The sequence below is a fragment of the Chenopodium quinoa genome, unplaced genomic scaffold, assembly GCF_001683475.1.
Source record: "Chenopodium quinoa cultivar QQ74 unplaced genomic scaffold, ASM168347v1, whole genome shotgun sequence".
Classification (NCBI taxonomy): Eukaryota; Viridiplantae; Streptophyta; class Magnoliopsida; order Caryophyllales; family Amaranthaceae; genus Chenopodium; species Chenopodium quinoa.
The window spans coordinates 689494-761582 of NW_018743943.1; the positions used below are offsets into that span (position 1 = coordinate 689494).

General features: G+C 41.8%; 1 protein-coding gene across 1 annotated transcript; it reads left to right on the forward strand.

The window, feature by feature from the left end:
* Positions 1–4007: 4007 nt before the first annotated feature.
* LOC110688919 (protein DEFECTIVE IN EXINE FORMATION 1-like) lies at positions 4008–43775 on the forward strand. Its single transcript, XM_021865670.1, has 13 exons — positions 4008–4296; positions 4397–4507; positions 5572–5654; positions 5870–5987; positions 6082–6242; positions 6915–7564; positions 7637–7707; positions 21347–21603; positions 38257–38438; positions 42177–42460; positions 42560–42677; positions 42847–43029; positions 43127–43775. Exons 1-13 carry the CDS (start codon positions 4151–4153, stop codon positions 43442–43444), a joined length of 2682 nt encoding a protein of 893 aa, XP_021721362.1. The 5' UTR covers positions 4008–4150; the 3' UTR covers positions 43445–43775.
* Positions 43776–72089: the final 28314 nt, after the last annotated feature.

Genomic DNA, 72089 nt, shown 5'->3' on the forward strand with positions numbered 1-72089 from the left:
TATTATGCACATTGAGGAGGACGAAGGCATTTGTTCTCTTAGGAAGCCTTCAGACGATATTAGATACATTTGTTCCTTTCTTGTTACCCATGTTGTTTCTTGTGCCCTTTTATTGTTTATTTAGCCACATTACAAGCCTATATGAGCCCCATTGGTTACTAGTCCCAAGCTTGGCTTGGGGGAGCTATTAGTTGGTGAGGTGAGGGAGTTGTGGTGTGCACATTATTTGCACAATGTGGGAATAAAAGAAGAGTGATTGTTCTTTGATTTTATGATTGGAAAATATTGATATGTTGTGTTAAAAAGTTGAAATTTCCAATATGAGTTAAAAACAAAAAAAAAAAGAGCAAAGAAAAAAAGTTGTTTCATATGTTCAAATGTTCTATTTGAAAGTTGTTCAGAAAAAAAAAAAAAAAGAGTTCAAGTTTGAAAAAAAGAAGAAAAAGAATGAGTTCAAAGTTTGTATTTCACTCAAGTTCTACATTATCATATTTTTATGAGTGAAAATTGTAAGTGTTGGGATTGTTTATATTGTTTGGAGTTGTATTTGGTGGATTCTTGTTGGAGTTAGTTATGTTGATGGAGATGAATGATCATCATTTATTTTGATCATGAGTTTATTAGGATTTGGCTCCCTTAATGCATAGCTTTTCTCTCACATATTCCCAAATTTATCCTACCCTTTACCCTAGCCTTACATTACAAGCTTTAAAGACCTTCCGACCTTTGTGCACAGAGATGTGTGAATGTGAAAGTGTTGTTTATCAATGTAAGTTATGATTTGACATATTTCGAGTCGACTAGTAGGTTGAGCGTTCATTGTTTTAAACACACGAGAGTGTGAGATGGGTGGGCATTGTTCACAAATAAAAGGGGTTGGTTGGAGAGCGATCGAGTACATCTTTTACTCGCCACATGAATGAGAGTTGAGTGCGTGAGCACTAGTCTTGAATTCTATATGCTCAAGTGGTTTGCTTTACTTTGACAATTGTTGGGGATAAATGATAATTAGATGTATGAGATTGATTGACATTGAAGCATGTTCATTAGATTTATCTTGAATAGTTTGTGCTTGATTTTGTTTATTGGGATGAGGCATGTTTTATATGTTCGTTGATGAGCTCTTTGCTTCGGGACAAACAAAGGTTTGGCTTGGGGGAGTTTGATATGTCCAATTTATATAGCGTTTTACCCCGTCCCGCGCGGTCATAATTAGTAGTGTTTTTGGCTCCTTAGAGCCACTTTTATTACTAATTTGTGTTTTCTAGTGTTTTCGTAGTTTTAGTTGTATTTTACAGGAAATTGCACTTTTGGAGTATTTTCCCGGGTTTTTATAGATCAACTACGGAAGCTAGAAGGCACGGCCACTCTTGAAGCCCAGGATCGGTGAGAGCCGATGATTAAGATCTCGGTATGAGATACCGGGGCTATTGGATCGATTAATCAAGACCCGATGAGGAAACTTAGATTGGGCCGAGGAATTGAGCCCAATCGAAATCCAATCCTCGAAGAAGAAGACCGGGCCCGATCAGGCAAGCATACGCCCGATCGGGCGGCTGCGCGCATAAGAACCCTTAAGGAAGAGGCGCGCCTGATCGAGTGATCGTAAGCTCGATCGGGCGCGGCACACCAGCAGCGGGCAAGGCAAAAAGGCGGGCCCGATCGGGCGCGTGTTTTTCTCAGAGCTGATTAGATTAGTTTTAATTTTTGTTTTGAGGAATGTTTAAGTACGAAATATGTACGTAATTTTGGATTACCTTCTTCTTTAGATTTTCTCTCTCTACTTAAGATATTTCTCTCTCTTAAATTCTCTCTCAACTTTTGTTCTTGATTACTTTCATTAATCCAGATTTCTTTTGGTAACAATTTCTTCTCTTTTAATTTCAGCTATTTTATTTACTTCTTTGATTATGCTTTGCTTTATTTATTTGATTAGTTTAGTTGTGATGATGCTTGAGTAGTTTTATTTCTAGGGTTTATGGGGATCCACTAAATGATATGAAGGGGTAATTTTGTGATTGTTGATTATCAATGATTGGTTAATTTCCTATTGATTGATTTAATGCTATGCAATTAGGTTTGGCCAGATTTAATTGTATGAGTTTAGCAATATTAATTCGAGATTCGACAGATGAGAATTGATGTTTAAGCTTAGTTTCAATAAGCGGATTAATTTATAAATGGTTAAGTCGAGATTCGCCAGATGAGATTTAATACCGATAAATTAACTCTGTGATTATAATACGTAGCGAAAGCCCTTTATAATCTGATTAATCAATGCTTGACGATTGCTTATTATGATTTGCCCTGGAATATTGTTTATTAGTGAACCTATGCCCTAGGTCTTTTAATATTTGATTTTCCCCTACTTTATTTCTTTCGACCTTATTTTTTCGTAGTATAGAATTTATTTACAACAAAATTGATTACTTTGATAATTTATATTATAATAATTAATTAGGAGTAGAAAGACTTGTTTTCCTGTGGAGTTCGACCCTACTTCCCTATCTACTTTAGTTAGAGGACTTAGGTAATTACTTTTGATTAGGGGATACGACTTTACCCTGTCAATTACTAACAAGGATATATCTGGACTCAACCCAAGAGTAGAGCAAAATTCCAGCTGAATAAATATAGGAAAAACTAATAAAACCATGAATTGAGGTTCTCACTTTGTTCTGGATAGAAAAATTGATGAAATTGGTATCAACTATAACCTGATAAAGCGTCCCAAAACGGTAAATAAGGCAAATGACACATTAGGCCTCATTCACACCCATAAAAACAAGCAAATTAACATGAAATTCATTTATACCCAATAATTATAACTGCTTAAATAAATTGAAGAATTTAGGAACCTTACACATTTCTAGGAAGAATAGTGGATTCAAGGTCTTTCTTTTTGGGGTTTATTTTGTCCTGCTTGTGCCTGAATTTGAATTAAACAATAGACAATTAAAGAATGAGTACCTGTTAATTAATGTAAAGAAAGAAATAAAGAGGAAGAGAGATAATTAGTACCTATTTTGGAAGTAAAGAGCTGCTTCCTGACGCCAAATTTTAGGGTTTTTTTTTTTAGCTTTTCCTATTAATTCGTCATCAAATTTCGCATCAATTGAAACATTTTCCTCTGAATGACTTCCCTATGCCCCCCATACAAATCAACAGCAGCCTCCGACACTACGTTGTCGAAGAGGCTCTTTAAGTAGTCGCAAGCCTACTATGTGCTATGGAAGATGAGAGGAGAAAGAAAATTTACGCAAACACGAGTTGGGATGAAGAAGAAGATCTGGAGATGTTGATGCTTTTCCGATTTTATTTTCAGTAAGTTAATGAAATGGGTAAATCCTGGAAAATTGATGGAGAGGAGGACGAGGAGGAGGAGAGTGAAACTGAGATGACGGGAATTCAGAGCTAAAGAGAAAATAAAATAGGGAAAAAATGAAAGGTAGTGAGGAAAAGCAAGAGAAAGAAAGGACATGAGTAGACATTAGGCCAACAGGTCACACAACAGCGTAATTTTGTGGAAGGGACAGTTTGGGCAAAGCACTGTAGATAAGCTATAGTAGCACTTCCCATTTTTTTAAAAGGATTTTAGATTATTATCTTCATTAATAATATATTTCCCTTATGCGATAACAGTATATAAATATTACATTTTACTTCTAATACAAACACTTAGCCTTTTAATATATAAATACTACTGAAAAGAGCAAAATGACACATCGAAAACAATATTGAAGAAACATATAACAATATTAAATTTATTATAACAAGCTCAAACAGAAAATAACAGTATAAAAATAGCAAATGACGTTTTCTCATCACTTTAGGGCCCGTTCACATTTACTTAATTTCAGATCAGTTCAGTTTACCTCCAATCAGTTCAGTTGAGCTTCTAATTTCCCTCTCTCATAGATATTCATTTCATGTCCAATCAGTTCATTTCAATAAATGTGAACACTTTTAAGTATTTTTTTTTCAAAGGAGGTATGGACCTTCATTGTCCCTGCCTAGTAGTGGGCAATACTTTCTCTTTTGGGAACACCTTCAAAATATCCGCTTTTCTTTAATTTTTTTTTTTTCCTCTCAAAGTCTACATTCAAAGAGATCACAAGGAAATAGTGAGGGAGAGTTGAACAAAAACGGGATGAAATTCTCAGCGATATTCTGCTTGCTGAATTTCTTGATTTTGTTCGCTATAATAAGTTCGAGTAATGTCACTGCGCAACAAGAATCAACAAACAAGTTCAGGGAAAGACAAGCCACTGATGATTCAGCCGGTTACCCAAACCTGTAAGCTAAAGAATTGTTGATCGATTATCTGCTTATTAATTTGAATGTGTTGTGAAAATGGCTGAATTTAACATTTATTTATATTATATTATATTTTTAGGGATGAAGATGAGTTATTGAATACACAATACCCCCGGAATTTGGAATTGCGCTGGCAAGCAGAAGTGAGTTCTAGTATATATGCAGCTCCATTGATTGCAGATATAAACAGGTTAATTATATCTTATGATTTCTTTTTATATTGATAGCTGCAATTGTTTTTTCTAGTATTATGCACTAAAAGTTTGGATCCATATATTGAGGTAGAATGCTAGGTTTACCCTAAATTGAACCTTATTTGGTTCTATTAAATGTATTTTTACGAATTATGCTCGAAAATAGATTTTGTTGGTAGGGCCCATTTGATGTGTTGTAAAACATTTTCAATGAAAAAGGGAAAACCACAATTGCAAATTAGTTTTACTTTGTTTGGTTTCTTATAAGAAAAGTTATAGAGAAATTAGAAATAGGAGTAGAAAGGTGAGTGTGGATAATAGAAAAGTAAAAAGGAGAGGGCGAAAATTTGGTCTCTCTTGTTATGTAAAGAAAAATGTTTCCACCATAAAAGATGTATTTTCAAATTGGAAAAATCGTTTTCCAACCCTTCACAAAGAAAATAGGAAAACATGGAAAAATCATATCCATGAAAACATTTTACACCCAACCAAACGGGGCCGATGTTAAAACTAGGCCTTTTTTTTATTTTTTATTTATTTATTTTTTCCCACTTTATAAAACAAGTTTAAGGTGTAGTAGGGTATCTAAGCTTACAGAAATTTGATTCAGAGCAGTTCAGGATTTATTGATTCAGCTTTTAGCGCTGAATTCAACTTAAGCAACATCAGTTTAAGACTAATAATTTCGAATTTCCAATAAAGTTTAATACTTGATAAGGTTAGGTAGATTCAATCTGGTTTAACATTAGTAAGTTTAAACTTTAAATACATACTAATTTAGGTGGAAAGATGAAGGCCTTAATGGAGTTCAAGGACAGCTAAAATCTGAATTTAGTATAGATAATATCCAATCACTTTTTAGAGGAATAAATATAGATAACTGACAGTAAATTTCAGGAAAAAAAATTTGGTTAATCACTCATGGGGGATGTGGTTTCTAATTAGTATGATTTGGCTAATCTATTTAGAGACCCAACTAGAACTTATGGGTCTCTTTTATCGTCAGGATGGTTTCTTTAGCAAATAAATTTGACTAATTCTCTCTAATTTGCTTATGCAGTGATGGGAAGTTAGATATTGTGGTTCCTTCATTTGTTCATTACCTAGAAGTGTTAGAAGGATCTGATGGGGATAAAATGCCAGGTTTGTGTTTCACTTATTGCAATCCTCTTTTCAATATTATAACTGTACAGTTTTCATAGTTATACAGTTGTCTTAAAGCTATATTTATTTATTTAATTATTTATCTTCCTTTTATTTATTTAGTTATTTTGATTTTGTTTTTGCTGTTTAAAACATCTGGTATTCCTTTCTGATTACTCTGATACGCACCCTACTTACTTGGATTAACTTGTCAGGGTGGCCTGCTTACCATCAGTCAACTGTTCATGCCAGCCCTCTTCTTTATGATATTGATAAAGATGGGATTAGAGAAATAGCCTTAGCTACATACAATGGTGAAGTGCTCTTTTTCAGGTGAGTTTTATCATCATTCTAACAAGTTATCTTTCTATGGTGGAGATCTAAGGATGCAATATTCTTTTATCTCATTTGGGTTTGTTTTCTACAGAGCTTCAGGCTACCTGATGTCGGATAAATTGATTGTACCTCGCAGAAGAGTTCCTAAAAATTGGTATGAGGGATTAAATCCAGATCCCGTTGATCGCTCCCATCCTGATGTTGATGATCAGCAGCTTATCCAGGAGGCTGCTGAAATGAACTTAGTGTCGCGTGAGTTACTGTAACTTCACCATAATATATATTATTGATGCTCTTTTTTTTTTCGTTTTTATCACCAAGCCTCTCACTTACCATCCATTCTAAACTTTCTGCTGGTGCTTGTGTTATGGATCTACATATACTTGTATATGTTACTCTATAAACCACTGCAGTGTTGGTCATTTTTTAAATTCTTGATAGCTTAATAATTTTCTGAGATGGCTGTATGGTAAGACGGGTTGTAACATACTTTTTGTGATCATTTAACCATTTCGAGGTGATTTTCATCAGGAAATTGAGTGGCATTTTTGTCTCATGCTAGAATTTTCTTGATCAATATGATATGAAGTTTAATGTATGGTTATACAGAAATTTTGTTTCCCTATAAAACTGATAATTTCACTCAACTTGTTTAGTAACACGGTAGCACATACTGTTATGACTGATTTCTTATCACTATTATGATTATTTTCTTTGTGGTGCTATATGGTGAGTCTTTAACTGTCTGGTTACAGTACAGAAATTTGGTGACATGATGTAATGACATTAGTAATGTTCTATTAGATCTATATATTTATTTATGAATATACAGTACCTCAACAAGGGGTATCATAGATTTTTTTCTTCTATTTTTTTCCCCTTACATTACCATTGAAACTGACACATCTATGGTCACAATTGCAGAACCAAACAAAACCAAGATGGGATCTAATGTATCTGATATTTCATCAACTGGTGGGCGTCCTGTAATGATTAATGAATCTATGCCTCATAGAGATGGGAAAAATGATAATGAAGGAAATTCAGATGTTGATGTTCCAAAGACCATCAATGTATCCCTTGATTCTGGATCAAGTTTGGATGTATTGAATACATCATCTTTGAATGAGGGCAAGTTGAATGAGAGCCAAGAAACAATAAAGCATTTGAACACAGTGAATGATTCTTCTGAAAATGCAGGGTCAAATGGTACTGCACTTTTGGAAAATGGAGCAATCAGTTCTTTGTCACCTAATGAGTTGGGGGATAATATAAAGACAGAGAACAGGCAAAACTCTAGGAGACGACTGCTGGAAGATACTGCTTTTAAAGGAGCAGATGGCGGCAGTGAAAATGTTCAAACTGCAACAGTGGAGAATGACGATGCCCTAGAAGCAGAAGCAGATTCCTCTTTTGAATTATTTCGTGGTAGTGATGAACTGGCAGATGAATATAGCTATGACTATGATGATTATGTGGATGATAACATGTGGGGGGATGAAGATTGGATTGAATCACAACATGAGACCGTGGAAGACTATGTCGATATTGACTCTCATATTCTCTCTACTCCAGTAAGTACAATCACTGTATATTTTTTAGGTAATTTATCATAATCAGATGTCTCAACAATTAATTCACCTCAGGTCATTGCTGATATTGATAATGACGGGATATTAGAAATGGTGGTGGCTGTGTCGTATTTCTTTGATCGTGAGTAAGTACTATAAAGAATACTGTTTTTACCTTAGCTTTAACATATATGTGTGAGCAGTTAAACTGTTGTGCTTGGTTGTTGTATGTGTCTGTCCATCTGCATATTGCTATCAATTCAGTCTTATGTTTGGCATGATTAGTGGTTGGTTTTTGTATGTTTCTGTCCATTTGCATATTGTTATCAACTCAATATAAAGGTTGGCATGTGTGTATAAGACTATAAGCCCCTTTATTGGCTAAAAATACTTGAATAGGAGACAATACAGTTTATAAATAATCATAACCTTGACAGGAAATGAGTTCTTGTTAATCTCTTCCTTCTATTTGCTGTCTGTTGATAGCAGACGGCAGAGTTATTGAATTGTAATTCTTCTGAACATGAGAGTAAAATGGTAAAAGTTTATTAATTTTTGCTGTTGGCATTGTCATTAGTGAGCTGTAACAGCTCATAATTGTCTCTCTTCACAATTTATTTTTAAAAAAAACCTATGATAACTTTTGTTAGTGAAACTGAACGAATAATAAAAGAGATTTTCCCTTGGGATGTCTGTCGTAAAGAAAAAATGGGTGGGCATAAACTTTTTGATTGAAAGTTAAGGACATAGCTCTTCTGGTTTTGGCATACATTAACAATGCCTTTTGTTAATTTACACTATATTCCAAATGTAATAAAAAGGCAAGTTTTTTAGTGAAGGCCGTGACTGTGTAACATCTACTAATTTATTGATACTCCTTTTCTTGTGACACTACCAAATAATAAAATTCTAGGGATACCAATCGCCTAAGGCTGACATTATCTTGCTATTCGAGTAAAGTGGTCTTAACATCATCAAATCAAGGGATCAAATTTTTGTCATCCATGGATAGAGATATAAAAAAGGGTGTAAAAATTACCTTATCATATGTTATGTAATACTCCTTTTGCTCCTTTTTGTTTATGTATTCTATTTTGGATGTGCCCCTTTATACTTTACATTTCCTTTTATAACATAAACAAAAAGGAGCAAAAGGAGTATTACATAACTATTGATAAGGTAATTTTAATGTTGTCAACAATCCAAGCTAAACCCATCTTTATGGTTTCTCACCCTCACTAGAATTTAGGCCTTAAGGGCAATATTAGGACAATTTTATCGCAAAACTAGGTGGGTGAAAGAAGAAATTTGCACAAGTGCAAACTCTGTTTGGGGTATTTATACCCTAACACGTGGACCAATGAGAGGACGCCACGTGTCGAGGTCAGGATGGCCCATGTGGCTCAACATCCTCTTGACACTTGGCGCCCCCAGATATGCCTCTGAAATGGTGGCCTTCAAGGGCCCAAATCCCTAGGAGCGCCGTAAAACGGCGCAACCCACTAAAATCTAGGTCAAGTGATCTAGGTAGGGGCACATTTTCCAACGACTCTATAAATAGGGAGATATTTCCCCATTTTGGGGACACATTCAATCATTTATTACACCTGTCATCAGAGAAAGACCTGAGCTTGGAATCCGAGCAGATACCCACCTAAATTTTCGTTCTCTTTATCCCGTTTCAAGTTACTAACTTGACCGTCAGAGGCAGAGCTCCAACCACCCGGAGTCTCCGTTATTTTGCAGGTACAGCTCAGCCGGATCAGAGTTCGTGACGTAACTCTCCCAAGGGACAAAAACACCCAAAACATTTGGCGCCGTCTGTGGGGAGAGTACCTCGAAGATGGTTCAGGAGTCTGTACCACCCCCTAACCGTCTGGGCGAAGACTCAGAAGTCTTTACAGACCATGAGGATGAAGATCCTCAAGTCGAAACCTTTACAGCCGAGGACGACTCTCTCAGAATCAAGCGCATCCGGCCAGAGAGACTCTGGAGCGGGGTGCCTCCCAGGCGGGTGCAAGTAGACCCCTTGGGCAGCCGGAAGGGGAAACCCATACGGCAGCCGGAAGGGGAAACCCATACGGCAGCCGGAAGGGGAAACCCATACGGCAGCCGGAAGGGGAAACCCATACGGCAGCTGGATCAGTGCCTGTCACCCAAGACGAGTTCATGAGATTCATGACAAGTTTCAAGGGTGAAATTAAAGAGCTGATCACCCAGAGCCGGGCTGGCCCAAGTAGAGGTCAGTCGGCCAAGAAGACTCCTCTGGAAAAGGGGAAGTCAGTCAAAGATCGGCAGCCCACTCCTCATTCAAAGGAGAAGGAAGCCGGGACCATTGATTGCTCCAAAATTCTTTTTCCTAAGGGGAATAACAATAACCCCCGCCGGACTTAACAACCGGTGAGAAGTAAGAAGTCATCTCTTGATGCCCAGGAGATCATCAACCGGAAGAGAAACCAATCGCTGTCTGAGTCGGCTTCAACGTCGAACTTTCCAGATAACTTCAACAACATTTTTGCAGGGAATACATCTTCCTTGAATGAGAGCCACACAGGCGGTAATACCGTCCATTCTGGCCCTCATATGATTGGAGCTGTACCGTATGTGCCTACTCAGGTCTACGGCCAATATCCCCCTCATTTCATGCAGCCGACCCTCTTTGGAGGTTAGGCGGCATACCAAAATGTCCAACCACTGGACTGGGAGCTTCGTCTGTTTCGCCTGGGTGAACAACCTTCTGCGTTCACCCGGGAGATAACCGAGGCGGCACAGCCGTCCAAGGTTAAGAATGTGTTGGTTGGTACCTATGACGGTACCACCAATCCGGAAGACCATCTCATGGCTTACACCAACCTCATGTATCTGCAGGGGTTGGATGATGCCACTTGGTGTTGCTGCTTCCTGGCTACATTGAAGGGCATCGCCCAACAATGGTTTGGTAACCAGCCAACCGGCCGCGTGCATTGACAGTTTTAGGAAGCTTGTCTTCCTATTTGCTTCCAACTTCTCAATGAACATCCCTGCTAAGAAAACAAGCTTGGACTTGAGCACCATTAAGCAGGGGGAGAGAGAAGGGCTGCGCTCCTATGTCAGGCGGTTCAATCTGATTAGAATTCAGATTCAGGACTGTCTGATGAGGTAGCTTTTACAGACTTTTTCAAGGGTCTGAGAGACGGGTCGACCTTTAAGTTCGACCTAGTCAGAAAAGGGGCTTTCACCATACAGGCGGCCCTGAGGGAGGCGGAAAGCTACATTCAAGCTACCGACCTCTGCTCGCCTAGTAGCCAGAAGTCCGACAAGCAGAAAGACAACCGCCTGCTTAGCCGGCTGAAAAGAAAGAAGAGAGCAAAAAGAGAAAATAAATCTGGGCGGTTAGTGATTCTGACCAGCCGTCCAGAAGAAGAAGAAAGAGTTTAAACCATACGTCCCCAAGTACGAGTGTAACAAGGACTGCAATTCCATCCTCATGGAAATTAAGGACCGACAGTCCCTAGAGAAGCCGAATCCAATGAAAAGTTCCATTCAATCAAGGAACAAAAATAATTTTGTCAATTCCATGAGGAAGTTGGCCATGTCACCAACGACTGTTTCAGCCTTCAAAGGGCGTTGGATCGAGGAATGCTGAAGTCCTATATTTCTAAATCCCTAGCCGGGGCAAAGAAGAAGAATAAGGGTCAGTCCTCTAAGACTACCCCCGAGCCTGCTAGTAGCTCGGATACCGACAAGGAGCCGGTCTACACAATAGCAGGCGGGTTCTCCTGTGGTGGCCCTACCATCCGGGGCACCAAGAGCCATCTTCGAAAGATGGACAAGGATGATGATGAGCAGGCGTCTGCAAGCACCTCCTTCCCAGACGTCTTGATCACTGAGAATGACAGGGGCAGCGGCCGCCGTCCGCATGATGACCCGGTCGTCATTGAATGTAAGGTTGCCAACCAACTGGTTGGAAGAATCCTTATTGACACCGGTAGCTCATCAGACATCATCAGCCTCCAGTGCTTGCAAAAGCTGAAATACAATGTCAGCAGCATGCATCCGGTCACCCACCCCTTGGTTGGTTTTGGGGGTGGGATGGTCTACCTTGACTTACCCATCCGCTGGGAGAGAAGGGCCATGGACGACATATTGTCGTCAGATTCTTGGTCGTTGAGGAGTTGACCGCCTACAACATTATCCTTGGCCGGCCAACCCTCAATGTAGCCAAGGCAATAATCATCCTGTCCCTCATGCTCATCAAGTATGAGAGGGATGACGGCACTGTGGGTTCCCTGAATGGGGATCAGAAGACGGCCCGAGAGTGCTATCTCTCAGCCGTTAGAGACACTGTAACCCAGGCGTCCAGGAACCAATAGACCTTGACAATGTCAAGGATGCTGACCCAGCCCCACCAGCAGCCGGAAAGAAAAGAAAGGCACCTATGCTGGTGGAGGTGAAGAAGGAGAAAAAATAGCAATCACTGACCGGTGAACGGTCAGATGAGCTCCGTCCCCAACCGGCTGGTGAGCATATTGACATACCTCTGGACGACAGCCGCCCAGAGCGTACCGTGAAGGTTGGGACGGTTGTCTTTGCTAAGTTAGGTGCAGACTTGCACCTGCTAAAAGAATTCAAAGACATTTTTGCCTTTGAAGTGGAAGAGATGCCAGGCGTCAGCCCGGATCTTGCTGTCCACAAACTCACCGTGGACCCTAAAAAGAAGCCCATCCGGCAAAAGAAAAGAAATCACGGCGAGGAAAGAAGTCAGGCGGCAGCTGCCGAAGTTAAAAAGCTGTTGGATGCTGGGTTCATTCGGCCATGTAATTTCCCCGACTAGGTGGCGAATGTTGTGCTTGTAAAGAAGCCGAATGGTACCTGGCGGATGTGTGTTGATTACATAGATCTCAACAAGGCATGTCCCAAGGACAGTTATCCGCTTCCTAAGATCGACAGTCTGGTCGATTCAACAGCCGGGCATGCCTTGATGAGTTTTATGGATGCCTACTCCGGCTTCCATCAGATACCCCTGTGGAAGAAAGATCAAGAAAAGACGGCCTTCGTCACTGATCAGGGGCTATTCTGTTACACGGTGATGCCGTTTGGCTTGAAAAATGCGTCGGCTACGTTCCAACGGATGATTAATACTGTCTTTATGAATCAAATTGGGAGGAATATAGAGGCATACATTGAGAGACCTGGTGGTTTATGGGCAGAAGAATTAATTCATGTCCTGTGGGCCATCCGGACTACTGCTAAAGGGGCAACCGGAGAAACCCCATTTCTTATGGTATACAGTGCTGAAGCCGTCTTGCCCATTGAGCATTATGAGCCGACTCTTAGAGTTATGCTCTATGATGAAGAGGCAAATTGGGAGACCATGCGGCTGGCATTGGACTCCCTCCCGGAACGTAGGGGCAACGCTGCCCTGCCCCATGAGATATACCGTCTGAGAATGACCAGAGCTTATAACAAGAGAGTGCACAAGCGTCCCGTGAAAGTGGATGACTTTGTGTTACGAAAAATGGAGGCAACCGGTAGGGCCAATGAGGCTGGGAAGCTAACCCCTAATTGGGAAGGCCCTTACCGGATTTATGAAGAAGTCAGGAACGACACCTACCGTCTGGAAACCCCGGACGGCCGCCGCCTGCCTAGAACTTGGAATGTAGACAATCTAAAAAAGTACTACTTCTGAGAATGTATAAATTTTGTAAACAGTAAGTCAATTAATGAAAACTCAGGCTTTGTTGGCACTTATTTTGTCATTCTTATTGCTTGTTCGCCTAGGCAGACGGACCTGTGTTTAACTTACTAACTTTGATACTTGGTTTGGTTGAATGTTATAACCGTTTGTCCGCCTGGGTAAAACTCAGACGGACTCTTTGTTTTAATAACTAAGTTTGATACTTAGCGCAATCTAGTCCGCCTGGGTAAATCAGACGGACCCTTTGTTTAATTAATTACGTTTGATGGTGTAATTTAATAAATTTGTTGACCGCCTGGGTAATACTCAGACGGACTACTCGCTCAATCAACTAAGTTCGATATTTAGTGTAAATCCAATGTTGTAATAACGCTCGGCCAATGATCCGATTAAAAACTAAGCACAAAAATGCTTAGTGGCTATACAACCGGTCTCAAACAAGACCAAAAGCCAATACGGCCGGATGGTTGCTTATTTTATAAAACCGCCTGTCCCAATATGGACAAAGGCGTCCGACGACACCCCTCCGGGTGCAATCGTCGTAGAGAACAGACTATTCGTCGGTTCTAGGTACAAATGCAGATGGCGAAAATTGAACGACCAAATTGGTCAACTCATAGTTGTCTGACCAGAATAATCTATGAAGAACAATTAACCAAGTACCGGATGCCCTAAGGCATCGGTCATTGGTTGAAATTCTTACTTGGGTTATTTATTCCAAAGTTGCACTCATTTCCCCTATTGGGGCAAAAGATTGTGTAATGGCTACGCGCTAACCCTAGACGGAATATAACCGCCTGGGTAAGAAGCTCAAAGCACCTGCTTTTATGGCCGGCTGTGCACTTGGTTTGGGGCAATCACCATTGTGATTGATTGGCCTAAAAACACTCCATCTTCTCCTAGTATCAAGTGTTTTCAAGCCAATCAATCAGCTTGAAATAAAACCAACCACACAGCCGCCAAGGGGCAAGAGCACCCGGATTGCAAATTGCCGCATGCTTTTTTAAGTTAGGCAAAATATTAAAGAATTGCAAACAGATGCAAAATTCAAATTGAAAAACTTTAACTCAAACACAAACATATATAAACACCGACTGAGTCGGAATACTTCATTAATATTAAGAATGGCACAAAGGCCAGAATAAATGTTAGCCGGAATCACATCCGGTGAAGAAACCAAAAATCAATTGTTGACCCAACCCCATGGTTGGTAAAGATACAAGATCACACGACATACAAGCCGGTAGAGAAAATGGTTGGCATACAGCTGCAGAAGTTGGGGAGGCCCGCCTAAGGCTGAGGTGGATGCTTCTCCGGCTGAGTTTGGCTGGCTTGGCCTTCGTTATGATCATCCGCCGCCGGCTTCTCGTCATCAGAGACTTCATATCCCTGCTTAGCAGCCAGTTGAAGCGAGGCGGTGGAGCATCACCCAGTTGCTGAGCATCATACACCGCAGTGGCGTAATCATACCTCAGCTTATAGACCTCAAAGTCTATTTTTGGGTAAAGGAGGCTCTAGGTGATATTCATTCGGGCCAAGTTGTCCCGCTCATTCTCCTCGGTCAGCCGGGTCTGCTCTTGGGCCAACTCGTCCGACTGCTTGTTGCGCAGATTGATGAGCTCGACCCTCAGGCGGTTATTGTCTGTTCGTTGGGCATTCTCCTTGTCAGCATCTTCCAATGCCTTGAGATCTGATTTGGCATCTTTTAGCTTCTTATCAAGGTCATCAGCCCGGCTGTTAGCTTCATCGTTTGCAGCCGTCAAACTCCGGATCAGCTCCTCCTGTTTCAACTCTACTGCTTTAATCTTTAAATTACACATATAATCAGAATGTTCAGCAAAGTTGAGGTTTTCTAGGGCCCTCCGTTTGGCGTCATTTACCTCTTCTTGCTTCCGCCTGAAAGGGCCCCGGAGACTGTCCACTCTCACCATAGCCTGAGACAATAACAACCGGTTTATGAGTTAGCCAAATGAAAGATAAAAGATATCTAGAGGGATTTTTTACCTCAGAACCCATTATCCGGTCGAAGTCCACGACCTGCACATCAGGTATGGAGTTCTTCTCAGGGTGAGGGTCCTCACCATCCGTTTTGCAAAGCTTGCAAGATCCGGCTCGTTAGAAGTCAGATCTGCATCAAAAGTAGCGCTTTGTGAGATAGAAGCAGCGTAGTTGGCATTCATCCGTTGCCGGCTGCTAACTGACCCTTTTGAAGGATCAACCTTGGTCTTGGTCTTGACTCTCATAAAATCAAGTGGCCAAGGTATTTCAGTCCGTTCCTTACCTTGGGCTTCCGGATGGGTCTCCGGCTTCTTCTCATCCCCAGTGGTTGCTGCACCGCTTGCAACCTCAGGTGGCTCGCCACCCTTTGATGCCGTAGAGACATCCGACGCTTTCTGTTGTGAGCGTTCTTTCGCTCAGTTTTCTCAGTACAACAGGGGATTTGCCCCTAGTCGTTGGACGATCGGATTGGGCAGACGTTTGTTTCTGGGGGGATCCTTCTTGGCGGCTTTCGCAGCTGGAGTCTTCTCCAGATCATCTCCTTGCCTTTTGAGCATCTTGGAGAAGGATACAAAGGGTAAGTATACCCAACCGGTTTTTTTTTTTAAAAAAAAAGCAAACACATAAAGTCAGGCGGTCTTACCCCGCCTTTCTTCGAATCTTTTGCCTCGACAGCTGCCTTTTTGGCAAGTGCCGCCTCCTTGCGGAGCAGCACCGCGGACTTAGCCGGAGTTTTTTCCTCGTCAACCATCCTCAAGGCTTCGTCTGCAAGGAAAAGAATTTAAAGTTAGAGGAAATTAAGGCAAGTTCGCAATTAAAATAAAATAACAATCATTCCGGATGAGAAGTATTCTACCCCTTGGAAACATGGTACTTAGCCCGCAGGCGGACAAAAAGCACTCGTCCTTGAAGAAGTCCGAATGGGGGTTCCAGTTTTTGGGTACAATAATGTGAGTCCCATCCCCCATGGGCTCAGTTGTTGTTTCAAAGAATCCCGGCTCCATTATTTGCTCCCGGGCCTTAGTAGATAGTGCCGGGAGAGGGCATTTGCGTCCAAGGAGAGTCGATTCAGTATTGTACCAGCGCAGTGTCCGGTTGTGTCTTAGGGTGGGGGAGGAAATCAAATAAAACTTGTCCTTCCACCTGGACCATTTGGACACTTTGTCCAAAGTCATTAAGTATTGGGGCAAGGTAGTCAGAGTATACCATGCCCCATGGCTGCCTGGAGCCTTGCTCAAATAGTGCATGTGAGCGAAGGCCCAGAAACTGGGGTTCCAGTTCTGAAACTCGCAGGCGGTGATGTAACTTAAGATATTCACCCACGAGTTAGGGGTGAGCTGCCAAACCCCAAGATCGTACCCCTTGAGGATTTTCCTAATCCCGGGGTGGAGAAGGAACCGGAGGCCGGCTTCGATAACCGCCTCGTAGCAGATGAAGTAATCATCTGCATGATCAATGTCGTCACTCTAGGCCATTACAGGCCTTTTTGGGGTTGGGATTGTCGCGGCTGCTGATAGTCAGCTGCAAAGTCGGAGCCGGAAGATTCCGCTCTTGATCCTTGGCCTGCCTCAGCACCGCCGGCTTGGCTTCATTAGAGGAGGCGGCTCCCTCGCCGTCTACCTCTCTTATCCCAGAGCTCCCGGAGGTAGAGGGAGCCTCTTCGTCAGATCCGCTCTCCTCCCAATCCCTCTGTTCCCCTTCCGGGAAAACCTCATCGACTGGCACTCTCATAGCGCACCGGCTCCTAGACCGCCTGGCCGTCTGTTTCGTTCTGGCCATTGTGTCCTACACAGACATAGAGAGGGAGGAATTCGGAGATGAGCATATTGGTTCCGACAGTTCAGAAGATGCACCCCCTGTTCCAGACTCGGCCGTTCCGGGGGATCGGCTAAGTGTCCTAGGCAGTGCCGAGTGGGTGGATTGGGAACCCATTTATATTCTTTAAAAAAGCCGGATATACAGGCGCAAAAAATGGTATACAAATCGAAAGGGAGGAAAAGCTAAAATGGTACAGGCGGTTACCTCGCTTTGACTCTGGAAAATCTGAAAACCGCTACAGCCGGTGAGTCGGGTGATGAACTGCTAGCACTCGGAAGCTTGAAATTTGCTGTGACGCAGACGGGAGCAGAGAAATCTCTCTTTTTCTCTCTCTAAAAAGTCAATGTGAACGTAAGGTGTGAAAAGGAGGGGGGTAACTTTCTATTTATAGAAAGTGAAAGTGGGGGGAAAATTTTTGATTTGAAATTCAAAAATTTTACCCGTTACTGTTCACCTATGAAAGGTGGACACGTGTCACAGGCCCCACGTGATATGCACGTGCGACCTGTGAGGGGCAAATGTTTGGGGTATTTATACCCTAACACGTGGACCAATGAGAGGACGCCACGTGTCGAGGTCAGGATGGCCCATGTGGCTCAATATCCTCTTGACACTTGGCGCCCCCCAGATATGCCTCTGAAATGGCGGCCTTCAAGGGCCCAAATCCCTAGGAGAGCCGTAAAACGGCGCAGCCCACTAAAATCTAGGTCAAGTGACCTAGGTAGGGGCACATTTTCCAACGACCCTATAAATAGGGAGATATTTCCCTATTTTGGGGACACATTTGATCATTTATTACACCTGTCATCAGAGAAAGACCTGAGCTTGGAATCTGAGCAGATACCCACCTAAATTTCCGTTCTCTTTATCCCGTTTCAAGTTACTAACTTGACCGTCGGAGGCGGAGCTCCAACCACCCGGAGTCTCCGTTATTTTGCAGGTACAGCTCAGCCGGATCAGAGTTCGTGACGTAACTCTCCCAAGGGACAAATAAACCCAAAACAAACTCCATGGATCATGCAAACGTTGCACATGTGAAACTTTGATTGAGTTGGATATGGAATAAGCCAGGGTTCATTTACGATGGTTGAACACATCTTTTTTTAATTTTTTAATTAAACTTTGTTTTTGTTTTTTTTTTTCGAAAAATTAACGAGTATAATCCTACCTTTTGCAAGTTTTCTCAAAATAGTCTGAACTTGCAAAAATTCTGGGAATACCCTTTGAAGCTATCTTCTTAAAATGGTCCAATTGACCTACAACCTAACTATTGGTAAATATTTTTTTTTTTATTTTTTCTTATTATTTTTTTATTCTTTTTTTGGAAAAAAAGTCCTAAAGGACATTATACTTCATTAATGAAAACTATACGACATCTACAATTTACAATTAACGATTATGAAAACAGATTTCACAAAATCAAAGAAGAATTAAGTGGGGAAGGGCTAAAAATCAAAATACATAGATAGAACAATTTGGCACATTCTCATTCGTTGTCTCAAACAACTTTTTGAGTGGATTCGTCGTCGCTTTGATTGTGAGAAAGAAAATTCTTGTGCTGATGTCTTAACTCGAATCCAAGTAAAAATCAATCGTAGCCCCGTGCAACTACATACCTATTAAGCGCAAATAAAACCTTGCCTTTCGAAGGAGATAAACCCTTTCTTTCGAGGGAGACATTATTATAACCTAAGAAACAAAAAAACGTAAAGGAAACAAAGATTGGGGCTTTCCATCCGTAAAATCAGATAGAAGCTCCTACAAAATTAACAATAGAGGTAGGGTTTAGGAGAGAGAGAGGAGGCTATTTAATGTGTTCATTTATTTGTTAACTATTGGTAATTTTTTTATTAATACTTTTATTCCTCATCTTTATATTCTCTCTCTTCACTTCGGCAACCTATGCCCCTACACCACTGCCCCACCAACCCAATCCATCCTCCCTGAAACCAACCAACCCTCTGCAACACCACCACCCAACACCAACCTTCAACTAATAAAATTACCATCTACCAACACTTCCACCATTAATCGCCAAATGCCAACCCTTACCTAACAACAGCACAATCAACAACACCGACCCTTCCTCGTCATTAACAAAACAAAAACAAACTCTAGCCCCAACCACCATAATGCAATGAACTACACAACCAAATTATTGAGTAAACAGAAATGACAGAAGTTTGTGGAAAGACGAGATTGATTGATAAATTAAAAATGTTCCAACTTACAAAATTAATGGCTTTAGGCCATTACTCTCTAAATGCCTAAATGTTAATTTCTGAATGATTGTTTCTTTGCCAGTCCCCTTCTGTATAAAGGCCTAACTGTCAACTGTACACAAATACAGAGCTTTAGTTTCAACTTTACAACAATTACTTCTACTTGTCTTCATTTCATGGGCCAAAATAACAGCTGGCAACTGCTGCAGCTTTAGGGTGTTGTCATATATTTTTATAGTGCGTTGTGCTTCGCCTTGTGCCACCAACACATACCACCCATCCTACATAGGAACAGCAGAAGACAGCAGCACAAGGGCGTTCACAACCCACAAGAGAGCCACCAACAACATCAACAAGCAGGGGACAACTAAAACAGCTCTATTGGAGCTTATGGCATGAAGACAAAAATATTTCAGATAACAATTAAGGCTAAGTCACATGTAAAGTGTAACAAGTTAAATAGGAAGTCTGTAGGAGGAAAACATTCATTCAGAAAAGTTTGTAATAGTTAGTTAGCCATAGTTTGTAGTAGAGAACTCTTCAAAGCCTTTCGACTATATCAATCCAATCAACCGTCTTCTGCCATTTCTCTCTTCTTGTTGTTTGAATTTGTCTGAGTTAGTGCATTGTCCGTTGCATTGTAGTTGTGGATGTGTGGATGAAAGGTGGCCCTCCTTGAGTCATTGCACATGAGCACAACCAGCCACGAAACCTCACCCTAATATTTTAACAAGAACGTTGTCCCTTGCTCACCATTAGCAACCTGAACTCCAACCCCAACCACCACACAACACCCACCAACCACAAAACCTCAACTTAACCTTCACTCAACCACCCTAACACAACCCAAAATCGAACATCCTTGTGGTTGAATTTGAATGTGGTGGTATCAGGACCCACTAGCGAAATCCGACCACCATAGGCGATTTTTGTTGAGTGATTGGTGTTGGTTTTGAATTCCATGTTAGTTTTGGTAGGTTCGATGGGAGTGGAGAATGTGTTTGGTGGCTTAAGTGAGATTGAGATTGAGATTGAAAGGGCTAGGTGGTGGTTTGGGAGGGAATAGAGAAAGTGGATGGTAGTTTCACCGAGGTTGGTGAGGTTCGGTGGTGGTTTCGATAAGGGTAGAGAGGATGGATGGTGGTTTTAAGGTTGGTGGTTTGGTGGTGGTTTCGAGATTTATGGTGTAGGCTTTGGTGACGTACGATGAGATCAAGTGGACGCTTCAGTGGTGATGATGAGGAGTTGGTGTTTTTGAAGAGGGAGGAGGAGGAGGTGGGAGGGATGGGATGTTATTTTTATTTTCATTAAAATCAAAATTAAAAGCTAGACCAATTAGAATGAAACACGTGTCATGTTCCCTGCTATTTTGGTTGCAATCAAGTTAAAGTCCTTTTAAGAAGATAACCCGAATAGTTGGGATTTTTGAAAGTTACCTGATTTTTGAAAGTTCAGTCCATTTTGAGAAGACTTGCAAAAGGACGAGATTGGGGGGGGGGGGGGAGGAGGAGGAGGTGTGTTTAATTAAAATCAAAATTAAAAAAAATGCTAGACCAATTAGAATGGAACACTTGTCATGTTCCCTACTATATTGGTTACAATCAAGTTAAGGACCTTTTAAGATGATAGCTCTAACAGCTGGGATTCCCCATTTTTTAAAGTTCGGACCGTTTTGAGAAGATTTGCAAAAGGACGAGGTGGGAGGGAGAGGAGGAGGTGGGAAGGGCATGCAAAAGGCGAGATAATTCTTCTGAATTTTTCCTCTCTTTTTTTTTTTTTCTATGTTTAAATTTGGCTTTGCTTTAGCTTCTGTTTAAGAGTTAGTTTCTGGTTTTAAGCAGCATTTATATGGTACAAGAATATTTCAGTTTCTGTTTCAATGCAATGGCTGATGCACTTTTTTAGTCAGTTGCATTTTTTTGTCAATTGAAATGTTCTCATGCATCTTGAAGTTTCTCAGGATAAGCGAGTTCCAGTAACTTGTCTGTACACGTGAGTTTCTTTGTTTATTCACATGATATGTGTATCAGCTGCTTATATTAGTGCTCTTTGCTCTGGCTAAGTTGACAGTTATTATGACAAACCGGATAATGCAAAAGATTTGGGTGGTATCGATATTGGAAAATATGTGGCTGGGGGCATCGTTGTCTTCAACCTTGACACAAAACAAGTTAAGTGGACTGCAAATTTGGATCTGAGCACAGATTCAACTAAATTCCGTGCTTACATATATTCTTCACCTACTGTGGTCGATCTGGATAATGATGGGAATCTAGACATCCTCATTGGAACATCCTTTGGATTATTCTATGTGCTTGACCATCAAGGTAAGATCTTCGTTTTACTTTACCTTTGTATGGTTTTTTGTGTTATCACATATAGAAGAAAAACTTATAACTTAAAAAAAAAAAAGGGATATGCGTAATCCGTATCTGTTTGTTATGGAATTTTGGATCAAATTTGCATATTCTTAAATTAAGCACTCTCCTTTTGGAGGATATAGTAGGAATCTTGTGATTAATTTTGGTTAAGTCGATGAGATGCAATTCTTCAAAAAAATTGTTTTTCTGTGCATTTTTTTTTTTGGAGATCCATTAGCATATCCATGTATCTATAGTTATTAAATGCATATTGACTCTGATTGTGAGGTGATTTATTAATTAATTATCATTAGAAAATTATTGTTGGTTTAGCTAGTTTGTTAGAACTTAAAGTGTGTATTAACTACTTGGTTGTTTTAAGACATTATTTTGCAACTTCTTATTTTCGTACTTGATTTGTTGTTTGGTAAGTGGACTAAATTCAGTTCTACAATTTAATCTTAAATTGAGCTTCTCGCCCACTTAGTTTTTCTCTCTCCACTTTTAATGCACCTTAATCTCCTTGCAAACGGGAGAAAAGGAAAGAGGGAGTATTTGTGTACTATAACAAGAGTCTTAATCGAACCTTGGAATTACAACAAGAATTGAAGTAGCTAATATGCTAAACTACTACTCCCTCCGTCTCATAATACAATGCATCTTTGGATTTTATACGGGAATTAAGAAAGTTGTTGATTCCTTAAAACTACTGATTAGAAGCACATATGTGCATGTGGGGTTAGCAAGAGATAGAGAAAGAAAAGGTAGGTGGGAATAATTGAAGAGATAGAGAGATAAATTAAAAGTACCAAAAAGAAAAGGAAAAAATAAATGACAACTCATCAAAAAATTGAATTGTATTCTAATATATAAAATTTTAGGCAAATACAATATCCCTGGAATAGTCAGCGTCCAGTGTTTGAAAAGGCGCGACTGAGGCGCGATCAGGGTGAGCGCTTCTTTTTGCATGGGCGAGGCGTTTTGGGTTAGGCGCACAAAAAGCGCCCGAGGCGCACTTGAGGCGCATTTCAGCCAAAAATTTTTAACTGCCAATGTAGTGCGCCTCACTTCGCACTGTTAGGCGCACCTAGGCGCAGTAGAACCCATCTCCCTTTAGTGCGCCTCCTGCTTTTTTATACATTGTCAGCGCCATTAATATTGATCCTTTCACGCCTTATAAGTTAATTAGTTGGTATCTGTAATGTTTATGAAGGTCAAACAGTCTCTCATGAAACCTGGATGTTTATTAGTCTAATAGATTGAATGAAATAATTTTATCTAATGAACCAAAGTAGATACACTCTATTTAGGAGATTTAAGAATTTTACCTGCCCTCATAAGTTTTATCACAAAATTGGACTTTTAACTAAATACACATAAATAAATTAACATCCCTAGATTTGAGTTAACATAGAAAATCTTCCCCTAGTTTGATTAACACTTTTAACTTGGACTTGCACTAAAAATGAAATGAATTAAGATGATGACCTCCCATACTAAAAATGAACACCAATGCACTGGTGGACAGTGTGATGGCAAGAATATCACGTGCCATTTGTGTGAAAATTGAATAACAATGTCCATTACAACGAATAAATCATTTACTCCCTCTTATCTCAGAATGACATGGTTAAACTTGGCATACATGCCAATTCATTCGTTTGGTCATATTATGAAACCTTATATTAATGCCTTTTTAAGAAAATATTTCATGATGAAATTTGTTTTTATTACATTACTAATAAAGTTATGGTCAAAGTTAATATATATATAAAAAATCAGGAAAGATTATTAAAAATAATCCCAACTTTTGTCGGTTCGCTAGGAATAATCCTAAATTTTTATTATTTTTTAATAATCTGAACTATAAGGGTCAGCCGCTCAAAATGGTCCCGGTGACGGGTAACCTGATAAAAAGGTTTTATTTATTATTTATTATTTTTAGGTTTCAGTGACAGTTGTTAGCCCGTTATATGTTGAAAAAAAGTTAAAAACAAAACAGAAAAAATAAAAATCCCACACCCAACACCGCGGCTACCACCACTGTTCCCGCAGCCCCTAGGCCCAGCCAGGTCATCTCGCCGGCGCCCAACCCCTCCCTGCTTCGACGTCGTCGACGCCGTTGACGCCGTCGATGCCCTCCCCCAATTCCTCACCTTTTTTTATCAACCCTAACAATTTTCCCCCAATTTTACAGTAATTTCTGAATTAATATTCATGGTCATTATCCTTCAGATGAGTCGTCGTCGTCTAAATCACCACCGAGAATTTCTCGATCTCAACTCAATGATATTCTTGTCGTGCTGCTTGTGGGGACGATTAGTGTGATTGGGTGGTTGTGCTAAAGCAGGTGCGGCTTGTGTCGCGCGCTGAGCGCAAGGTAAAATGGGGTAAGCGCTTAACTTGGTCTGACGAGGCGTTTTTGGTAAAGCGCAGCCTAAGCGCACCAAAAGCACACAAGGCGAGGCGCACTTGGAGAAATTTCTGCCAATTTTTCTTAACTGCTTGTACAGTAGGGTGCTCCTAGGCACTGCATGACCTTTCTCGCTTCAGCGCGCCTTGAGCTTTTTTATACATTGGGTGCGACAAGCTTCTTGTGGTGGCGATTTGGGTGGCTGCAGGGGTGCTAAAGGTTGTGCAACAATAAATTGTTGCGGGGCTGCGACAAGGTGGTTTCGTGGTTGATGCGTGTTTTTGTGTTTGTGGGCTCACCCAGCTAGGTGGGATGGAGGTTTTGGGAAAGGGTGTGGCCGGTGGTGGAGAGGGTGGTCTTGAGTGGCGTTAGGTTTCTTTATTTTTTAAAAGAAATTTTTAAAGTTTTTTTTTATTTATTTTATTTATTTTTTCCCAACCAATTATGTGATGACACATGTCACCTTAACCTGTTATAACAAGTTAGGTGACGGTTAGGACCATTTTAAGCGAATGACTACCAAAGTTTGGATTATTTAAAAATACTCCAAAGTTGGGATTATTTCGAGCGAACGACTCAAAGTCGGGATTATTTTTATCAATTTTTTCCAAAAAATTTAAAAAATAAATAAACATGTTAATTATTAGGGAGTATATCTTCTTCCTCTGCCCTTAATTATTCATTTTGATTCTTATCAAGCTCACTCCTCACATACCATCTTGTCTCTTTTAATCTTTAAGCTTTATCCATTAGATTTTTCATATAGTCTCCACCCTTTCTAATATAATCATCATCATGGTCTTTATTAATTTGGTCTTTAGATTTCGATATAAGAAGAATACATAGTTCTAAATTAACCAGTTACAAAAATAAGCTCTATTCATCAATATAAGTGAACTCTTTCACGTCATTGGAAAGCTCACCCTTTTCTTTCCTTATACATATCTTCTAGTGTCGATTCAACAATTTAACTTTTTGAGTGAAGATCAAGAATAATGATGTTCTAAGTTAACAAATTCATTTTCTACACATTCTCCTAGTGTTTAGCAAACTTATTTTTTTTATTGCAATAGCTGTAGCATAAATATCCAAATTCAGAATTTTTAATATTTATGTCATGAATAGAAGTAAACTTAAATTAACCTATCTTTGTTGTTTCATTAAGTGAACAAGGCCTACAATTTAGTTGATAAAACCCTTTTAAAAAACAAAACTAACCTCTCTGCTTTTTTTTTCCTCAATCTTTACAAGATTTAGGAGTCGTTTCATGCTTTTTCAAATCCCCTCCATTAGAAAGAGATATACCACTAAAATTACGCTAGAATTTCAAAGTCATATCTAACATTGTGTAGGTTGAATTTCACTGAGGAGGAAGAAGCTTTGCCATCTATATTACCCTTTTTCAGGAGAATTCTTAATCTATTTCAGTATATTTCTAACTCTATCAATGCATACCTTATATTCTCTATTGCCTTCCTATGCGATAAGATAGGCGATACATGTAATGTGAATATATTGTCCATCAATATCACATCCATTTCTTTAAACCATTTTTTTTTAAGTGTACACAAGCTAGCATTGTCAACCTTGATAATACGAGCTTATCATGAATATCCCAATTTTCTGTACATCTCTTAATTGCTCTTCCAATGGGCAATGGCCTCCCATTTGTGACTATCATTGAAAAAAATATTATACCTCCGCTTCACATTACTCGCAACAAAGTACATGTTTGCGGAGGCCGAGGCAAAATATTGAAAGCATGATTTTAGAAAAATATAGGGTATATGTTTAACTATTAATCTAACCAAAAAAAATAAAAAAATTCAACTTTAATTAAATTAAATACCCCCCACCCACACCACCAAGCAGCAACAGAAACCAACCACCACCACCACCCACCCAGTATATCACCAAAACCACTCAGCACCGAACCCAGCACCACCTACGCACCCAACACCACCCACGAACACTCCATAGCACTGACCACCCATCACCGAACCTAGCACCGCCACCCAACACAACCACCCAGCACTACCACCCAACACCGACGCGTCCAACACAGCCCACGAACCCTCCAATCAAGACCCCAAAACCACCGTACCTTGCAGCAATCGAAACCAAAATCCCAATCCAACCCACGATTCCCTAAAACCCCAATCAAACCCAGAACTAGCAATCGAACCCAAAACCAAAATCAAACCCATAAACCGATACTGAAACTGAAACTAAACCCACAATCGAAACCAAAACCGAACCCTCAATCAAACCCGCGACGCACCCACAAACCTAGCAACCACGAACAAACCTTCGACGAACCCAGAAACCCTTCTCTATCATCAATTAAAGCTTGAATTGGTTAAATTTAACTATCAAAACTCTTCAAAACTCAAGATCTAGAGTTTTGATGGTTAAATTTGACAATAAAACCTTTGAATTTAGGTTTTATTGCCAATGGGGAAACAAAAAGCCAAGGAAGAGAGAAAATGAGGTGGCGATGTTGGTGGTGGTTTCCATTAAAGCTAGTGGTGGTGGTGGTGATGGTCGGTGGTAGTGGCGGTGGTGATGGTGGTGGTTTCCATTGAAGGTCGTGTATTATGAAGGAAGAGAAAGAAAACTTATGAAGGAAGTTGTTGAATGTAGATGGAGGAGGGGATGAATTAGGATGGATGTGGTGGTAAGGTAAAATTAATTAACCTTAGGGATTAATGTAATAAGAATAGATTTATAATTTAATCAAGATGTTTTTTTAAAAAAGTAAGGGTAAAGTTGTCATTTCATAGCCAAAAACTTACTAAATATAGAAAGAAAAATATTTGTTGCGAATAATGTGAACCAGCCATTTTAGGAAAGTGTTGCGAGTAATATGAAACGGAGGTAATATTATTTATTTATAGGAAAAATTGCCATGATTAATCCCAATTTTGCCTCATCCTCCTTAATTCATCCCAACTTTGGATTATTTTTTTTAATCCGAACTTTATACTCCTTCCGCTCATAATGTTGGTATTTTTTTAAAAAAAAAGTTTAATATACACATGTCAGCATGTGATTGGAACCAAAAAAAAAAAACCCAAAACCAAAAAGTCCAAAACCACGTTCATCCCCACTGCACAACCACCTCCCCTTTCCCCTTAACCAAAACCACCTTAACCCCCACCACACAACCACCTCCCCCTTCCCCTCATGGAATTAAAATGCGGCTGCATCAACTCGTATCAGGCGAATCGTAACGACTTTCAATTTTACCGAACCGAGTTTTAGCGTTTTGGCGTGGTTTCTTGAAATACAACGCATTATCTGATCGAATTGCCCGATACAATCATGAATCGGCCGAGATAACGCCCGAATCAGCGGTTTTTTCAGAAATTTTGCAAGATTTTTGGTACTTTTCTTCTGGCGAGCTTTCGACTTCTCCATGAAAGTCGATTGTTTGCAGCTAGCTTAAAAGAATCTTTTTTAAAAAAAATATTATGTGGTTGGGAGTGGAGTCAGTGGATGATTGTATGGCAGGAAGCGGAGGGGGTAACTTTTACTTTGAAATCTGACCCCACCGGCTGTCACAAAATAACATGTGGCTTCCACTCCCTCTCTACCTCTTTTTTTATTTCCTTTCTCATGTGACCCATCACCCTTAATCCCCTTACTAATTTACTACCACAGGGATTTTTAATTTAAAATGCATAAAAGAGTTGTTCCATTAATATTTAGTAATACCAAGGGCTCTTACAGAATAGTAAAAAGAGGTATAGTATTTAAGAAATATAATTTTTTTCAAATATTACGAGAAAAATCATTATAATCTTATTTTTAATAACCATAAAATAAATTCGTAAGAACAGCGACGCGTTCCACGATCAACGCATCAATTCCGTTACGAATCACGAGATCGTTTCTGTGATCGCGACCAAAACCGCATTTTCGAACTATGCTTCCCCTGTAGCACCCTCTTTCCCTGATCTTGACCGTTCCTTCACCGACCGTCGTGATCCCCCAACCCCTCCCTAAACCTTAACCCCGCCGCTTCCCCTTCTTCCTCCCCCACATATGAATAAGAAAAACCCCCAAAATCCCAACCCCCAAATCCCAAACACTTACCCTAATATTATAAGCAGCGACAATTGAGGCTTCGCCATCACCGCTAACAATCTACAAAACCCAGCAATCGTCGTCCTTGAGGCTTCGCCGTCACCAACGACGATGGTAAGGGAGGAGAGAGAGAGAAAAGGAAAAGGAGGTTCATCCGAGGATTATACGCGGATGGGGAATTAAGTTTGGATTAATAATATTATAATCCAAAGTTGGGATTAATTTGGGTGGATGAGACAAAGATGACAATTTTTCCTTATTTTATTTATTTTTTTTTCAACCAAACCCATCACTAGCAATGAAACGGTTTGTATGACATGTTCCTTTGAATAGGCATCCAAGTCAACATTGGTCACATAAGCTCTTTGACAACTCTAGAGAAGGGCGTTATGGGTAGTCTAGTATTATTATGTTAATAATTATTAGATTTTTTATAAATAGAGAGAGTTGCAACCTGGGCACATAAGACAAAAGCTAATGTAAAGTTATCATAAGGATTGAATTGTTGTATATAAATAAAGAGAGATGAGAAAGGAGGTTGGCAGATTATGAGATACTTCTCCGCTTCAAAATGATCTTCTCACACGTAACCTTTTGTGTAAATTAAGGTAAGGGAAGAATTATGAAATAAATTACATTTAGACAATGGACCATCTTTTTTTGGAATAAAGTACATTTAGACCAATTATTATTTTGGAATAAAGTACGCTGGGTCCATATTTTTGGATCTGGACTAATAAAATGAGGTAAATATGGGAAAACAATAAGGTTAAGTGAGGAACTAAAATCAAAAGTGGGAAGATCATTTTGAAACACACTAAATGGAAAGTGGAAGATTATTTTAAAACGGAGGGAATATTTCCTTGGAGAATTGTGACTCAAGTCACTATTTGGAGAGTGGTAGCCTAAAGTGACTTGGGTATTTTTATACCCAGCCAAGTGGCCCAATCAAAGCCTGCCACGTGTTGCTGGAAGAAACGCCACCTCGGACCTTCCAAGATGATGACACGTGGTAGGCAGATGTCCCCTTGATTTGGGATGTTTGATGATCCAGAGTGGACCATTAGGAGGGCGACACGTGTCACCCTAAGAGACGCCCAAATGGCTTTTTAGGATCACTGACACGTGTCACTCAGATATCATCTCTGAAATGGCGGCCTTAAAGGGCCCAAACCTTGAGGCGCCGTTTTGCGGTGTGCCCTAAATCCTAGGTCACCAAACCCTAGGGAGGGCGCGCTTTCCCAAAAGACCCTATAAATAGGGGCAATTCCCTCATTTAAGGGGACATAATACGGAACACGAGACAACACGTCACATCCACATTTATTACAGAGCTGTCGTTCTCAGGAAACAAGACAACACCTTACCCGAGCTTTGAATCCGAGCAGATAACTTTATTTCCGCACGTTTTACTCTGAATAATTTACCAACTTAACCTTCGGAGGCGGACCACTGACCATCCGACGGTCCGTTTGCTTTACAGGTACAGGCGCCCCTTGCTGGATCCAGTCTTAGTGTTGTAACACTCCCGAGGGACAAAAAACCCCGGAACATTTGGCGCCGTTTGTGGGGAGAGTACCTCTAAGATGGCTTCACAAGAACCTGTACCGAATCCTGAGACCAATCGGCCTCCGGAAAACATAGTGGTCCAGACGGACCATGACTCAGGGGACGACACTGATGTCGAAACCTATGTGGATCCTAACGGGTCCCTCATCTCTAGACGCATCCGCAGTAAAGAAAAGCGGGAGCGTCACCATGATCAGGCGGGGCCAAGCAAAACTGCTGGTTAGCCAAAGAAGCCCTTAGGGCGGCCGGGTGATCCTTCCCAGGCGGCAGGATCAACCCCCGTCACCCGAGACGAACTCATGAAACTCCTGAGTAGTCTCAGGGGTGAAATCAAACAGCTTGCCACCAAGAAGTCGCCTACTCCTAGAAAGGAGCAGACGGCCAAGAAGCCTGCCCAGTCTGGTAAACAAAAGTCGGTCAGGGACAACCGACTCCTCATCCTGCCCCCAAGAAGAAGGCTCGGCCCCAATTCGACCTCTCTAGACTCTGTTTCCCAGAAACGGGTACAAGAAAAGCCATTCGACATATAAAAAACATTCTCCGATGCTCGACATTACATTGAGCGGAAGAGAACCCAGCTATCAGAGTCGGCTTCTACGTCGACCTACCATGATAGCTTTTGGAATACCTCTGTGAGGTATTCCCAATTTGTACATGAGACCCCAGCAAGCAGCCCTCGGATTCAGTTCGGCCCTCATATAATACAGTCGGCTCAGTACATGGCTCCGCCATTGTACCAGTCGCCTGCTTTACCTTACATGCAGCTTGCCCTCTTTGGAGGCCAGGCGGCATACGACTACCAGCCGATGGATTGGCAGCTTAGGCTGCAACACCTTTGGAGATCAACCCTCTGCTTTCTCCGGGGAAATAACTAAAGCCGAACAGCCGGCCAAGGTTAAAAATGTTTTGGTTGGAACCTATGATGGGACATCCAACCCGAAAGAGCATACACCCACCTCATGTATTTACAAGGGCTGGATGATGCCGCATGGTGTCGCTGTTTTCCAGCCACCCTATAGCCCGACAGTGGTTCGACAATCTGTCGGCTGGTTGCATTAATAGCTTCAAGACGCTTGCGTTCTCGTTTGCTTCAAACTTCTCTTTGAACATCTTTGCCAAAAAGACAAGCCTCATTTGGGCAATGTACAACAGGGAGATAGAGAAGGCCTGCGTTCTTATGTCAGGCGGTTCAATCTGGTGCTAATCCAGATTCATGGGTTGTCTGATGAGGTCTCTTTCACAGACTTCTTCAAGGGTCTGAAGGACGGGTTTACTTTCAAGTACGAACTCGTCCGCAAACAAATTTTCACTCTGCAAGGAGCATTACGAGAGGCGGAAGCCTATATACAGGCGACCGAACTCTGCTCCTCCAGCAAGTAGTCGGACTCTAAGAAGTCCGACCGACAGAAAGAGAGTCGGCCTGCCAGCCGGCTCCTAAGCCAGAAGAGAGCAAAAAGAAAAAAAAATTGTCGTTGATTACTCTAATCAACCGGCCCAGAAGAAGAAAAAAGAGTGGAAGCCGTACGTTCCCAGGTGCGAGTTCCACAAGGACTGCTGCTCCATCCTCTTTGAGATCAAGGATCGGCTGACTCTTAAGAAGCCGACTCCTATGAAAGGTTCCGCTGAAAATCGGAACAAAAGCAAACACTGCCACTTTCATGAGGATGTCGGCCATTACACAAACGTTTGCTTCTGTCTCAAGCGGGAGCTTGACCGTCTGGCCGACGGACAGCTGAAGTCCTATTTGAAGTCCAAAGTGACTTCCAAGGCAAATCCGGGGCAGTCCAAGAAGAAGACTCCCCAACCTGCTATTAGTGCCGAAACAGATGAAGATCCGGTATATACAATAGCAGGTGGATTTTCCGGGGGTTGCCCGACCATTAGGGGCACCAAGGACCATCTGAGAAAGATGGTCAATTCTGTTGAAGAAGGAGAGGCGGCAAGCACATCCGCCTTCCCAAAAGTCGTCATCACCGAACAGGACGGAGGCAAAGTCTGTCGGCCGCATGATGACCCTGTGGTCATTGAATGCAAAGTGGCCAACCAACTGGTTGGTCGAATTTTAATTGACACAGGCAGCTCCTTTGACCTCATCAGCCTCAAATGCTTATCCAATCTCAAGTACAAACCGGATAGCATGATGGAGGTCTCTCACACCCTTGTTGGGTTTGAGGGAGGACTTGTGCACCCAGTCCGACGAATTGATTTGCCCGTCCGCCTGGGGAATAAGGGAGACGGTCGGCACATGACCATCCGTTTCCTAGTGGTTGAAGAGCTCACAGCCTACCACCTCATCTTTGGCCGACCCACTCTCAACGAGTGCAAGGCCGTCATCATTCCTGCTCTCATGCTGCTCAAGTATGAGAAGGATGATGGAACAGTCGGTTCCCTCAATGGGGACCAGAAGACGGCTCGAGAGTGTTATCTCTCAGACGTCAAGCCCGCAGCCGCAACAGCCGGTAGGGGCAAACAGACAATCGACCTTGATGATGTCAAGGAAGAACATTTGGCCCTATCAGTCGGTAAGAAAAGAAAGACTGATCAGCTGGTGGTGGTCAAAAAAGAAAAGCAATAGCAATCACTGATCGGGGAACGGTCAGATGATCTTCGTCCCTGCTGGCGAACACATTGATATCCCTTTGGACGACAGTCGGCCAGAGCGGACAGTTAAGGTGGGGACGGTTGCATTTGCCTTTGAAGTGGAAGAGAAGCCAGGCATCAGGCCGGATCTCGCTGTCCACAAACTCGCCGTGGATCCCAAAAAGAAGCCCATTCGGCAAAAGAAGAGAAACCACGGCGAGGAAAGAAGTCAGGCAGCAGCCGCCGAAGTAAAAAAGCTGCTGGACGCCAAGATCATTCGGCCATGCAATTTCCCTGAGTGGGTAGCTAATGTTGTGTTAGTAAGGAAGCCGAATGGAACTTGGCGCATGTCCAAAGGATAGCTATCCACTGCCTAAGATTGACAGTCTGGTCGATTCAATTCAACAGATGAGTTTTATGGATGCCTATTTAGGTTTCCACCAGATCCCCCTGTGGAAAAAGATCAAGAAAATACGGCATTCTTCACTGATTAGGGGTTGTTCTGTTATACGGTGATGTCGTTTGGTTTGAAGAATACGCCTGCTACTTTTCAACGAATGATTAATACGGTCTTCATTAATCAAATCGGAAGGAATGTAGAGGCGTACATTGACGACATGATAGTCAAATCCAAACAACAGGCTCATCATCTTGCTGATCTCCGAGAAACATTCGCCACACTCAGGCGGCATAAGGTCATGCTGAACCTAGCAAAGTGTGTCGCACTCGGTCCGGGGTTCTCAAACTCCTCGTCGCACTCCTCCAAAAATGAGTCATTTGGAGTGCTGACGGTGCTAGGCGGGTCTCTACAAACCTCAGAAACAGGCCCCTTAATGGAGCCATCAGAATTGACAGTCTCACTGTCCGATTGGTAAAAGGAACCATCCGCCCTATATCTCCTTGTTGTTTGCTTTGTTCTGGCCATCGTGTCCTGCAGAGGCACAGACACTGTCGGATTTGGAGATGTACTTAAAGTAAAATTCTCGAACGAGCATTCGGCACTCCTAGTTCTAGATTCAGCCGTCCCTGGTGATCAGCTGATCGCTAACTTAGGCCGTGTCGGGTGCGTTAGGAAAACCATTTTGATAAAGAAAAAATGCAAAGAAATAAGTAAAAAGAGATCAGGCGGTTACCTTAGAAGAAGGTAACGAGAGTCGTCGGTCTTGGGCGCTTGTTGAAGCAGGCGAACTAAGGGGGCTGACTGTCGGATGCTCTGGAAGGTCAAAGTCTTTGAAAGTCAGAAGATTCAAGATTCCCTTGAAGATTCACGCAAATGTGAATCCAAGGGGAAGTCAAACCCTTCTATTTACTGGGGGGGGGGGGGTTGAAAACCTTGGGGTTAAAACCCTAAATTCTCCCAACAGTAAAAATCAAAGGCCGACGTGTCACAGGCGTCATGTGCAAAACACGTGACCCCTGTGAGGGGCAACTGACTTTGGTATTTACCCGGCCAAGTGGCCCAATCGGAGCCTGCCACGTGTCGCTGGAAGAAGCGCCACCTCGGACCTTCCAAGATGGTGACACGTGGTAGGCAGATATCCCCTTGATTTGGGATGTTTGATGATTCAAAGTGGACCATTAGGAGGGCGACACGTGTCACCCTAAGAGACGCCTAAATGGCTTTTTAGATGAGTGACACAGATATCATCTCTGAAATGGCGGCCTTCAAGGGCCCAAACCTTGAGGCGCCGTTTTGCGGCGTGCCCTAAATCCTAGGTCTGCAAACCCTAGGGAGGGCGCGCTTTCCCAAAAGACCCTATAAGTAGGGACAATTCCCTCATTTAAGGGGACATAATACGGAACACGAGACAACACGTCACATCCACATTTATTAGAGCTGTCGTTCTCAGACAGCACCTTACCCTACCCGAGCTTGGAATCCGAGCACATAACTTTATTTCCGTACGTTTTACTCTGAATACTTTACTAACTTAATCTTCGGAGGCGGACCACCGACCATCCGGCGGTCCGTTTGCTTTGCAGGTACAGGCGCCCCTTGTTGGATCCAGTCTTAGTGTTGAACTCTCCCGAGGGACAAAAAACCCCGAAACATAAGTACCTTTTTAAGAAATCTTTTGGTTTAATGTCAACCATACTCGATCTTTCTTCGCAACACTACCCTTTTTTTTTTATTTATTACAAATGGTACCAAAAAGTTATTTCCTTGAGATTAGGTTGCTGAGATTCAGTGAGCAAGCCAAAAAATAAAATGGAGGTGGCTGGAAGAAGTATATGTAAAGATGGATCTAAGAGGAGTTTGCATGCTTCTCAAGCAAAAGAGATCTTTGCATTTCTTTATCGCGTTGAAGAGCTTAGAATCCAACGAGAGCTTCTACTTCCAATATTTAATGGAAGAAATTACTAGAAGTTGGAAGACTGGATTCTTCAATTAGACGATTCCTTCTATTATTTTCCAGTTGAATGAGGAGGCGAAATTGAAGGCTACCATCATCGGATGTGACAAAAGATGTGTTGCAGTGGTTCAAATGTGAACATCGGCGATGACCGTTTAATGAGTGGCTTAACATTGTGGTTTGTTACCAGCGGCTCCTTGGCAGGTGCGACCAACTCTAGTGGTTCAGTCACATTCATTTGAGCAGGAAATGATAAGATATTTCAGAGATTCTCACGGATGAAGGAATTCACAGAGAAAACGATTGAAAACCTTTAAAGAGATTTGGGATTTTCTACAATGAAGACTGAGAAAGAAGATCGTCAAGCCGATTTGAGGGTGGTTTAGGAAGAGAAATAGGTAGCAGAAACAAACGAGGTGCAAACAACTCACTGACTATCAAGATTCCGATGGTGAGGGAATCGCTGGTATGCTGTTATCATCTGAAGAATTTTGAGAGAGGTGGTGCCAATGGTAGTGGATCCGGTGGTGATCCAAGTTTCTTGGCCAGAAGATATTAGTATGGAGGTGAAACTACCAGAATTTGTTGCCAGGGTTAGAGGAGGGGGATTCATGAAAGGCGTATTAGGAGCAAGGTCAGGTGCAGACTTGGATAAAACTCTGGTGCAGTACCGGTGTGGTTCACCCTTCTTTGTCGGCAAAAACTCTGGTGAAGTATGGTTGCCTGGTTAATCATCAAAGAAGCTTTGTAGAAGGTTCTAGATAGAGAGACTGAAGAAAAAATGAATAAGACAAACCTTGCTCAGTCTTATGTTGGCCAGGGAGCAAGATAAATTCAGAAAATATCATAAGAGGGCAAGAGGCCATATGGTAAAAGGCCAAAGGTAAGACATCACTAAATAAAAGTCAGCTGCAGCTTAAAGGGATGAAATGCTTGCCGAACTAATTATTCATGGAGAGAATGAGAGCACCAACCTATTTGTAATCCACTTCATTTTATGAGAAGAGCCTTCCCAATGGGCTTTGTAAACTCAGGACCACTTCATCCCACCCGATTTTCTCAATACCATTCTTACCCTATTCTTCCTTATCTACTCTCATTACTTAAGTATAAGCTATGACACCAAAACCACCCAAAACATCCTTCAGTTTATATGCCCAAAAGTTAAACCAAATTGTCCAATGTATTTTTTCCAACCTACAATTTTTCAATCCCAAGTAATAAAGACTAACTCCACCCAGACCTTACTTCCACCTCCCAATGTGCTTTATAGGCATTGGAAACAAGGCATCAAAGGGGGCATTACTCATTACCTTAGAGGCTAGAAGTTGAACATTAATTACTACTATCCATTTACCTCGAGGGTGAGGCGGATGTTTTGGTGGCTGGTAAAGTTATGATCTGACCTAAAGAAGGGCATTATGGGTAGTATAATAATTTTTTTTAGTAATATTATTCAAAATATAAAGAGTTGCCACCAATGGACATGAGACAAAAGCTAGTTAGGAATCATCCTAGGGATTTAAATGGTGTATAAGTAGAGAGGGATGAGAAGGGAGGAGGCAGACAAAGTGCGAGATAGTTTGTAGGAAAGTTGTGACCTCTCTTTGGAGAGTGGTAACCTTTTTTTTTTTTTTTTTGGAAAAATTGCCCGGAATAATCCGACCTCTGGGTCGTCTGCGAAATATAATCCCACCTTTGAGTTATTTTTAAATAATCCCACTTTTTATGCTAGTTTCTTCAAATGGTCCCAACCGGTTAATTAACTTGTTATAGCAAGTTACTTGACACGTGTTGGCACCTGATTGGTCCAAATAATAAAATAAACTTTTTTTTTAAAAAAAAATCAATTAATTAATTTTAAAAACACCCACCAAGCAAACCACCAACTCTACCGCCACTCCCTACCGACCCCTTAGAATCCGGCCGCTAAACTCCATTATCCTAGGAATCGGTCGCTGAACTCCCTTGTCCCATGAATCCGATAACGCACGAAATCCCTTGTCCTAGAATCCGGCTGTCGAACTCCCTAGCTTGTCCCAAGAATCTGGCCACGCGCGAATCCCCCCCCCCCCCCCACCCCCGCGATTTCGACCATGCTGACCACTCCCATCCCCCGATTCTGACGTCGCTGACCTCCCCTATCCCCTGGCGCCGGCCTCCCCCATACCCTATTTAAAGCCGCGTCGAACTCCCTTGCCTTGATTTCGCGTCGAACCTAATGTCGAGTTTTGTTTGGTGGGTTTTCGAATGGTTTTGAGGTTGGCTTGGTTTGGGTTAATGTGGGTTTGGGGTTGGGTTGGGTTGGCTGGGTGGGATTCCGGTCATCAGCGTGGTCAACTTTAAGGTGGCGGTGGTTTTGGGTCTGGGTGGGATGGTGGTTGTAGGGTTTGGGTGATGGAGGGGATGGTGGTGGCTGAATTGGTGTGGCGGTGGTGTTTTTTTTTTTTTTTTTTTTTTTGAGCAATTAAATAACAACACGTGTAAATTAAACTTTTTTTAAAACAATTTACCTACTCAACCGGTTTGAGGTAAAATAGGACCATTAAAAAAGATCGGGGGTTAAAGGTGGGATTATTAAAAAATAACGCAAAGGTGGGATTAGTTTTTAGCGGACAGCTAAAAGGAGGGATTATTCCGGACAATTTTTCCTTTATTATTTTTATTTGTTTATTTATTTTTATTTTTGAATCATGGAAAGTGGTAACCTAAAGCTACAGTTGTAAGAAATCTTTTGGCTTCAAAGACTCAATCTTTCTTCTTAAGCATATGCATTTCTTTGATAAATTGCGATTGTGAGCATGAATCTATTACAAATTTTCTTTTAAGTTCTAACTAAAACAAAATTTTAAACAATCACGAGCAATGGTAGTATGATTGATTCATGATGTTTTGGATATGCAATTTGCACAAAATGCTTAAAGCTAGACTTTTCCAAATGATTGACTAGTATTTATTAATAATAATCACAAGAGAAGTTGCTCCCCTTTTGATGTTCCAGTGAGGGTTTGCTTCTAAGTGGAGTAATAATTTGTTTAGTTGGTCTTGTATGGACCCGGCCTACAATAAATTATTGTAGACCCAAAGTTTGACACTTTCAAATAATATAATCACATTCTGGATGATATAATCACATTTTTAGATGATATAATTATCTTTTTTGTGAGTCATATTTTAAGTTATATAATCTCGTAGTAAATCATTTAATGAAATTATATAATTATCTTTAGGATGATAAAATTTAAAAATCATCTTTTGACTGATGTAATTTACTATGATACCTTTTATAATGATAAATTTACTTTTTGAGTGATACATTTACATAACAGTTTCAGGATGATATAATCACTTTTGTAGTAATATAATCACATTTCGTATAATATAATCACATTCGTATGGTATAATAGAAGATTGGGTCTACAATAAGTTATTGTAGACCGGGTCTATTATAGTCTTTACCTAATTTGTTTATCATATATACGTAAAAGCACACATGGCTAGATTATTGATTCTTAGTCCTGAAATAGAGAGTTACTGGCTGTAAAGCTTTTTGTTTGAATTGCTTGTCTATGTGCCATTTTTGTTCATTTTTTATTTTTTCTGCTATCTATCCAGGTAAGGTAAGAGACAATTTCCCTCTTGAAATGGCCGAAATTCAAGGAGCTGTGGTGGCAGGAGATATTAATGACGATGGAAAAATCGAATTAGTGACTTCTGATGTACATGGAAATGTTGCTGCTTGGAATGCTCAAGGAAAGGAAGTATGGGAAACACATGTCAAAAGTCTAATACCTCAGGTAGGCCTCAATTTAACTCCAATTGGCAAATGGTCAGTTATTGATGAGTGAGAGACATCAAAAAGCCAAAATAGGTGGTTGTTTCGGAATTGAGAGGCTTTTATGTAGTATTATCTTTAGGTTCTCCATCTTTTAAAGAAACATTTTAGATTTAATCTTTGATTGGATATACTCTCTTTGCCCCCAAATTAAAATTCTATTTTATCCAAAAATCTCTTCCCTACATAATATTCTCATTTTAACTTTATTACTACAATATAGTTTCCTTTTAACTTTATACATATGTCATAAAGATAAAGTAGTGCATCAAAATTTTAATTATTTTTAAAAATATTAATTTTATTTTATTATACTACCTCCGTTTCATAAAATTTGCTAACAATTTTCAAAAACGGAAATTACACATTATGTGCAACAAAAAAAACTTTCCTAATATAGTAATTTTTTTTGTATGAATTTACCAACGTACCCTTACTTAACTTCAATAAACCACCTATTAACTTATTAACCTAAATTAATTTATTCATAATTAAACCCTAACCCATATTCTCTCTCCTCATAGCCCACATCCATCACCAACATCACCAACATTTCTCTCTCCTCCCTCTCAACCACCAGCAACACACTTTTCTCTCTCATCCCACTCAAAAGTCTCAACCACCAGCAACACACTCCACCACCACCACTCAGTTCCAGCGCCACCTCTTACTCGTGACAGTCGCTGCCCCTTACTCGTGACACTCGCCGCCTCTTACTCATGACAGTCACCGACACTTTCTCCCCCCGATCAAAGTCGCTGGCTTCTTGCTTCCTTTATCAGAGTCGTCGGTCCTCCTTGAAATTCAGATCTAAGCGAAAATTGTGATGGGGTTTCGGACTTGCTTCCCTTATCAAAGTCACCGGTCCCCCTTGAAATTCAGATCTAAGCGAAAATGGTGATGGGGTTTTGGATCAGGGTAGTTAGGTGGGTGGGGTTTTTGGTGGTTATGGTGCGTGGGGGTTTCGGATCTTGGTGGTGGTGCGTGAGGACGTGGTGGTTTTTTGGTGGTTTCGGATCTTGTGGTGGGGCGTGAGAAGGTGGTTACACGATGGGCTTTTGTGAGTTGGGTATGGTGGGTTTTTGGCATGGTTCGGATCTTGTGGTGGTGAGAGGGTGGTCGAATGTGTCGAAGGTGACCCTGCGGTGGTCGCGCTGCTGGAGTATATGGGTGTTGGCGGTGGTAGGGTGGTCGGATGTGTCGATGGTGATGTTATCGGTGGAGAATGTGGGTGTTGGTGGTGCTAGGGTGGGCAGTGTGATGGGTGTATAGTGGGGGCAGAGGTTTTGGTTGTTGGTGGGTGGCTTAATCAAATTATCCCACTTTTTTTATTAACCCTAAATAATCTACCCTTTTGTTAATCTATATTTATCAAATTCTATCTTGGGAAACGTGAATTCTAGTATGTTGCAGAATTTATGAAACGGAGATAGTATTTGTTATATTTTTAATGTTATGTATCTTGTAGCTTAATGATATGTACCTTTTATCTTTTGTAGTACCTTAATTTTTTACTAGCACTTTATTATTTGATAAATAAGAAAAATTATTTACTACTTTCTCTCACCTTTTTCCTTTATCACGTTTGCCAATGCAAAACTTTAATAATCAATAACTTTAATTCTCCATAATAAAAGTTATATATTATGATAGCATTCATTGAGATGAATTTAAAAAGATCCCACATGAATATATTTTTCCTTATACAATATTCATAAAAGACGGTCAAAGAAGGGGGTGGTGAATAGTGTAAAAGTCAAAGCAGGTCAAGTAAAAAAGAACGGATGAAGTACTTTGTTTTTATTTTGACCTAATTTTTTGTTTATAAAATGTTCCTTTTTGAAAAATATATTATTATTTGTCCTCATTTTTTATGCAATTTATCTTGTAGCTCAATGATACTTACATTTTATGTACCTTATATACTTTTTACTAGTACTTTAATTTTTTTTTTATACAAAAAAAAAAAAAAAAAAAAAAAAAAAAAAAAAACCAATTTTGTAGATTTTATATTTTTCTTGATGTACCTTATAATTTAATGACATTTACCTTTTAGGTTTTGGACATGTACCTTATAAAATAATAACACATACCTTTAATTGTTGTAAAAAACAAAGAAAAATATATATATATACTATTTTTTTTTCAAATAAGATGGGTTTGTACGTATCTCTTTATGATATGTAGCTTATATCTTTAGAACATGTGCTTTTAAGATGTATAACACATGTACCCTAGATCCTTAGCAATATTTGATTTTTATGCAAAAGTTTAATGAGACTTATATTTGGGGATGGAGTGAGTACAAGATGTAGAATGCCATAATGCACGGACCACATAAAACAAGGGAAGTGGATTTGCCACTAAAACTATGACTCATGACATTATATGGCTATTATCGACTCAATGAAAGAAAACACTTGGTAATTATATATTTTTTCCTTTGCCTAGTGCTTGTTTTGAAATTTTCTCAGGAATTAAGAAAAGTGAATTCTAAGAGTAGATTTATTGATTTGCAATTAATAATGATACATAACAATGGGATAAGGAAAATTTAAGGGCTAAAAAATAAATATGTTTTCACATTTCAATCAATACATATGTTTTCAAGGATTAATAAATATTATATCAACTTTATTATCAATTTTCTTTTTACACATACTTTACTATCATTAGAATATACTTCCTCCGCTTTTTAAATTGCAACGTTAGGGTTTTCACACTTGTCAACGCACTTTTTTTACATGAATCTTTAGTTATAGTAAAAACTATATAAAGTTTATATTTTGAAATTATGTATCGAGACGAATTCAACAAGATCTCAAATGACTGACTATGTTTTAATTGTGTATCCTAATGTATAAATCCCAAAACAAGATTGAAGTAGCTTTAGTTCTAGTGTATATCTAATGTTGCATTTAAAAAGAATGAAGTACATTAAAATTAATGTAGCAACATCTTACATGATAATGTTTGTTTTACATCTTAAAATATATAAAACTCAATATGAGTAATTGCAAAAACTCAACAATGCTAGTTATTTTGAAGTGGATGAAGTTTACTATTGTTTTTTTTGTTTTTTGTTTTTTTTTTTTTTCATTACTTTGTTTGAAATTGATAAAAATATTATGTAAGCAAGACTATTCTTCTTAAATTAATTACCTGATTGTATGAATATCTACATGCAACTGAGTAAATAATTGCGTATCTGCTTTTATTGTGTTGTATTTTATGTTCTTTATGTTATTATAATAAGGAACCAATGTGTTTCTATAATAAGATTAGTGCTTTTATTATAGTATTATAATGATATGTGCTTTTATTATAAGAAATAATGCCAAAAGTATCCGTGTTAGAATTTTTTTTAAAAATGTAGCATGGTCTACATATTCTATTGTTTCCACTTTTTGTGTTTTGGGTGGGTTGAGTGGGGCGGGGGTGTGGCTAACTATCAGAGGGGAATGAGGTATAGATGATGAATTGAATTGTCTATGAGATGATCTTGATCTTTTTGTGGTGGCAATTTTTAAAGGTTGCTGGTAAGAGGTTAAAGACCAGATCTTATGACCAGTATCAGTTTAATTGCACAAGACTGGTGCAATTACCAAACTTGGTTTATGTTGGGCTTTTGTAGGTTCTTGAAGGTATCGATTTGAACGAGTTATTCAAAACCTCATGTCTTGACACTTTTCTAAACCAGGGTCCTGTTATCGGTGATGTGGATGGGGATGGCCATACAGATATTGTGGTTCCGACTATATCTGGAAATATATATGTACTTAGTGGCAAAGATGGGAAACATGTTCGTCCATATCCTTATAGAGCAAATGGAAGAATTATGAATCAGGTTCTTCTTGTTGATATGAGCAAACGGGGAGAGAAAAAGAAGGGACTCACCATTGTCACAACTTCATTTGACGGTTATTTATATCTCATTGATGGACCAACATCTTGTGCAGATGTTGTTGATATTGGCGAAACTTCGTAAGATTTATATGTACTGCTTGTTTCATGTTTCCTAAATCTTTGCTATTTAATAATTATATTCTAAATCGTCAAGGACATCAACTGGTTTCATGACAGGTACAGCATGGTTTTGGCTGATAATGTTGATGGTGGTGATGATCTTGATCTTATTGTAACAACTATGAATGGAAATGTATTTTGCTTCTCTACTCCATCTCCGCATCATGTGCTGAAGGTGAGAAGATATTGAGACACATTTGAAGCTACTGGGAATTTTACATTGCTGGAACTCTAACAATTAGTACCTTAAGCTTTTTATTATTATTATTATTATTATTATTATTATTATTATTATTATTATTATTATTATTATTATTATTTTCTAATTTAGTTTGCTGTTATAGTCATGGAGATCAGCTTACCAAGGAAGGAACAATGTTGCTAGTCGATTCAACCGGGAGGGGATTTATGTCTTGCCTTCACATAGAAATTTCCGCGATGAAGAAGGGAAGAACTTTTGGGTCGAGTTTGAAATTGTTGATGCTTATAGACATCCATCTGGTACACAAGCACCATATAATGTAACGGTAAGTTTGCTTCTTTTCTTATTTGTATCTTTATGTTTTTGGTATACTTGATCCTGTATAAATGTTTTCTGTACCTGATGATGCTCTACTAATGTAGGTTACCTTACTTGTTCCTGGTAATTTTCAAGGAGAGAGGAGCATAAAACAAAATCAGATGTATGATAAGCCAGGAAAATATCGTATGAAGTTGCCAACAGTCAGTGTAAGGACGACCGGTACAGTAATTATTGAAATGGTGGACTCCCATGGTCTCTATTTTTCGGATGAATTCACGCTTACATTTCACATGTATTACTACAAACTATTGAAGTGGCTTGTGATCCTCCCTATGCTTGGAATGTTTGTTGTTCTTGTGATCCTTCGACCACAAGAAGCAGTGCCATTGCCCTCATTTTCAAGGAATACCAACTTGTAAGAGCAGCATTGAAGCTATTGCGACAAATTATACATCGAATTCGAAAGCCTATACAAAAACTGTGGTTTGATAACTGTTGGTCATTTCCTGGCAGAGTTTGCCATTAAAGTAGGTTTTTGGGTCTCCTGGCTTTGGAAATAAGTGATACATCTTTAACCTTTTCACAAAGGTCTCATAGTTGAGTTTTGAAATCTGTAAAGTGCCATCTTAACGAAGAGAAAAAAAAAAGCATATTGTCCCTTTGGGGCTAGTGACTTGGCTTCAAATTGTTTACTGGCTTTGGATGCATCATTATTCGTTTCTGATAAGGTTTTAAGACTCAACTTTCAAATTTAGGGTTGAAAAATTTAGTAACGGCAAAACAAGTTCTGTTTGGAGACAAATGAAGTTTTCCCTCCGTTCTTTAATAGTCCCTTATGGACAATTTTTACGGGAATTAATAAATATAAATAAGTATTAAAAGTACATTGGTAGATAAATTTACAATGGGTATGCAAAAAATAAAGAAATAAAGTAATAGAAAAACAAAATTTACATGGGAAACTGAAATTTGCACAAATACTGTAGCAAATTACAGAGAATTTTGGTGAAAATTAATATTAATGGTACTTGAAAAAGGATTATAATTATGAGACTTAAAATTGACTATATGGGACTATTAGGAAAGGGCTCGTTCCGAGGAGATACTACGGATGAAGAAGGGGAGACCTTACTTTCACATGCATGAAAGCGAATGACGCGACGGGATAACCAAATATAGCAGTTGCCACTAAGGGATGGAGGGAGTATTATTTTAATATTTTATACCACAAATTGAGTTTCCCTCCTACCAACTTTATATTAGTTATTTTAAAATACTTTCTCCGATCCATTTTACAAACAACTTTGAGGGTGATTGAGGAGGACGAGGCAAAACTTTTAAGGGGTGAACTAGAAAAAGTAAGGGTATGTAATTAGGAGAGTAAAATTGGAGGGAATTATTGTGGTCCCATTTTGACTTTTAGGACCTAGTGTACTTTTGTGAATTTAGTGGGAAATTCCCACCCTTATTTCCTACCAGTGTAAGAAACTAGTGGGAAATTTTTGTTCCCACTTTGTTTCCCTCCCAAAATTTCAAACTTTTTACCAAATTCCCCCAAAATTCAAATTTAGTAATTCAATTCAAACAAAATATCCTATATAAAAGCAGGGCATCCCTTCCAATTCCCCATTTTCAAAAGATTAGTTTAAAGGGAATTGGGGAGGGGGAGGGGGGAGGATAAATTTAAGTACGATTACATAAGAAATTAGTTTAGCATTCCCAAAATATAGGCAGCCCTAGCAAATTACATCCATCTAAAGCTAGATTAGTAAAATCCTAATTCCTAAAGCTGTGTTAGTAGATGCAGCTTCATTAATTACAGGAATAAGCCCCGTTGAAGACCGTCCAAAAACCACCAGCCGCCGCTTCATCACCAAAAAACAATCCTGGAAAATAAAAAAGGGAAGGGACTCATGGCAGAGTTCATAGATGAACTTATGGATGAGTTTATTTAACATCAGCAGCTCATGGAAGATGAATTGAACGAAGAACAATTCATCCATGAAGAGTATTGTTTAGGGTAAAAATACCTTAGACACGTGGACCAATGAGAGGAGGCCACGTGTCGAGTTCAGGATGGCCCACGTGGCTTAATATCCTCTTGACACATGGCCCCCTTGGATACATCTCTGAAATGGCGGCCTTCAAGGGCCCAAATCCCAAAAAGCGCCGTAAAACGGCGCTGCCCACTAAAATCTAGGTCAAGTGACCTAGATAGGGGCACATTCTCCAATGACCCTATAAATAGGGAGATATTTTCCAACTTTGGGGACACATTCAATCATTTATTACACCTACATTCTCTCTCATCAGAGAAAGACCTGAGCTTGGAATCCAAGCAGATCCCCACCTAAATTTCCGTACTCTTTATTCCCTTTCAAGTTACTAACTTGATCTTCGGAGGCGAAGCTTCGCCCGATCGGGCGCGAACACGAAGCAAAATTCTCCACTTTGCTCGCCCGATCGGGCGAGCTTTGCCCGAAATATCTTTTCCTACTCACTCGATTTTATACAAAAAGCGCCCGATCGGGCAAGCTTCGCCCGATCGGGCAAAAATGCCTCTGAATTCAACCCTGCTTGCGCGCCCGATCGGGCGAAAATAGGTCCGATTTCAACCTTGCTTGCGCGCCCGATCGGGCGAGCCTCCCCCGATCGGGCCCGAGCCCAACTCGGCTGCACTCCTTTTTCTCTGATTTCTTTTCTTCTTCAAATTTTTTCTAAGTCTTTATACCTGTTAAATTGATACATGTACAACAACACTTAAAACTGGTGAAATATCACTCTCCTCGCCTCTCTAAAAAAAACAAAAATAAGGAAAAGGAAAACTAGCCTAGAAAGCATGAAATACGGGTTGCCTCCCGCAAAGCGCTGGTTTATCTAGGTCCCGCACGACCTTCTTACCACCTTGAAGCTCATGTTGGAAGTGGAGTTAGGAGAGTCTCCTCCACATCTCTAATGGTAGCACCTTCATGATACACTTTCAACCTTTGGCCATTTACCTTGAACTCTTCACCTTTGTCATTCACCAACTCCACCGAACCAAATTTGTTCACCTTTGTGACAGTGAAGGGACCGGACCACCTAGACTTCAACTTTCCTGGGAAAATCTTCAATCTAGAATTAAAGAGAAGAACCTTATCACCCGGTGTAAACTCTCTTGGTAAGATCCTCTTGTCATGCCACTTCTTGGTCTTCTCCTTGTAGATCCGCACATTATCATATGCCGACAATCTAAACTCATCCAACTCATTGAGTTGAAGAAGTCTCTTCTTACCCGCGGCCTTGGAATCCATAATGCTCTTTGATCGCCCAAAAGGCTTTGTACTCCAATTCTACGGGAAGATGACATGCCTTACCATAAATTAGTCTATAAGGTGAAGTACCAATCGGTGTCTTAAATGTTGTTCGGTATGCCCAAAGTGTGTCATCAAGCTTCATACTCCAATCTTTCCTTGACTTAGCTACTACCTTTTCTAGGATCGTCTTGATTTCCCTATTAGAGACCTCAACTTGACCACTAGTTTGAGGGTGGTAACTAAGCCCTGTTCTGTGATATACGCCATACTTCTTAAGGAGGTTATCCAATTGTTTTTCATGGAAGTGGGTACCCCCATAACTAATAATAGCTCGTGGAACACCAAACCTGAGAAATGTGATCTTCTTAAAGAGCTTGATGACTACCTTAGAATCGTTTGTTGGTGAAGTTATGGCTTCTACCCACTTGGACACATAATCTACGGCTACAAGTATGTAGCAATTCCCATTGGAAGATGGAAACGACCCCATATAATCGATACCCCAAACATCAAATATTTCAACTTCAAGAATCCCAGTTTGGGGCATCTCATGCCTCCGCCAAATGTTGCCAGTCCCTCTAGCAAGAGTCACAAGCCTGCACAAAAGTGTTAGCATCTTTAAACATAGTAGGCCAAAAGAAGCCTGACTCATTAATCTTAGCCACCGTTTTAGTGGGGCCATGATGTCCACCATAGGGTGAAGTATGAGAACTGGTAAGGACGTCGTGAACCTCCCATTCGGGAACACACCTGCGAAATAATCCATTTGCACACTCACGAAACAAAAAAGGATCATCCCAAAAATAATGTTTAACATCATAAAGGAATTTCTTTTTCTGTTGGTAGGACAAGTCAGGAGGTAGAGTACCACCCACTAAATAATTAGCAAAATCAGCATACCAAGGGTGATGCTCTACAACTGCATACATGTTGTCATCAGGGAAAGAATCATCTATAGGTAAAGAACCGTTACCCTCATCATACCTGATACGTGACAAGTGGTCTGCCACTACGTTCTCTGCTCCCTTTTTATCTTTTATTTCTATGTTGAAATCTTGGAGCAAGAGAACCCACCGGAGTAGCCTTGGCTTTGATTCCGCCTTGGCTATCAAATATTTTAGTGCTGCATTATCAGTAAAAACTATAACTTTAGAACCAACTAGATATGATCTAAATTTTTCTAACGCATAAATTGTTGGGGTTTGGTGAGTCTGACTCACCGAGGAAACAAACCCAAAAACAAGACCACACTCGCAATAAATAAAACCATAAACATAATTAAATTAATCACAAGATTAAGATAACCTAATTACCTTTGACGCGTGCTTCGCTCCAAAATGAGCTCTTACTTGAAAGCTTCAAGTCCCGCTCACACGGAGACCTCCAACGAAGTCCACCCGCACCAACAAAACTGACTAGGTCCAATGTCTTGGGGTTAGCAAGACCCGACCAATAAAACCCGAGTAATTATATTGAGTTCAAAGGTTTTCACTAATTGTGATGCCTTTTCCAACTCTTACTCAAGCATCATTCCTAATGCCCATACTTGGGTATTTATAGGAAATGATGGGAGTACCATTTACTCTCCCATCAATGTGGGATAGTATGATTTTTCCATTTTATTTTAAAGCTAAAATAAAATTAATAATCAAGCTAGTAATAAATCAACAAGTGGCAAGCTCATGTGCGTGGTTAGGTGAGGACCACTTGGAGAAGGGGGGGGACCAAACTTTCTCTCCACTCTCTCTCCCATAACCAGCCACCTCACTCCACACACACTCAAGGACCACAAGCCACATGGCACCCACCCTTGGGCACCAAGGCAGCCAAGGTGGGCTTCCATGTGTTGCTGTCCGTGGCAGCCACGCCCAGCAAGCCCAGCAGGCCCAGCACTCGCATGCGGGCTGCCAGGCGCTGCTGGCCAGCAAGCCCAGCATGCTTGTGCGAGCTGCTGCTAGCCTTGTGCTTTGGCCAGCGCTGCTAGGCTGCAAGCAATGGCCTAGCCATGCTGCTGCTAGCTGTGGCGAGCTGGCGCGCCTAGCGTGCTAGCTGCTGCAGCTTGTTGCAGCATGGCTTGCTAGCCATTGCGCGCTCAAGGATGTGCCTAGCATGCTAGCACGCACTAGGCAGCGCCTAGCCTTGCGATGCTAGCATGGGTGTGCTAGCACGCACCAGCCAGCCTAGGCTCGGATTGGTGCGCATGCTAGCCACCATGCTAGGCCATACGCCCTTAGCACTCGGTTTGCTTGGGCATTCCGATGATAGGGGTATTTTGGTCTTTTGTTGATTTATTACTATTTCTCGTCTCGTCTTTCACTATTTTTCGACTCGACTTCCGACGCTCGGTTTCGACGCTCTAAGCTCGAATTTCCGACGTCTAAATAAATATTACTCGGTCGACTCATTAATTCCTTCCGAATTAATTCGTCGTTTCGGTTTGTTGAATGCTTGGGTGTGACCCGAAGGGTTCAGTTAAGATTAAGCTGTAATATTAATTATTCATTAATATTACTGATCGGAAGCGGCCTCCACCCAGGCATTCCGATCACTTGACCTCACTGAATATATTAGGTTTCTAATAATTTTGAACCCACTAACGGAATAGTACACTTGTCGAAGGACACCATTCCTTTCAATCTCTCACCCCTTCCGGACAAGGCGCATTTTTGTGTACAACCTTTTTCCTATGTCGCTTAATGTCTCTTCATGAACTATAAGGTAAGATTTATTTTTTCATCCTTATTACGTCCAGAAGTGTTTCCCGATTCTGAGTCCGACTGTCAATAAACAGATGATTTCTAAAATCCATCCGAGCACGGCCTTGCATTTTACAGTCTCGCTCTACGAGAGGCCTTGTATACAACAAAGAAATCTTCCCTATTTTAGTAGGGGGACATTCCCAGTCTTGTAATGTAGCTCCTCTTACTGAGAGGACCTAGTCGCCCGAGTGTTGCCGTTATAATCCCCTATTACGGCAGACGTTTGACAACATCAAAGCGAACTAGTACTCAAACAAGAGAACTCACAATACTCATGGTCGAGGAAATAGGTTCCGATAGCCATAATGAGAAGTATACTTATGACAAATTTTTTTAATTTCTTAAAGTATTCTCATAGGTCGATCCAGTATGGTTCTAAACCAATACCCGTGCAAATGATTTATGACAATCATGTCCTTGTTGCACATCAAACGGTGCTATAAATCAAACTACACACTAATCTCAATCGGTCATTAATCGTCTATCGTTTAAATGACCTTGTTTAGGGATAATTTTCGATTATAATATTCAATGTTCACTTAATAGGTGTTTCCTTACCAAGATTGGTCTTGATACCCTATTTTGAATATTCTCAAAATCGAATGGACTCATTATTTAATCCTAAACCACAATTAAATAGCATAACGGAGTAATAAAATATTTCATGAAATTTTATATTACTCCAAAACTTGAATGGTTTTCCTTACCGTCTTACATTAATTTTTCTCAAAATTAACTAAAACACTAAACAAGGAAATCAAAGCCAGTCTCCTACATTCTTGATTCCCATTGCTTCAACGTGCTTGTTGTGCTTCACTTGAGGCAAAGGTTTAGTAAGTGGATCGGCTACATTGTCATCCGTTCCAACTTTGCAAATTCTGATTTCACCCTCTGATTTCCATTCTCGAATCATGTGAAATCGCCGCTTGACATGTTTGACCTTCTGATGTTCCCTAGGCTCTCTGGCCTGAGCAATAGCTCCATTGTTGTCACAATAGAGGGCTATTGGGCCCTTTATAGAGGGTACAACATCAAGTTCACCAACGAACTTACGAATCCAAACAGCCTCCTTAGCTGCTTCAACAGCTGCTAAGTATTCGGCTTCAGTTGTAGAATCTGCAGTTGTACTCTGCTTTGCGCTCTTCCAACTAAACGCCCCTCCATTTAGACAGAACACATATCCAGATTGCGATTTGAAATCGTCTCTGTCTATCTGGAAGCTTGCGTCGGTATAACCTTCCACAACTAAATCCTCTGCACCACCATACACCAGGAATTTATCCTTGTTCCTTTTCAGGTACTTTAGGATATTTTTGGCCGCAGTCCAATGCGCCTCTCCTGGGTCTGATTGGTAACGGCTCGTAGCACTCAAGGCATACGATACATCTGGCCTAGTACATATCATGGCATACATGATCGATCCAATAAGCGAAGCATATGGAATCTGATTCATTCTTACCCGCTAATCAAGTATCTGTGGACACTGCTTCTTGCTTAGGGTTATGCCATGTGACAATGGCAGGTGACCTCTCTTGGCCTCCTCCATGCCAAATCGAGCAAGTACCTTATCAATATAAGTACTCTGACTCAATCCAATCATCCTTTTCGATCTATCCCTATAGATCTTGATGCCTAGTATGTACTGAGCCTCTCCCAAGTCTTTCATTGAGAAGCACTTTCTAAGCCAGGCCTTACAGACTCTAACAACGGAATGCTGTTTCCAATGAGCAATATGTCATCGATATATAAGACTAGGAAGGCGATGTCACTCCCACTAACCTTCTTGTAAACACAAGATTCATCTAGATTCTTGATAAAACCAAACTTACTGATGGCTTCATCGAATCGCAAATTCCAACTTCTGCTTGCTTGCTTTAATCCATAAATGGACTTCTTAAGCTTACAAACTTTCCTAGCATTGTTTTGGTCGACAAAACCTTCAGGCTGTGTCATATACACAGTTTCTTCCAAATAACCATTAAGGAAGGCGGTTTTGACGTCCATCTGCCATATTTCATAATTGTAATATGCAACAATTGCTAGGAGGATCCGAACGGATTTAAGCATTGGGACTGGTGAAAAGGTTTTATCGTAATCAATACCATGAACTTGTCTGTAACCTTTTGCCACCAATCTAGCTTTGTAAATGAATACATTTCCATCTTTGTCGGTTTTCAACTTGAAAATCCACTTACATCCGATAGGTGTATAACCTTCGGGTAAGTCAACCAAGTCCCAGACTTGATTTTCAAACATGGAATCCATTTCAGATCTCATGTCCTCTTGCCATTTAGCAGAGTCGGTGCTTGCCATCGCTTGCTTGTAGGTTGCCGGTTCATCTCCATCCATAATCAGGATGTCCTGATTCTCGGTTAATACTAAACCAAGATATCTATCAGGTTGAGATCTCGGCCTCTGAGACCTACGTAGGGTAATGGATTGAGCATTTGCATTGTCGGTTCGACTTTGCACATTTTGATCATTTTGACTTGCGTCAACAGATGTTGTTTGAGCACTTTGACTGTCATTATGATTTTGTTGCTCATCCTCACGAACTTCGTCGAGTTCGATTTTCCTCCCACTTGTCATTTTGGAAAGGTGCTCCTTCTCCAAAAAGACACCATGGTGAGCAACAAACACTTTGTTCTCCGATTTTTTGTAGAAGTAATACCCTTTGGTTTCTTTTGGGTAGCCCACAAAGTAAACCTTGTCAGATTTGGGATGAAGTTTGTCAGAAATCAATTTCTTGACATATGCTTCGCATCCCCATATCTTTAGAAAAGATAACCTGGGAGGTTTCTTTGTCCATAATTCATATGGAGTCTTTTCTACAGCTTTTGATGGAGCACGGTTCAGTGTTAGTGCCGCAGTTAGAAATCGTGTCCCCAGAAAGAGATAGGAAGATCACTAAGACCCATTGTTGATCGTACCATGTCTAACAAGGTCCGATTTCTCCTTTCAGATACTCCATTCCATTGAGGAGTTCCTGGAGGTGTCAATTCTGAAATTATACCCTTTTCTTTCGGATGGTCATCGAATTCTTGGCTCAAGTATTCACCACCTCGATCCAATCAAAGGGCTTTGATTTTCTTGCCAAGCTGATTTTCAACTTCACTCTGAAATTCTTTGATTTTTTCAAATGATTCAGATTTATGCGACATGAGGTAGACATAGCCATATCTACTATAGTCGTCTGTGAAAGTGATGAAATATCGATGTCCATTTCTTGTGGTTGAGCTCATTGGTCCACATACATCGGTATGTATAAGACCCAATAAGTCACTTGCCCTTTCTCCCAACTTTGGAGAATGGCTGTTTAATCATCTTGCGTAATAGACATCCCTCGCAATTCTCAAACGATTCTAAATCGAAAGAGTCAAGAACACCTTCTTTTAGAAGTTTCTTGATGCGTTTGATGTTGATGTGGCCAAGACGACAATTCCACAAGTAAGTTTGATTTGACTCTATGGTCTTAGCTCTTTTGGTATCATTATAAACAATTTGTCCAAAGACACAAACGTGTCATTCCATAAATATAAACAAGATGATATGTCTTGTGATCAAGTTCAAAATGACGACCAACGCCACAAGATCAAAATATGGTAGATAAAACTAAACAAGTTTTAAATCTAGACAAAATCTGAGATTACAAGCTTTCTTTGAAAGATTATCTTCTTCTTCCACTTGTGTACTCATATCCACTTGAAAAGCACCGCTCACTTTGTTCCCGAAACATAAGCATATAGTGAGCCAATTTTCCGGTATCTAATACCTTATAAATGGCTTATGTTCAAGTGTAAAGATGATACCTGAGATTGAGGTTACTTTTCTTTTCGCCTCATCTTCTAGATACATGCTACATTCTCTTTTGTAGTGTCCGGGTCTACTACAATAGAAGCAGCGCATCTTAGCTTTGTTCTTGAACTCCTTCTTCTTTGGTCTCAGAGCAACCTTAGACTTCTTGCAAGAATAGGTTTTCTGGAGCTCTTGAACAACTTCCATTAAGGACAGTTTTTTCCGCTGGCCGTAAGTCGCATCTTTAATGCAACATACCCCGAATGGAGTGAGCTTAGTAGCATGAGAGCCGCTTGCTCATCGTCCACTGGTTTGCCAATTAGCTCCAGATGGGTGAATAGCCTTGTCATGTTGAGCACATGAGCTTGAAGTGGCATCCCATGTCTAAGTCTTGCATTAAAGACCTTAGACCATACTTCTTGTCTCTCTTTCGTGAGACACCCATCTTGCGGTGGCTTGATCCTCATGTTCGAGAGTGACCTAGTCACATCTTCCACAAGTCCATCATAGTTGCCTCTGGTACTTTTGGTGACTCTCAAATTGACTACATCTTCTAGAGCTTTGAGCATCATGTCCGGAAAATAGTTGGAGAACTTCCCCTTCCATTGTACCGGGATGGAGTTTTCCATGAGTCTGGAAACTCTTTTACAATCCACACTCCATACCTCATGTGCCTCATCACTCATAATCCCCTTTGGTAGAAACTCGGGATTTGAGTGTCCAGAATGTGCTCTAGGTAGCAATTTCGGAGGGTCTTTCGGAGTTCCTCTTCCAATTCCTTAAAGTTTACCAAGTTCAGAGAAATTGGCAACTTTTCGGGAAATTCCGGGAGCATAAGGTCGTTGACATTAGTTGAAGACATGATTCTACAATTGAAAGAATTTGAAATAAAAAACCATTCATTATACTTAAATAAGATTGAATTCATGCATTTTAATCAAACTTTTTTAAAACGTCTTATTCACACATTAAAGATTGTCCCCATTTTAGGTGAGAATAAGTCGATTCCAAGATCCAAAGAAACAAAGAGTGGTTAAGCATGCTTTGGCTTGTCTTAACACTCAATCTCCTAAGGTAAGCAGCGCTTTACTAATGGCTCCAAGCCACTCTTGGTTGAATAAATCGTCGCATCCAATGCTCTCTAAACAATTTATTCACTTTGCCACGACATGTTAGGACTCCATCACTCATATCGTTGAGTATAACCAAAACCACCTTGCATACCCGGTATGCCTTACGTTCCTTGGAGAAGTAGTGATGCCTCGCTTTGGCGTAGCCCACCACTACCCTCGTTCGGTTGGTAAGTGTGTTTGGAATGACAAGTTTTACTCAATATTTTAGGGACCTAGGGTTTCTATGTTGGTTGATTTAAGTGAACTTAATTAATCATCTCAACATTCGAAATCCTAAACATGCATCTAACATATAATTCATATATATATATATAAACATAAATATATATCGAAAACATAAATAGTGATGCATTTGGCAACTAGCATGACCCCTTGAGATCTTCAATTCTTCAAAAGGTCATCATTTGCAACTTCATGGCTTTGTCTTCTAAGAACCCCGTCTTCAAGACTTGACCAAAATATTACAATTTCTAGTATCTACGATTAGGACTAATCTAAATATTAAGGTACAAAAATACTCAACGGTTCGCAGACCGTATTTAGATTTACAAAAATACATCACGGATCACAGTCCGTATTTTCTATCCTAATCGGGCCCCACTAGTTGCCATTTCATAAAACCTGTGAGAGAATTTACATTCCATTCATCCATTCACTATATGTGAATGACCCATGCATTTTACAACGATAAAAAGTAACAATGCATAAAACGCGCGAGAACTAGTAACTAATCTAGGTGGTTAATCCAATTAACACGCCTAATTAAATTAGTCAAAGTTGTTTTAACAGTTTTTGGTAATAACTAAGAGACGCTCTCACTAAATTCCGCATTCAACTTAACTAATCCAATTAATTAAGTCGGTGAACCCAAATTTTTTTGCCAAAATTAATTTTTGCAAACGTCGCTCAAAAACCGAGGCCTAGCCTCCAAAAATTTTAATTAAATAAACAAAATAATTAAAATAATTAAAACGATAATTTAAGCAAAATTACGAATTCCAAAATGTCTAAGTGCCTAGCACTAAGACTTGGAGTCCAAAAAAATACCCTTATTTACATATTAAGCAACGCTAAAATTAACTTTAAAATAGCATCGCCTTAATAACCTGGGGTTATTGTGCCAATTATGGGATTGTACATACCGTACAACAGGCACGTAGTATGCCCATGCGCACCCCCGCAACACCAAGCATGCATGTGGGCTGCTTGTGCTCGCATGCGCTACGCCCAGCCCAGCCAAGCGTAGCAGCACACACAGCGCGCACAACATTATGTTGCTGCTGCGCCATGCTGCTGCTTGTTGCTGGCTGGCGCGCTATGCTACTGGCAGCGAGCAGCAGCCCACGCCCTTCCTCGCACACATACACGCACAGCACCAAGCACCTAAGAACGAAGTGCCCAGCAGCCTCGGCAGCCACATATGGGTTGCGTGAGCAGCCCAGCTGGCCGAGAGCTAGCTCGGGGCTCTTAAGCCTCGTGTTGCGTGCTAATGCTTTGAAAATTATCGATTTTTGTGTGTGACATTATAAATAAATTCTAAATTAATTTTAGAATCAATTTTGAGGAAAAATGAAAAATAACAAGTCCAACTTAAATAATTCATCCAAATACAATTAACCAAATTTATTTCCAAGAACCATTCTTTAATAAAATTGGTTTAACTTGGTGTAATAAAATAAATTAGGGCAATTCTCACTATTAATTTAATCACTTTAAATTAATCTTGTGATTTTGACAAAATAAAAGGGAGTTGGAAAAATGAACATAAGTTCAATAAAGACTCCAACTTTAATACTTGTGACTCCGTGAAAAAATTATATCTTCTAATATGAAGATAAACCAATTTCAATCACAAGTTTTAAACTTTATGATTCCAATTAACTAAAAAATGATTAAATCAACAAAGTTTAACCAAAAATCATGGAATTTAGTAACTCAAAGTTTCAATCACTTATCATAAATAAAGATTGAATCTTTAGTACTTAGAAGCAACAAGGAACAACAATTTCACACTTAATGCAATTAATTTGCAATTATGTGAAAAAATAAAACCAAACTTTCAAGCACCAATTACTACCAAGTAATCATGCTTAAAGTGGTCTAAAATTGCATATAAATAAAGGAAAGAACCAAATTCATAACCACCATAAATATGCAATCAATTTTCAAGATTAGAAAGACTTAAATTTTTTCGTCAAAACGAAAAATCCCTCAAATAAAGCATTTCTGGTCGTTGTTTGGCTAAAAACAGAGCCCTAAAGGGTAAAACAATTTCCAGAAAGCCTTTTCCACCCAAACTTCACTATTTTTGGGTCGAAATCTGGGTTCGGGATCTGAAGACAGCTCTAATATGAGGTAAAAATTGGAAAAACGAGTAACTAATCTAATTAGCAACTCAAAACCAGAAAAATTAAGCCATAAAAACACCTTGAAAATATTATGATTTTAAAAATAAACGAGCGAGGCTCCGATACCGCTGTTGGGGTTTGGTGAGTCCGACTCATTGCGGAAACAAACCCAAAAACAAGACCGCACTCGCAATAAATAAAACCATAAACATAATTAAATTAATCACAAGATTAAGATAAGCTAATTACCTTTGACGCGTGCTTCGCTCCAAAATGAGCTCTTACTTGAAAGCTTCAAGTCCCGCTCACACGGAGACCTCCAACGAAGTCCACCCGCACCAACAAAACTGACTAGGTCCAATGTCTTGGGGTTAGCAAGACCCGACCAATAAAACCCGAGTAATTATATTGAGTTCAAAGGTTTTCACTAATTGTGATGCCTTTTCCAACTCTTACTCAAGCATCATTCCTAATGCCCATACTTGGGTATTTATAGGAAATGATGGGAGTATCATTTACTCTCCCATCAATGTGGGATAGTGTGATTTTTCCATTTTATTTTAAAGCTAAAATAAAATTAATAATCAAGCTAGTAATAAATCAACAAGTGGCAAGCTCATGTGAGTGGTTAGGTGAGGACCACTTGGAGAAGGGGGGGACCAAACTTGCTCCCCAGTCCCTCTCCCATAACCGGCCACCTCATTCCACACACACTCAAGGACCACAAGCCACATGGCACCCACCCTTGGGCACCAAGGCAGCCAAGGTGGGCTGCCATGTGATGTTGTCCGTGGCAACCACGCCCAGCAAGCCCAGCAGGCCCAGCACTCGCATGCGGGCTGCCAGGCGCTGCTGGCCAGCAAGCCCAGCATGCTTGTGCGGGCTGCTGCTGGCCTTGTGTCTTGGCCAGCGCTGCTAGGCAGCAAGCAATGGCCTAGCCATGCTGCTGCTAGCTGTGGCGAGCTGGCGCGACTAGCGTGCTAGTTGCTACAGCTTGTTGCAGCATGTCTTGCTAGCCATTGCGCGCACAAGGCTGTGCCTAGCATGCTAGCATGCACTAGGCAGCGCCTAGCCTTGCGATGCTAGCATGGGTGCGCTAGCACGCACCTTCCAGCCTAGGCTCGGCTTGGTGCGCATGCTAGCCACCATCTAGGCCAAACGCCCTTAGCACTCGGTTTGCTTGGGCATTCCGATGCTAGGGGTATTTTGGTCTTTTGTTGATTTATTACTATTTCTCGTCTCGTCTTTCACTATTTTTCGACTCGACTTCCGACGCTCGGTTTCGACGCTCTAAGCTCGAATTTCCGATGTCTAAATAAATATTACTTGGTCGACTCATTAATTCCTTCCGAATTAATTCGTCGTTTCGGTTTGTTGAATGCTTGGGTGTGACCCGAAGGGTTCAGTCAAGATTAAGCTGTAATATTAATTATTCATTAATATTACTGATCGGAAGCGGCCTCCACCCAGGCATTCCGATCACTTAACCTCACTGAATATATTAGCTTTCTAATAATTCTGAACCCACTAACGGAATAGTACACTTGTTCGAAGGATACCGTTCCTTTCATAAATAACAGCAAGAAACTCCTTTTCTGTGGTGGAATAGTTGACTTGGGCTTCATCCAAGGTTTTGCTAGCATAATAAATAGCATGCAAAACCTTGTCCTTCCTCTGTCCGAGCACAGCTCCTAGTGTAAAGTCACTTGCATCACACATGATCTCGAAAGGAAGGTTCCAATCGGGAGCACATATGATGGGTGTCGATATCAAAGCCTGCTTAATCCTGCTAAAAGCCTCAAGACACTCGTTAGTAAAAATAAATGGGGCATCCTTGAGCAAAAGTTGTGTCAGTGATTTAGCAATTTTAGAAAAATATTTGATAAAGCGGCGATAAAACCCCGCATGACCCAAGAAGCTTCTAACTCTCTTAACATTGACTGGGGGAGGTAATTTCTCAATCACTGATATTTTAGCCTTGTCTACTTGTATGCCCTTATCAGATACAATATGGCCAAGGACTACTCCCTCTGTCACCATAAAGTGACATTTTTCCCAATTAAGGACTAAGTTGCACTCTTCACATCTTTTCAAAATTTTAGCGAGATTAATTAAACATGAATCAAATGAAGAACCATATACGCTAAAATCATCCATAAAGACCTCCATAATAGACTCTATGAAATCAGAAAAAATACTCATCATGCAACGTTGAAAGGTAGCGGGTGCATTACATAAACCAAAGGGCATTCTACGATATGCAAAAGTGCCATAAGGGCATGTAAAGGTAGTCTTTTCCTAATCTTTAGGGTGAATCGGAATTTGAAAAAATCCCGAATACCCGTCCAAATAGCAAAAGAATTTGTGATTGGCTAACCTCTCAAGCATTTGATCTATAAAGGGAAGAGGGAAGTGATCCTTTTTAGTGGCGATATTTAATCTACGATAGTCTATGCACATACGCCACCCTGTTACAGTTCTAGTGGGAATTGATTGATTTTTTTCATTTGTTATCACAATCATCCCACCCTTCTTCGGTACTACCTGCACAGGACTTACCCACTTGGAGTCAGAAATAGGATAGATAATACCTGCATCAAGTAATTTCATGACCTCCTTCTTGACCACTTCCTGCATGTTGGGGTTTAATCATCGTTGGGGTTGAATGTAGGGCTTGTAATTTTCCTCTAGAAGAATCCTGTGCATGCAAAAATCAGGGCTAATACCCTTGAGATCATCAATATTGTACCCTATAGCCTTCTTATGGGTTTTGAGGACCCCTAGAAGTTGGGAAGATTGTAGGTCAGTGAGTGCAGTACTGATGATCACGGGGTGTAGTTCCTGTTCATCGAGAAAAACATATTTTAAATGAGAAGGGAGAGGTTTTAGCTCAGGTTTCTTAACCTCTGTAGGTTTTGATTCCTGAACTAAATTTACTACTTTCATTGTCTCCTTGGGGCTTAACTCTTCTAAGGAAAGAGCCTTTTCAATATCTTGTACCTCATTACCCCAAACGCTTGCATTGTCGCTAGATAAATTCCCGCAGAGAACTTCCTCTAAGGGATCCTTCGCAAGAACCTGTGGCAAGCTATCATCACAAATATCGTCCATTATATCAATTGTATCAATGTAGCAACAATTTTCCTCTAACATAGGCCCTTTCAAAACCTTCCCTAAATTAAAGGTAACATTATCGTCACCTACAGAAAGGGTTAGTTTACCATTTTTCACATCAATAATCGTTCCTGCAGTGTGAAGGAAAGGCCTACCTAATATAAGGGGTATTTTACCGAACGATCTGCCATTTGCAAAGTTATATTAGTAATTTTTAATTCTCCCATATTTAATTTAGCGCAGATAGATGATGGCATGAAACTAACACTAGCACCCAGATCACACAAAGCTTTATCAATAAAAACATTCCCAATGTGACAAGGGATAGAAAAACTACCGGGATCCTTTAATTTAGGAGGGGATTTATTTTGCAAATAAGCGCTACACTCCTCTGTGAAGGCTACAGTTTCTACTTCATTAAAGGCCCTTTTCCTAGTCAGAATGTCTTTCATGAATTTAGCATAAGCAGGTACTTGAGTGATTAAATCAGTGAAAGGAATTGTTACCTGCAGGTTTTTCACAACCTCTAAAAACTTACCGAATTGTTTATCAAGCTTACACTTCAGTTGTCTATTAGGGAATGAAGCTTGATAACTGGGCTCTGCACATCTCCTCCCTTATCCGGCGATTTACCCTGCACAGAAACATTAGTAGGGTTAGTATCTATTTGTAGCCCTGCAGGGCTAGCAGGATTACCGTTTGGTATAGAGGAATCTAGATCAGGAACTGGTCTATCTTCCTTTGGCATAGGAGGTCCATCATAATGTGAACCACTCCTTAGAGTGATTGCATTAGCATGATCTGTAGGATGGATAGGTTGTGATGGTAGAGCTCCCTGCTGACGAGATTGTAGGGTAGATGAAAGTTGTGCAGTTTGATGGTCCATGATTTTATTATGGGCTAGGATAGAATCAATTTGCGCATCCCTACTCTCCATATGCTTTTGCATGTTGGCAAGCATTGCTCTAATTTCTGTCATGGCAGGTGATTAGGGGATTTTTGCTCCCACCAATCGGAATGCGCCACGTGGGCCAATCAGGACCTGCCAAGTGTCCCCTAGTTGGAACTGTCAGGGCTTGCCACGTGGCACGCGCTTATTCGTCCACCTTGGACCTGTTATGTCACGACATGTGGCATACTCCATGCCTAATGGAGAAACCGGCCACCCAGGCCCAACTTCCGAGGGAAGCCCAATCGGCCCTAGGTTTACCTAAACCTAGGATGGGCACGTTTCCCAAGGTTATAAATACCTCCCTTAATCCTCATTAAGGGAGAGGACGAAAACAACACGCGAAAAACATTACGGAACACACTAATAACCGGCTGATCTCGCTAACAAAGCAGATTACCTACATTAAACACTCTCACCTAGAGAGACCTTATTACTTTAATTTCCGCGTTAATTACTCCTTAATCAGGTACTAACTTGACCGTTGGAGGCGGAGCTCACATGAGTCTCCGTTATTTTGCAGGTACAGGCGTCCGGTTCCAGTCTCGGAATTGTAACTCTCCCGCAGGACATCAGAAAACCTCGAAACATTTGGCGCCGTCTGTGGGGAGAGTACTTCAGAGATGGCATCCAAGTCTGTACCGACTCCTGAAGAGAGGCGTCCCCTAGACGACCCTCAAGTTCAGTTGGACCATGACACCGAAAGTGAATTTGAAGTTGAAACTCATACAGCTTCAGACGGGACCTTAAGGGCCTGACGTACCCGTCATACCGAAAGGAGGGAACGGGAGCATCTTCAAACAGGAAGCGAGCCAGCAGGCGCACCGCCTGTTCGGCAACAGCCGACTGATGGGTCTGCTCCCATCACAAGGAACGAACTCATGACCTTCATGAGGGACTTCAAGGGAGAGATTCAAGAGTTGATCAACAAGAAGCCGCCTGCTTCAGTCAAGGAGCAGTCGGCCAAGAAACCCTCCACTTCACTGAAGAAGAAGCCAGTTCAAGGGCGAGAGGCGACTCCTCATCCTAAATCTAGGAAGCGGGAGCCACCTGCCCTTGATTTCACAAAATTCCGTTATCCTACAGGAAATAGGAAACCGGTTCGTCATATTCAGGCGGACGGGTCAAAGCAAACATTCACAGATGCTCGGCTACTGCTAGAGCAGAAGAAGAGTGACCGATTGTCAGAGTCGGCTTCTACTTAAAACTTTCAAGACAGTTTGCGAAATGCCTCGATGAGGCATACTCAGTCGTACCATGAGAGTCAGTCAAGCGGCACCTCCCGTCAGTCCGGCTTTCATAGTGCCAAGGCGGTACCAAACTTACCATTTGTGCCGCAACAACAGTATTTTATGCAGCCACCTCCATTTGGTGGACCTACAGCAAAAAACGTCCAACCTATGGACTGACAGCTACGGTTGCTTAGACTTGGTGAACAGCCGTCGGCCTTCTCCAAGGAAATTACTGAAGCCGCTCAGCCGGCCAAAGTGAAAAATGTACTAGTAGGCGCCTATGACGGCACTACTAACCCAGAAGACCATCTGATGGCATTCACCAACCTGATGTACCTTCAAGGGTTGGATGATCCCACTTGGTGCAAGTGTTTCCCAGCGATTCTCAAAGGAATCGCACAGCAATGGTTCGGCAACCTGCCGACTGGTTGTGTAAATAGCTTCAGGACGCTTGCTTACTTATTTGCCTCCAACTTCGCCATGAACATCCCTGCGAAGAAAACGACCCTTGATTTGGGAACAATTCAGCAGGGCGAGAAGGAGGGGCTTCGTTCTTACATCAGGCGGTTTAACCTGATGAGAATACAGATTCAAGGGTTACCGGATGAGGTAGCTTATACCGACTTTTTTAGAGGTCTCAAAGACGGTTCTACCTTTAAATTTGATTTGGTTCGAAAAAGGGTGGCGACTCTTCAAGAGGCCTTGATTGAAGCAGAAGCCTATATACAGGCGACTGATCTTTGTACGATAAAACAGTCGGACGGGAAAAGGTTCGACAAAAGAGAAGGACGACAGAAACAGTCGTCAAACAAAGATGAGAAAAGAAAAGAGGTCTGGGCGGCTGATTCCTCTAAACAGCCGGCCCGGAAAAAGAAAAAAGAATTCAAACCATACTCCCCAAAGTATGCGTTTAACAAGGATAACCAGTTTATCCTAAATGAAATCAAGGGACGGATCTCAATTGAGAAGCCGGTCCCCATGAAGGGTTCTGCAAACAACCGGAACCAAGATAAAATCTGTGCTTATCATGATGACGTTGGTCATCACACCAATGACTGCATCAGTCTTATGCGGTACCTAGACCGCCTGGCTGAGCAAGGTGATCTTGACACTTATGTCAAGAAATCTACGGGGAACACCTCCTCAAAAAAGCTGTCGGCCAAAAAGAATCAACAGGCCGACAGCTCCGATACAGATGATGCAGTCGTCTATACCATTGCAGGCGGCTTCTCAGGAGGCGGCCCCACAATTAGGGGCAACAAAGATAATATAAGGCGGTTAGATGTAAATTCCGTTCACCAAGAACGGCCGTCCAAATATACATTTCCTGAGATTGTCATCACTGAAGAGGATCTAGGAGGGGTAAGGGGGCCGTATGACGACCCTCTCGTTATTGAATTTAAAGTGGCCAACCAGAGAGTTGGCCGAATCCACATAGATACCGGGAGCTCCTCAGATCTCATCAGCAGCAAATGTCTGTCGAAACTGAAATATCAGACTGACTGCATACATCCCGCCTCCCACCCATTAGTAGGGTTTGGAGGAGGAGTCGTCCACCCACTGGGACGAGTAGATTTACCCATTCGCCTGGGCGAAAAAGGGGAAGGACGACACATGGTAGTCCGGTTCCTAGTAGTAGAGGAACTCTCGGCCTACAACATGATTCTGGGTCGACCAACCCTGAATAATTCCAAGGCTGTTATAATTCCGTCTCTTATGTTGCTCAAGTTTGAGAGGGATAATGGAACAGTCGGCTCCCTAAGGGGAAATCAGAGGATGGCCCGAGAGTGCTATCTCTCGGATGTCAAGCCCACTGTTATGGCCACTGGGTCAAGTGGAGAAAAAACAGACCTTGACAATGTCAAGGAGAGTGCGCCTGTTCAAGAAGCAGGCGGCAAAAAGAGAAAGGCGTCCCAGACAGAGTCCGCAAGAAAAGCAAGAAAATAGCAATCATTGGCAGAGGAGCGGCCGGATGAGTTCCGCCCTCAGCCGGCTGGTGAGCATGCGGACCTGATCTTAGACGACTCACGTCCTGACCGAACAGTCAAAGTTGGGATGACTGCTCTGAGAAACCTTGGTGACGACTTTCACAACCTATTGAAAGAATACAAGGACATCTTTGCATTTGAAGTCCATGAAATGCCAGGCATTAGTCCTGATCTGGCGGTACATAAACTCGCCGTGGATCCGAAAAAGAAGCCGGTACGGCAAAAGAAGCGGAATTTAAGCGAAGAAAGAAGTCAGGCGGCAGCCGCTAAAGTTAAAAAATTACTTGATGCAGGGTTCATTCGGCAATGTTACTTCCCAGACTGGGTAGCAAATGTAGTGCTTGTTAAAAAGCCGAATGGCACCTGGCGAATGTGTGTAGACTACACAGACTTAAACAAGGCGTGCCCCAAAGACAGTTACCCTCTGCCTAAAATTGATAACCTGGTCGACTCAACAGCCGGCCATGCCTTGATGAGTTTCATGGACGCCTATTCTGGTTTCCATCAAATTCCCTTATGGAAGAAAGATCAGGAGAAGACGGCCTTCGTCACTGATCAGGGGTTATACTGTTACACGGTCATGCCGTTTGGTCTTAAGAATGCCCCGGCTACCTTCCAACGAATGATAAACACTGTGTTCTTTGATCAGATTGGGAGAAACGTCGAGGCATATATTGATGATATGATTGTCAAGACTAAACTTCAGAAAGATCATCTGTCGGACCTCCGAGAAACCTTCGCCACACTCAGGCGGCACCATGTCATGCTCAATCCCAAGAAATGTGTATTTGGAGTTGAGTCTGGGAAATTTCTCGGATTCCTTATCAATCAGAGAGGAATAGAAGCGAACCCTGAGAAGGTGCAGGCGGTCATTGACATGCAGTCGCCTCGTACCATCCGAGAGTTTCAGAAGTTAACAGGTTGTCTGGCGGCCTTGGGAAGATTTCTAAGCCGATCAGGCGACAAATGCCTATACTTTTTCCAGGCAATTAAGAAAAAGGCAAGGTTTGAATGGGGGCCGGATGCTAAGGCCGCCTTCCAGAAATTAAAAGTTCACTTGCATTCCTTGCCGAGGCTGGTCAGCCCTTTGCCCAAAGAGGTTCTCTACATGTACCTGGCCGTCTCTGATCATGCGTTAAGCGCTGTTCTCCTTGCTGAAAGGGACGGCTGTCAGCTCCCGGTCTACTTTGTCAGTCACGTACTGAAAAATGCCGAGTTGAGGTATCCCCTAGTGGAGAAATTTGGTCTTGCACTCTTCATGGCTGTTAAAAAATTGAAGCCCTACTTTTTGGCATATACAGTCGTCGTGTATACAGACCAACCTATCAAGCGGCCGCTGACCATCATGGAGTCGTCAGGCCGAATGATCAAATGGGCCATAGAAATACAGAGCCTCGAAGTTACTTTCGAGCCTAGAAAAGCAGTGAAGGGGCAAGCCTTTGCTGACTTTATTGTAGAGATGACTCGTCCTCCTGACTCTCAAGTTCCAGACCAAGTATGGAAGGTATATGTGGACGGAAGCTCTACTTCAAATGGTTGTGGAGCAGGCGTCATATGTCAGTCGCCAGAGGGCGACAGGTTCGAGTATGCTCTACGCTTCAGTTTTCAGGCTTCAAACAATGAGGCAGAATATGAAGCTTTACTAGCCGGGATCCGCATGTGCAAGGCGGCAGGGGCAAGAAAAATAGACGCCTGTTCCGATTCACAATTGATAGTGAGTCAGTACAATGGCGAATACGAAGCAACCCATCCGGCCATGATAAAGTATTTACAGGCGGTCCGACAAGCAGTCGGCTCCCTTGAGGATTTCCATCTGATCCAAGTGCCGAGATCAGAAAACAACCAGGCGGATGCACTGTCAAAATTAGCATCATCCGCCTCCTCTGATACTCGTCGAACTGTTTTTTGGGAAGTAATGGAGAAGAGAAGCATCGAGGAAAACCCTATTGGAATCCTAGACAGAAGCTCAACCTGGATGGATTCAATCAAGGCATATCTGATAAATGGTACACTGCCGGATGATCCTCAACAGGCGGCAGCACTGAAAAAACGAGCCACCTGTTTTGAAATGATTAAGGGAGAACTTCACAAGAGGGGGTACCTTCAACCCTTCTTAAAGTGTGTTACTCCAGAAAAGGGACGAGAGATACTAGATGATCTTCACTCTGGTTATTGTGCTTCTCATATAGGTGGTAGGATGCTTGCTCAAAGGGCAAGGCGGCAGGGCTACTTTTGGCCTACTTTGGAAGCAGATGCAATGGAGATGGTGAAAAAATGTGACAAGTGCCAAAGGTTTGGCAAACTAATTCACCGTCCGGCTACTGACCTCACTACCATTCACAGCCCACTACCGTTTGCTAAGTGGGGCATGGACATTCTGGGTCCATATACGCCTGCTACAGGCGGAAGGAGGTACATACTTGTTGCCGTCGACTACTTCACTAAATGGGTAGAGGCGGAGGCTGTAAAGGGAATCAAGACGAAAGATGTAATTTCATTCATTTGGAAAAATGTCATCACTCGGTTCGGGGTTCCCATGTCTATGGTTTTTGATAATGGTCCCCAATTTGAGACGCCTGTTCTCAAAAGCTGGTTGGGTGACCAAGGAATTGCAAACTACTTTGCATCTGTCGGCCGTCCACAAGCAAACGGCCAGGTAGAAGCCATTAATAAAATCATCTCAGACGGTCTCAAGAAAAAGATTGAACGAGCAGGCGGCCTATGGGCGGATGAACTACCACATGTTCTCTAGGCCATTAGGACGACTGAAAAAGGGGCGACTGGAGAAACTCCATTCCTCCTAACTTACGGTGCGGAAGCTGTTCTTCCAATAGAACACTACGAGCCGACTCTTCGAGTAATGCTATATGACGAAGAGGCAAACTGGGAAGCCATGCGCCTGGCATTAGACTCACTTCCTGAAAGAAGGGGCAATGCTGTCTTGCGCCATGAAATTTACCGCCTGAGAATGACTAGATCATACAACAAAAAAGTACACAGGCGTCCACTCAAAGTAGGGGACTTTGTACTTAGAAAAATGGAAGCAGTTGGTAGGGCTAATGAGTCTGGCAAACTAACTCCCAACTGGGAAGGACCCTACCGAATCTATGAGGAAGTCAGGGACGGTACCTACCGTCTGGAAACACCAGACGGACAACCGTTGCCTCGAACTTGGAATGTAGATAATCTTAAGAAATATTTCTTTTGAATGATGTAAAGTAAAGAGCTACTTAATAAAAGTTTGCACTTACTATTCAATTTTGTACTACGAGGGGCATGTCGTCTGTACCTTTACAGTCGGCTACTCTCCATTGAGTTTTACACTCTATCTTCAGAGGGGCATGCCGTCTGTACCTTTACAGTCGGCTACTCTCCATTGAGTATTTCACTCACAATAGGGGCATGTCGCCTGGGCATATAGTCGGCTACTCTCCATAAGAGAAGGCCGACTGGTTCCAAACACATAGCCACCCCCCTAATACTTAGCTAAAAAGATTAGGGCCTGGCCGACCCTGTGCCTAACAGGCGGCTACCCTCCTTTTATTTAGCACCTACGTTCACCAAGAACTTACCAAGGCCACAGGCCGAATGATCAGACCAGGCGCCAAGCCAACTGATCAAATCTACAAAACTAATACGACCTGTCCCAACATCATAGCAGGCGTCCGACGGCATCCATCCGGATGAAATTCGTCGCAGAGAGCAGCTCCCTTTTGGGTGGAATATTGTTCTATAAACTAATTACACGGCACCTATACGACTGTCCCCAAGGGCAACCACGTAGCCGTTTTTGAGACAAGGATAACTCTATCACTAACCAAACCAGTGGTAGCAGTTGACATCTGAGTCAGATGACCGCCTGTATTACTTGGGATAAATGCAGGGGGTACCTATTGAGTTAATAGCCAACAAACATTGGCGAATCAAGGGGTCTAGCCGACCTACGCCGCCTGGTACCTCTACTTCTCAAACAAAAGTGACGGCGACTGAGTAACTCCAACGTTAACTCATAGTCACTCCCTCAAATTTGGTATGGAACCTAAAAGGTTTGAGTCGTCCGCCTGTTTTTAACAAACAGGGGCACTCAAACCCCTATTCCTACTAGGTAACCTATTGAGTTAATAGCCAACAAACATTGGCAAATCAAGGGGATCAGCCGGCCTCCACCGCCTGGTACCTCTACTACTCAATCTAGATTGTGACGAAGACTAAGTAACTCCTATGTTAACTTAATAGTCACTCAAACTTAGTATGGAGCCTAAAAGGTATGAGTCGTCCGCCTGTTTTTAACAAACAGGGGCTCTCAACCACTACTCTTGCTAGGTTAACAAATTATGAGTTAAAAGCCAACAACATTGGCAATAAAGGGAAACAACCGGTACCCGCCGCTTGTTATCTCTACTACTCAATTCCTTGGCGACTAGGTAATACTCTATTTACTTGGTCAGACCACTTTCCTACTTGGTTAAATTTACAAATGACAGGCCCGCCTGCCTAAAAAGGATCCAGACAAAATAGTTCGAATACCGATTGGATAAATGGCCGACTGATCGTCTACCCTGGAAACAGACAACCAGTCGTCCAGGGGCATAGGCGGCGTACTAACTATCCGTACCTGTCTGCAACGTTCGGCCATGTAAACAATTGGATATTAGATATGGAATACTTAGACAAATTTGAAGCAAAACAAAAATTCATTAAAATTAAGCCGGTCATTAAAGACCAGCAAAATATTCAAAGCCCCGGCCCCCTGGCCGGGTAAATACAAAGCAAACGACACGCAGGCCGTGGAAAGAATACATAAAGCTTAAGAAGGGGGCAGTTCAGTATTAGCAGCTGCCGCCTGGTCAGCACTCTTCTTGCTGGACTCGGCTTCAGCTGCATCCTTTTTTGATGCCTTACCCCCAAGCGGCACAAGCGCCACTACCGGCTCCTCCTCCTCCTCCAACGCTTCTCCCAACGCCTCTTCTTCAGCAGCCGCCAGGATCTCTTGATTATATGTTTCCGAACACTGGCGGTACGTTCTTTCCCAAAAGGCAAAGTCGGCACTAGGGAAGAGGCGGCCCCAGGTCATGCGCTGGATTTGAGCGGAGTCTTCCATCATTTCCCGGACCAACTCTTTCTTCTCGTGCTCGGCCTTTTCCGAGAGCTCTTGGGTAAGACTCTTCTCTTGGCTCACCAGGCGTTCTTTTACGCTGGCCAAGGATTTCTCCATGGCTTCGTAAGAGTACATTTTTAGGCGAAGAGGTTTCAGCTCGGCCTTAAGATTTGTGATGGTCGCCTCCAGCTCGTCATTCTTCTTCTGGGCCGCCTCTAACTGAGCCCGAACAGCGGCGGTAGCCTGCGCCTGATAATAAAGAATATCAATGGTCAGTACTTCATTTTGGGCAATTTGAAACATTGCCTTATCACAATCAGAGGCGGCCATAGCTTTTGCAGCCTTTACCTCTTTGTTCTTCCGATCAAGCGGCTTGCGAAGGCCGTTAACTCGGAGCAGGGCCTAAGTACAAAAAAAACAGGCGTCAGTTTCCAAACAAAAAAGAAAACAGGCGTCCAGAAATTTAAATACTCAAAAATATGCTAAGTATACCTCAGCAAGGACCCCTGCAATCCCGTCAAGGTCAAGGGTGCCGACACCCCTGACCGCCTCCCTTTCAGCTGGAGGAACTGCCCTGATCATAGACTTGGCCATCTCTACCAAGTCAGGCTCCTGGGGGCCGGCTGCATCAAGCATAAACAAACGGATTAGACTTAGTAACAAAGGGAGCAAGTCTAAAATTTACAAGGACAACTTCATACCTCTAGGCGGTCCAGTTGGAGCTTTAGAAGAAGTGGCCGGCTGTTTCTCAGCCGCCACCTGTTTCCTGGCAGAACCAGGAGAGCTCCCAACAGTCGTCTTCCGGGCCTTGGGGTCCGGTTGTTGGGAAGATGAAGCTCTTGGGGCACCCGTCTAAAACAGAAGAAAAAAGTCAGTATATGCATAAACACTCCAAAAAGAGGGTGAAAGGTTCGGAGCTCACCAAGGGTGCCCCCTTTTTGGGGGAGTCGGTTGAAGTTTGTTGCATAATAGAGGCCCGCAACATGGCCGCCGCAGTCTTGGAGGCGGTGATTTTGCTCATGGCGTCAGCTGCAAAAACAAACGGCAAAGTTAATAAAAGATAAACTGCAAATGTATGAAACAACAGAGTATTCGACAGGCCGACTACCTCTTGAGCACCGACTGCTGAGGCCACAGGCGGCCAAAAAGTACTCGTCATAGAGCCACTTGAAGCTCGGGACGCAATGCAGGGGTACTTGCTCTCGTACCCCTGAAGTAGAGTCGACCCTCGACTCTACTTTAAAGAGTCCTTTGTCAAGGATCTCTTTCTTAGCCTTGAGGGGAACAGGCGGCATGCTACGGCCGCCTGCAAGAAGGGGCGGATTCCTGTTCCACCTATTGAAGCGCTTGTTCATCTCAATGTCTGAACTCTCAATGATGAGGAAGGTACTCCGCCAGTCCTTCCACTTGTTTGCTTTACCTCTCGTCATGAGGTAGTCCTTGTGGCTCGTTAATTGATACCAGCCGGTACCGCCTGTCTTAGGGGTCCGGCTGAGATAGTTCATATGGGCGAAAGCCTCGAAGCTCGGCTCCACCCCGTGCAGTTCGCACCCGGCCACATAGTCGAGTACGTTGACCCAGGAGTTTGGGGCTAACTGCCATAACCCCAACTCATACCCATCCAAAATCCGCTGAACAGCCGGATGTAATGGGAAGCGCAGCCCTGCCTTGATGGCCGCCTCGTAGCAGCCAAAGCAGGCGCTATCATAACTGGAACCAACCGGCCAGACGACTGTGTCTTCTGGATCCGGCACAAACACTAGAAAGTCGGGGCCCATGGTATTGTTTGCAATAAAGCTCTCCACTTTCTCTTGCATGGCTGTGATTCGGCCCCGAGGTACCGTGCAGTAGTAGGGGGTATTTAGCTCTCGGTAAGAGGCGGATGGTTCCGCCCAATTGTCCCCCTTCTCAACTGTGTGAGAAAGTCTCGCCTCTTGCAGGCGGCTGTTTTTCTCTTCTGTACCCAAAGAAGCATGGCCAGAAGAGCTTGACGAGGAATCGTCCTCGGACGAGTCTGAAGAGGACGACTCCTCCCCTCTCCCGGAGGGGCCCGCCTCCTCTCTTTGAAAAGGAGCAGATTTGTTAACTGTTAAATTGGAAGGGGTCACTATGACTCCCCCCACAGAATTGCCGGCATCCAGGCCGCCTTGTCTCACTTCAACATCTGGCGCCTGGTCAGATGTTTCACTAATCGGCACCCTGTGGGAGGAGCCGTCTGAATTTGAGATCCTAGCTGTCTTTTTCGTTCTGGCCATCCTGCTCTGCATAGACACAGATACAGTCGGACTTTGTATAAAGGGCAAAGATGGGTCCGGAAAAGGGCAGGCGGCACTCCTAGTCCTAGATTCAGCCGTCCCCGGTGACCGGCTGATCACTAACCTAGGTCGTGTCGTGTGCTTCCGTGGTGCCATTTCAAAAAATAAAAAGAAAATTAAGAGTAAGAGAACTGAGTTACCTGAACGAGTGACGGTTGATGAAGTTCTGGAAGTCCGGTGCAGTCGGCTTGTCAGAACAGGCGGTAGGCAGAAAAGGTCCAAAATGTCAGAGCAAGTTCAGGGGTCCGAATGTTCTCAAATAGTTCTCAAAGTGTGAAAATGACTCGAGACAACTCTCCCTTATATAGGCGAAGTGAGAAGGCGAAGGGTCACTTTCAGAATTCAAAATTTTGGCGGGAAAATCTCTCGTCCTTTCGCCGACTAACACCTGTAGCAGGTCGACGCTCGTTACTGTGCGACACCTGTCACAGGTAACACGTGACCAATCACGTGCCACCTGTGAGGGGCAAATGATTAGGGGATTTTTGCTCCCACCAATCGGAATGCGCCACGTGGGCCAATCAGGACCTGCCAAGTGTCCCCTAGTTGGAACTGTCAGGGCTTGCCACGTGGCACGCGCTTATTCGTCCACCTTGGAACTGTTATGTCACGACATGTGGCATACTCCATGCCTAATGGAGAAACCGGCCACCCAGGCCCAACTTCCGAGGGAAGCCCAATCGGCCCTAGGTTTACCTAAACCTAGGATGGGCACGTTTCCCAAGGTTATAAATACCTCCCTTAATCCTCATTAAGGGAGAGGACGAAAACAACACGCGAAAAACATTACGGAACACACTAATAACCGGCTGATCTCGCTAACAAAGCAGATTACCTACATTAAACACTCTCACCTAGAGAGACCTTATTACTTTAATTTCCGCGTTAATTACTCCTTTATCAGGTACTAACTTGACCGTTGGAGGCGGAGCTCACAGGAGTCTCCGTTATTTTTGCAGGTACAGGCGTCCGGTTCCAGTCTCGGAAATGTAACTCTCCCGCAGGACATCAGAAAACCTCGAAACAGTAGGGTCGGA

Excerpts from the sequence above, each read along its gene's own strand:
- LOC110688919 (XM_021865670.1), top strand. The coding sequence starts at position 4,151 with ATGAAATTCTCAGCGATATTCTGCTTGCTGAATTTCTTGATTTTGTTC. Across the intron at positions 21,604-38,256 it reads CTATGTGCTTGACCATCAAG|GTAAGGTAAGAGACAATTTC; the intron begins GTAAGATCTTCG and ends CTATCTATCCAG. Across the intron at positions 38,439-42,176 it reads TCAAAAGTCTAATACCTCAG|GGTCCTGTTATCGGTGATGT; the intron begins GTAGGCCTCAAT and ends TTTCTAAACCAG.